At 35.8% G+C, this 72,089-nt stretch overlaps 1 protein-coding gene across 3 annotated transcripts; it reads right to left on the bottom strand.

Moving 5' to 3' along the window:
* Positions 1-21,542: 21,542 nt before the first annotated feature.
* Positions 21,543-44,212, bottom strand: LOC131044948 (uncharacterized). Of its 3 annotated transcripts, none has more exons than XM_057978441.2 (10): positions 43,961-44,212; positions 37,287-37,395; positions 28,000-28,240; positions 27,414-27,782; positions 26,518-27,302; positions 25,991-26,164; positions 25,780-25,896; positions 22,830-23,009; positions 22,691-22,737; positions 21,543-22,475 (listed from the first exon to the last, which is right to left on the bottom strand). In XM_057978441.2, the coding sequence occupies exons 2-10, from the start codon at positions 37,332-37,334 to the stop codon at positions 21,911-21,913; spliced, it is 2,526 nt and encodes an 841-aa protein (XP_057834424.2). In that variant the 5' UTR covers positions 37,335-37,395; positions 43,961-44,212; the 3' UTR covers positions 21,543-21,910. The 3 variants fall into 3 exon arrangements, with proteins under 3 accessions (XP_057834424.2, XP_059075886.1, XP_057834422.2); XM_059219903.1 differs by adding an exon at positions 41,379-41,899 and having other exon boundaries at positions 26,518-27,782; XM_057978439.2 differs by having other exon boundaries at positions 26,518-27,782.
* Positions 44,213-72,089: the final 27,877 nt, after the last annotated feature.

Raw genomic sequence — 72,089 nt, forward strand, 5'->3', positions numbered from 1 at the left:
TAATTTCACTTCTTTTATAAGTTTTGCATTCTTATCTTAGTTTAATTAACTCACATAGCATACTTAGCTTTCAATTTGGATAATACTTTGCCTCCTAATCACCTAGCTTGCATCATTCATCTTCCTCTTCATTTCTTAGCACTCACTAGAATTCGAGTTGCATCCATTTCGATTCTAGTGGCATTTTTCATATAACTCATTCTCTAGATTGTCATCTTGAGGATCAAGTGCTCTTCCAAGTGAGGGCCACCTTGAATCTTAGAGATCTTTAGATTTTTAAATCTATTCATGTGTTTTGATTTCTAACATCTAAAGCAATGCTTCATTGGTGTGTTTGAAGTGTTTTCCCTCTTGCGGGTGGAAGACCACATTTCCAGCATACATCAAATGGAACCCACTAGATGTTTTGACCAAGTCTTATACAGGATATATATTTCTTCAAACCAAGCGTTTTAATCATCTTTGTCTTATACAGGAGGTGTCATTCCTTAAACTGAACTTGATCTCAATCTTATCAATTCTATCAATCCCTTTCATGTGATCCATTCTATCATGTCTCATACAAGATGTATCTTTCTTGAAACCAGATGTTTTGATCATGTCTTATACAAGATATATCGTTCCTGAAACCAGCCATTTTGACCATCTTTGTCTTCTACAGGAGGTGATGAGTTGAGACATTAGCATATTTTTATCCTCAGAACTCTTAAGTTTTCTCATATTTTGATTTACATAATAGTAATGATGTATCGGAAGTTTACTATATGTATTTCAGATGTTAGCCTGAACCTATTAAAACATGTTTTGTCTTTGCCAGTTTATTCCTGCGGCCATGTTATTCATTCTTGTTGCCATGCGGATTGTTTACGCAATATCATGTGTGAAATTAATAGATGTTTTGATTAATTAAAATAGATGTGTATGTTCTTGTATGTTCTTTCTTTTTGAGATTGCGGGAATAAATTGATGTTGTTGGAAGGCTCTCCTGTCGTGCCAGTTGTAGTAGGAGATATTCAAGGAGGAGACTGAAAGATTGAATCAATAGAAATGTTGATGAGCATAAGGAACGACAAAGGAAAAGTAATTGTGCAATATTTACTAATGTCTTACTCAAGTAGACATTAGTGTTGAAAATACCGCCACGATGTGTTATGACTGTGGTTTGGTTTAGATCCACATTATCAGCCACTTAACTCCGATTGTTTCCTTTCTTGATTAGTTATCCACCTTTTCTTTTCGACGTGATCTGTGTAATTGGAAATAGTTGTTTTCTTTTAAATAAAAGACCTTATCTCTTTTCAGAGGTTTGATAGAAAGGAGAAAAAGCAAAGCAGAGGATTATAGAAATAAAGTTACAAGTGTTTTGAGTTTCTTTTGATGTTGAATCATGTAATGACTTCCGAAGAACAATGAATAAAAATATATTATTCTAAGAACTTAGAGTTGTTTTTGGGAAGCCTGGAATCACTCATCCAAGGGGGGCCACTTAGTGAGTGTTTCTGTGCCTTTGTTAAAATTAGTTTTCTTCTTTAGCTGCAGTAGAGGTTCTTGCATTGATTGTTCCTGCAGCCATTGGAAACAGATCCATTGGTTGTTCCTACAGCCAAACCAAAACAGAGTAATTTATGCTTAGCAGCATTGAACTTAGTCAGTATTGCTTGAATGAATTTATGTTAATGCAGAAGTTTTCCTGTAGCCTTTCAATAGTTTCAATTTTCGCTTATCTTTTCTGCATAGATGTTAGTTGTTGCAGTAATGCAGGGCAGCTATTGCAGGAACTTAGTGCATATATATTGTAGACCCATTTCAAGTATTACGTTCCTGGGTTGACAATCAAATGAACACTAGCTATGGAAATAGTGACTTTACCAAGTGAATGTCTAAACTTCGGGTTGAGACTTCAACTAGAGTTATTATTCTTATTGTTGGGTTGAACATTTTTGGCGTCGTTATCGGGGATGGTGTCAAATTAAGAACTTGTTATGGTTATTATCTCTTCGGTTTTCAGTTAATTTTTTTTCTGGCATACCTGATTGTTCAAAAAAAATTATGAACATGCATGCATAGGCGAAGAAGAGATGTTCTACGTAAATTTCTACCCAGTCATCCTAATCATGCAAAAATTAATTCCCCAGATATAAATCCTTTTGCTGAACTTTATCAAACCCCAAGGAACTTGAACCACCTTGAATCTGAATTTCCTGAAGGCAACCTTCATTTCCTTTTTGGACCACCAGAAGAAGAATTTCATTTGGTAACTCCCCCTACAAGTTCAATGCAAGGAAATCCACCTCCTAGTGGGAATAATCCACCTTTAGACCCAACATTTGAGTTTCCCATATCAGATCAGCATGATAATGCTAATCTCAAGAACATTCTAGCTTCTTCCCTCCCTTAATTCTATGGATTAGTGATAGAGGATACAGACACATTTCTGTTTGAGTTTGATGTTCTCTGTAGGAGTTTTGATTATATTACAGATGCCCATAGACTCAAAATATTTCCTACCACTTTGAAATAATTATCTTTAAGATAGTTTATGAGTTTGGGTAGTAGCACAATCAATACATGGGACGAGATGAAACGATTGTTTCTTGCAAAGTATAAAGACTATTGTAGAGGCATTGATCGCCATGGGGGCAATATTTTTAGAATGACACAAAAAGAAGATGGGAGTCTTGAAGATTACTTGGAAAGGTTTTTGTTTAGTGTCAAAAAGTCCAAGCATAGCACTCTAAATGAAGATTCCCTCAAGCTGGTATTTTTAAGAGGAATCAGTGATGAATGCATTGATGCTTTGGATCTTATGGGAGGAGGTGACATTACACAATCTACATGGAATGAAATAGGACAGATTTGTAAGAAGTATTCTAGATCAGCTTCTAAAAATAATAGGCGTTTCAAGCCAAGAGTTCCTTCATCAACATCTAGTACTTGAGTTTCTAGAATGGAACTTAGCCATTTGTTGAAGGACTTTAAGGAGGACATCATAAACAATATGGCTACTCAATTGGATACACTCTCGGCTAAGAAGAAGCATCAAGAAGCTTATGCATTTCTTGCAGAATTTTGCCCTCATTGTAGACAAAGAAAAAAAGACTGCAGATGTAAAATGGTTGCAAATCTTGAGGTTCCTGACTTCAAGCCAATACAAAGTGAAGATAAACAAGTTTTCTATGTTGCTCAAATAAGGCCAAATTTCCAAAGACAAGGTATGCCTCCAGATCCACTTTCTTTTTCTGGTTATAGTGAAAATTCTTATGTACCAAATAATCAATGGCAATCACCATATGCTCAAAAATTTGGTAATTATCCAGACTTGTATGGTCCTTAAGGCCAAGGGCAGCATTTTTCTATTCAAATGCCACAGTGGCAGCAACCACAGGGAAATTGGTATCCACCTTAGGCACAAGGGAACTAGTTTCAAGGGAATTGGCAGCCTACTCCTCAATGGAGGGGGAGTCAACCATGGACTACCCAATCTTCTGGATATCAACAACCTATTCAACAGCCACAACCGCCTGCAATAATGCCCCCCTTGCAGCCACTGTTGTTCCACCTAAACCAACGCAGTTGCCCACTCAGCCATTGCCAAATCCAAATATTAAATCTCAGCAACAACAAGTTTATTCAGTTGATCCTAATCAATACCCAACCTATTCTCTATCTATAAGTGATATTCACCTCAGATTCGAGACAACTCTGTCTAATCCATCTCCTCCAGTTATAACTGAGGTGCAAGAAGAACAAGAAATCTCTAATCCAACAGCCACAATACCTCAGAAACAAAGATTACCCCCATTTCTCCAGAGATTGCAAGAAAATGAAGTTCTTACAGAACAGGAGCAAGGTTTTGATATCATAGATCAACTGAAACATGTATGTATTAAAATCCCATTGTTGCAAACAATAAAAGATGTTCCTATATACAGTAAGGCACTTAGGGAGGCATATCTAAAAAAACCTGGCAGGAAGAAGAAGGATCCACAAACATTGCATGTGATGGGTCAACTGGCAGATATTATGCTTGGAAAGGTTTCGTGAATATAGTTATTAATGGCACTCAGATAAGGAATGTTTTGGTTGATATAGGGGCAGCCATTAATGTGATGACAAGAGAAGTAATGCAGCAGCTTGAAATCAATAGTCTCAGACCTACACCTACAGTCCTACAGCTTGCTGACAGCTCTACAGTTTGACCTAATGGTATGATTGAAGATGTGGTTGTTACTTTGGATTCTTGAGAATACCTTGTAGACTTTATGATTTTGTCTCCAAAGGTGACATTGGGAGGATATCCGGTGATTTTGGGAAGACCTTGGCTTGCCACAACTGATGCCTATATTGGATGTAGATCAGGGGATATGACTATTTCATATGGGAACTATACAAAAAACATTAGCTTTGTATTCTCCTGCTCAACCCTAGTTTGATCAACAACAAGTTGTTTGGCCTACTTTGGGAGAAGAATCTGAGGGAGTTGACTCTATTAATCACCTTATGATGATTAATAGAGAACCATTCATGCAATTCCATGATGAAGACTCAATTCTTTATAAAATTCTGACAAATAAGTTAAAACAAGAACAACAATTGCAGGAGTTCGTACCAAATATTGCAGATTTAGACTTTCCTGCAGCCACTGATATATTGTATACTCTGTTGTCGCAGGAAGTCTGTACTTCTCATTTTTCTGATATATCTCGAATTGATCTTACTATCAAAATAGAGGTTGATTTGAATAAATATTAGAATATCAATAGGGATCTTGCAGATACTCAAAAAGTAGCACTCGTGGACTTGCTTAAATGTCATAAACATGCCTTTGCATGAGATTACAAGGACATGCATGGAATAGATCCAACAGTTTGTACCCACCATATCTATATAAAAGAAGATTGTTTCCCACTCAGACAACCACAAAGAAGAATCAATCCTGCATTAAAAGAAATAGTTAAAGGGGAATTGGAGAAGTTGTTAAAGGCTGGGTTTATCTATCCTATCTCTGATAGTCAATGGGTATCACCTTTGGTAATAGTTCCTAAGAAAGGAGGAAAATGGCAGGTATGTGTTGATTATAGAGCTTTGAACTTAGCAACAACAAAAATATCATTTTCCATTGCCATTTGTGGATAAGGTATTAGACTCTTTGGCTAGGAAGAGATACTTTTCATTTCTTGATGGATTCAGTGGCTACAACCAGATTCAGATAGCCCCAGAGGACCAAGAGAAGACTACATTTACTTGTCCTTGGCGAACATATGCATATTTTGTTCTTCCTTTGGGATTGTGTAATGCTCCAACCACTTTTCAAAGAGCAATGATAAGCATATTTTCAGATATTTCCCGAGACATCATGAAAATTTATATGGATAATTTTACAACTTATGGTTCTGAATTTGAAGAAGCATTAGGGAACCTGAAGAAAGTTTTGCAACGGTGTGAAGATTATAGTTTGTCATTAAACAATGAGAAGTGCTTCATAATGATGCAGGAAGGAATAGTCCTTGGTTATCGTATCTCTATAAAAGGAATATAAGTTGACCTAGCAAAAATTGAAGTTATTCAAAATATCAATGCATCGGTAAAGCAAAAAGATGTTAGAAGTTTCCTTGGTCATGCTCGATATTATAGAAGGTCTATCAAAGATTTCAGCAAAATCGCAAGTCCCTTATATTCTCTACTTACCAAGGATATGGAATTTAAATGGACTTCTTCATGCAAAAAAAACTTTCTTGAAGCTTAAGCATGCTTTGACCCAAGCACCAGTTCTTAAAGGTCCGAATTGGTCTTTACCATTTCAAATTCATACAGATGCATCTGATTATGCAATAGGAGCAATCTTAGGACAAAAGATTGATAACTTGGAGAGTGAAATATATTATATTAGCAAGAACTTGTAGGGGCATGAGTTAAATTACATAGTCACTGAAAAAGAAATGTTAGCAGTTATATATGCACTCAACAAATTCAGGCACTATATAACAAGGTATCTCATATTTGTGCATACTGATCATACTGCAATCAGATGTCTCATGAATAAGCCTTCAATTACCGGTAGATTAGCTTATTGGTTATTATTGATATAGGAATTTGATATCACAGTTATTGATAAACCAAGAAAGTCAAATGTGGTTGCAGATTATCTTTCAAGACTTCTGTTACAAGAAGATCCTGCAGCCACAGATAATGTTTTTCCGGATGAATATCTATTCCTTATACAAGCCCACACTCCCTGGTATGCTGATATTGCCAATTATTTAGTTGCTGCTAAAATGCCACTTCATTTCTCTCCTAAACAAAGAAGGTTGTTAGTTGAGAAAAGCTTTAATTTCTCGTGGATTGTTGATTGTTTGTTTTATACTGGACCTGACCAAGTCATGAGAAGATGTGAAAGAGAGGATGAAACATATGATATCCTGCATGCATGTCATGATGAGCCGTGTGGAGGACATTTTGTTGCTAAAAGAACAACACTCAAAATACTGAATACAGGATATTATTGGCCCACATTATATAAGGATGCAACACAGTATACAAGAAAATGTGATAGATGCTAGCGCATGGGGAAACCTACTAAATCTAATAAGATGTCATTGTATCCACAAATACTGGTTGCACCATTTGATAAATGGGGATTAGATTTTGTTGACCCAATTGATCCCCCTTCTAATGGAAAATCTTACATTTTAGTATGTACTGATTATGTAACCAAATGGGTGGAAGCTCGTGCCATGACACATGCAAGAGATAATAATGGGCCTAAGTTCCTTTATGAGGAGATATTTACAAGATATGGAGTACCAAGGGAAATTGTATCAAACCAAGGCCCACAATTTACTTCAAAATTGATTGCAATCTTGGTCAATGAATACAATATAAGGCACATAAAATCTACCCTATATCATCCACAAGCTAATGGACAAGTAAAGGTTGCAAATAGGGAACTTGAGACTATTCTTACCAAGACAATAGTTGTTCATAAAAAATATTGGTCTCATAGACTTTCAAAAGCAATTTGGGCATACAGAGCAACTTGGAAGACACCAATTAGTTTTACACATTTTAAGATGGTGTATGGAAAAACAACAATGATGCATATTGAGTTTGAGCATAAAACTCCGAGGACAACTTTGCAATTAAATATGACACTTTCTGAAGCACAAAAAGAACTATTCAACAATTGAATGCTTTGGATGAATAGAGAAAAATGGTTGTCCAACAAACAGAGCTAATACAAAATCAGAGAGCAAAGTGGCATGATAAATACATCAAAGAGAAAAAGTTCAAAGCAGGTGATTGGGCACTATTGTATGACTCAAGATATAAAGATACTATGGGAAACCTACAAACCAGATGGTTAGGTCCATATGAGATAGAGGAAGTTTTCAACAATGGAGTTGTTCATTTGACCACAATTGACCCGGTTCGGTTCAAGCTTTTGGTAAATGGTCATAGATTGCATCTTTATCATAAGCCTGCCAGCAAAGAGGATTTCCTGCAACAATTTGCTAAAAAAGATCAAACACAAGTTCCTGCATCAACTGATCAAGTTCCTTCTGCAATTGAGAAAAGTATTGGAGGTAAGGTTCCTGCAGCCACTGCAATGAACGTGTTTGCCACTTCATAATTCACCACGCGTCATTTCACAACAATATTTCCATGTCTTTTTTTTTTTTATCAATAACCAGGATAATATATTGCTTAAAATAAGAAAGATTTACATCAAAAAAGAAGATAGATAGTCTGCCACAACATGGGGTCTCGCCCCTACTACATCAAAGGAACTCGAAAAAGACACCAAACCTACAGGGCCATCAACTACAAAAAACCAACATACATACACATACCCCACAAAAAAGAACCTGATTGGCTCAAAGGACCTATCTATTGAAACCATCCCAAGGCCTCTTCCCTTGAGAAGTTAGGAATACCCTGGCTGGGCCCTGCATCATGTATCTCACTCCCTCCACTTGGCACTGTTCCCGGCCTACCACCACACAGCGAACCGCACTCCACCACCTTCGCCTGCTTCTGTGGAATCTTATGGCAAACCATAGGCCTCCCATCCTCATCCAGAAGAGCCTCATACCGAATTGGGGTCACCTTCGTGTGAATCTTCACTCGCTCAGTCGACCCCAACTCACGCACATACTGCACAATCTCTCCCCATCCCTTCCTTCCGTTCTCCACCTGCAAATCAACCGGTCAAGTAGTCGACCAAATTACGAATGGCTGCAGCTCTCCCACTTCAATGCCAATCCTCTGCCACAGTCCTTCCATCGACTTCAACCCTTCGCCAACAACAACTCGAGCCACCACTTCCTTCAAACCACCACTTCCTTCAAACCACCCGCCCATTTGGGTCTTAGCACCAAAGAAGCGACCCGTTGCACTTCCTCCATCGACTTTCCCACCAACAAGGCCAGGGCAACGAACAACGACGAGATATCAAGGTTAGTTCTAGGCCGACAGTCAAACACTAGAAATTCCTCCCCAAAAATCAACCTCACTGCCCTCCAAAATTCCTCTCCATCCACCCTGAAGACATTCATCAACCTGTTGCTCGAGATCAGGCCGCGAAAAGAAGGCATTTGCCCGTCCACCATCAAGCAAAAATTTGCCTCCATCCTGACTCGCCTTTGCACCAAAACCTACACACACAACCAACACCGAAAACCAGCCACTGCAAAATGCCAGGGAGCCAAAATCAAAGGCCTTAAAAAGACACCACCATCACATGACATGACTGCTCCACACAAATCGCAAAAAAACCATGCATCATCACCAAGCCTTCACACTGATTGCCTCCATCATCACCCATCATCGCTAGGCCACTTGCAACATCATCGTAGATCAAAATCCACGAGGACCATAACTTCCCACAAGTCCAGGGACACAAACAGTCATTTCAAAAACAAACTCGGGTTCACTTTCCTAAGACTAACCAATGCAACCAAAATCATGAGAACTATCATTTCAAAAGTCCTCGAACAATCTAAAGTTATTTTCCAAAGAGCCATTCGCTCCCACATTTGAAAGCTTGTCAGCTTCCACATTTGCTTCCCTGAGAACGTGTATCACCTTAAAATCTTCAAACCCACATAAAAGAAGTTTCATTCTTCGAACGTGCTTGTCTAAGTGTCACGCCTCCATTTGACCTCTAGCTATCCCATTCACTACAATCTAAGAGTCTCCCTCCAAATGGAGTTTCTTCACTCTCAATTTCTTAGCCATGAGAATGGCTTCTAACGTCGTTTGACACTCAACAGCATTGTTCGATCCATCCACCAATCTCTTAGCTCTTATGGCTAGAATATTGCCACAATCATCCCGAGCTATTACCCCAACTCCAGAGACCCCTGGATTACCCCTCGAAGCACCATCAAAATTAACCTTAGTCCAACCTTTATATGGTGGGGCCCACTCTTGTCTTGACTCACCCTTCCTCTGAGGATTAGCCCTTAGAAGCCCATTAGCAGGCCAACAATATTTCCACGTCTTATGGAAATATTATTCTCCATAAATAATTTTTTTTATCCACATCATCCCATCTCATTTCCTTATCTGTCATTTCATTTCATTCTGCCATTCTTTTCACATGACTGCAGGTATGTACATATTTTATTTTATTTTAATTAGGCATTTATGATTTCATTATGATTATTGCCTTTGCTAAATCCGCGTACACTTCCCTAAATCCTTTCATCTTGTGTGGACACATGCCAAGTAAGTTGGGGGGTGTTTTATGGTTTGATTTCCAAAATTAGTAATTACTCATCCTTTTCAGTACCTTGATTTGATTGCTTGCCCTCATTTCTTTAATAAGATATTCTTTGGCATAAGAAAGTAATGAACTCTACCGCCAAATTTGGAAACAGGTAAGGAAGTTTCAATTTTCAGTCTGTAGAGTATTTTGATTCTTCGTTTCTCAGTTGCAGAGTTTGCTACATTAATAGATTAAAAAATTGGTGGAGATCCAATCCGCCATGAACCAATAAACCATGATGCGTTGCTACAGGATGCTCTTTGTGAACATTATTTCTGGCAGCATGGTTGGATTGTCTACTTTCTGAAAATAAGGGATTATAATGAAGAAATTGTCTCTGAGTTTATGCATTCATTCAACGAAGGTGAGGCTAGTATTAAAGGATTAAGGGTCATTGCTACAGAGCAACAGATAACTGAAGTTACAGGGTTGCTGCAGGAAGGAAAATTATTTCCAGAATTAAAAGACGCTAGAAGTGCCAAAGCAAAATTTACACTCCTCACAGATGGAACACTAATGGTGGACAAGCAAGGAACCAAGAGGGTTTCCCTTCCAGTAGAGTGGCCCCAGGTGGCTTTATATGTTATGAAGTACATTACTTGCGAAGGGAGGTATTCAAATTTACATTCACCCCATTTCAAATTGCTTAGACATTTACAACATGGCCGAAAAGTGAATGTTCCTAATTTTTTATATCACCTCATTTCCACAAGTGCTAAAGAAACACGGAAGAATGGAAATCGTTCTATCAGCCATCATGGTTTGATAAAATTGTTGGTAGAACGTTCTCTTAGGGATGTTTCACAGATGAAATGGGGGGTATTTGAAGACCTATTGCAGTTTAGGGTTGAAGATGCTCTTGTTGCAGATGAGTTAGCAATTGAAAAGGAGGAAATGGGAGAATCCTCTTATCCCATTATTTCTGCAAAGAATGAATTGCTCATTGCTGAAGGAGTTGTGACTATTACGGAGGAAGAGATGGTTGAGACAAACATGGAGCAACTCTCCACTTCTTTTCAAAGAGAATCAACATCTTCTAAAAGAAAAGGGAAGGAATGAGAAGAAATTAATGCAAAAAATAAACCTATGGTTTAGCCGCAGGGAACTCAAGTTCCCCCTGCAGCCAAGAGGCGTAGACCAAAGAGATATACTCCTGTAGCAAAGCTGGAAGTAGAAACCGTTCCTACAACCACTCCAAAGGTTTATGCGAGAAGAACTAGGAGTACTACCCAAAAACTTCGTCCAGTAAGTGATGCAATAGAGGTTATTTCAGTAGAAGCATCAGAAGAAGAGAACCTAGTAGAGGTTAAAATTCAAAAGGAGGATGATGTAGATAGACTTTCAAGCCTGACATATGTGGCAGGATAGCTTGAGGAACCTGTTGAAGAAATTCCATGTCCAAAGGTAACAACTATTAAACCTCCATCATCTCTCAGCAGTTTATCTATTGCATTAACATTTTATAGGCAGTGGGAGATAGAAAGGGCTAGATTACAGGGGATTATTGACAAACAACAGAAGGAAATTGAAAAAAGGGATAATAAAATTGAAGAATTAAAAGCCAAAGTTGATACAATCACTAGTATGGTCTCAGAGTTAATGCAATGTAGGGCACCTCCAAGAGTTTATGCTCTGCATTTGAAAGAACGGTATTTAAATTTTAAATTAAACCGCATTGTCAGGGACCTTAGCCCTTCTTTAAAAACCCTTGAGGAATTTTATGATGCTTATCAGACTTCCCCAACAGTTGTGAAAATTTTATTTTGTGAGCTTTACTTGTATAACTATGTTGTAACTTCTGATAGTGAGTGGAATCTCTTGTTATACATTGGGGATATCCACATAAAAGCCTTAATGTCATGGATTCGGAATGATATCAACATGGGAGCATAGGCCAGAACACATAGGGATGTTGAATTTGATAGTCCATTACCACTAAGAAAAAAAGCAAAAGAGCCAAGAGTTCTCTATTATGAATGACAAAAGCTATTGGTAAGGCAAGACGTGAGGAATCAAGTGTTGCCAATGAGGGAAGAAATGTTCCAACCATATGAGCATTTAGTTCAAAATGAAAGTGCAGCTGCAATTGAAGGCCTAACTTAGCACTGGAATAATTTGTCAGAAGAATTGAAACAAGGAGAACCTCACTCACTGCCAAATTTTCATGCAGTTATGCAAAGAGCCCCTAAATATATCCAACTGGGCAGGATGAAAACCAATAACTGGTTACCTTTGATCTTTCAACCCCCTATACTTATGTGACCATTGTTGGGATGTAAGGTTACAGATCACCCCTATGACACAGCTACAGAGGAGGCCAGATGGTCTAGATTAGAAAAGATGAAGGGGTTTTATTGGAATTTGCCTTCAGGAGGAACAGGTCAAGGAATCGTTGGTGACTTAAGAGTTAGTGCCAGAATTGGGATTTTTCCTCTTGCTGGAGGTTCAACAAGACCTTAACGTTGGGGGACATGATGAGTTGAGACATTAGCATATTTTTATCCTCATAACTCTTAAGTTTTCTCATATTTTGATTTACATAATAGTAATGATGTGTCGGAAGTTTACTATATGTATTTTAGATGTTAGCCTGAACCTATTAAAACATGTTTTGTTTTTGCTAGTTTATTCATGCACCAATGTTATTCATTCTTGTTGCCATGTGGATTGTTTACGCAATATCATGTGTGAAATTAATAGATGTTTTGATTAATTAAAATAGATGTGTATGTTCTTGCATGTTCTTTCTTTTTGAGATTGCAGGAATAAATTGATGTTGTTGGGAAGGCTCTCTTGTCACGCCAGTTGCAGTAGGAGATATTCAAGGAGGAGACTGAAAGATCAAATCGGTAGAAATGCTAATGAGCGTAAGGAACGGCAGAGAAAAAGTAATTGTGCAATGTTTACTGATGTCTTACTCAAGTAGACATTAGTGTTGAAAATATCGCCACGATGTGTTATGACTGTAGTTCGGTTTAGATCCACATTATCAACGACTTAACTCCCACTATTTCCTTTCTTGATTAGTTATCCACCTTTTCTTTTTGGCGTTATTTGTGTAATTGGAAATAATTGTTTTCTTTTAAATAAAAGTCTTTATCTCTTTTCAGAGGTTAGATAGAAAGGAGAAAAAGCAAAGTAGGGGATTTTAGAAATAAAGTTACAAGTGTTTTGAGTTTCTTTTGATGTTGAATCATGTAATGACTTCCGAAGAACAATGAATAAAAATATGTTATTCTGAGCACTTAGAGTTGTTTTTGGGAAGTCTGGAATCACTCATCCAAGGGGGCCCACTTGGTGAGTGTTTCTGTGCCTTTGTTAAAATTAGATTTCTTCTTTAGCTGCAGTAGATGTTCTTGCATTGACTGTTCCTGTAGCCATTAGAAACAGATCCATTGACTGTTCTTGCAGCCAAACCAAAACAGAGTAATTTCTGTTTAGCAACATTGAATTTAGCCAGTATTGCTTGAATGAATTTATGTTAATGCAGAATTTTTCCTGTACCCTTTCAATAATTTCAATTCTTGCTTATCTTTTTTGCATAGATATTAGTTGTTGCAGTAATGCAGGGTAGTTATTGCAGGAACTTAGTGCATATATAGTGCAGACCCATTTCAAGTATTACATCCCTAGGTTGACAATCAAATGAAAACTAGCTATGGAAATAGAGACTTTACCAAGTGAATGTCCAAACTTCGGGTTGAGACTTCAACTAGAGTTAGTATTCTTATTGTTGGGTTGAACAGGAGGTGTCATTCCTGAAACTAGACTTGATCCCAATCTTATCAATTCTATCAATCCATTTCATCTAATCCATTATATCATGTCTTATACAGGATGTATCTTTTCTGAAACCAGACGTTTTGATCATGTCTTATACAAGATATATTGTTCCTGAAACCAAACGTTTTGATCATCTTTGTCTTATACAAGAGGTGTCATTCCTGAAACCAGACTTAATCTCAATCTGATTAATCTTATCAATCCGATCAATCTGATCAATCTTATCAAACCCATGCATGTCATCAACTATCCACTCTTCTATCTTTCAAATAACATTCTTTTTCTTTTGAGAGATCATTCATGCCTTTAGTGCACGAACAATCTCCCAAAAGGGCATTATCATATCGAATTCTCTATATCAATTTCATATCAGTCTCATATCAATTTTTTATATTGAATCAATTCTTCATATCTGGGGCATCATATCGACAATTTCAACGACAACATTATCATATCAAATCTCCATATCAATCTCATATCAGCTCCATATCAACCAATCAATTCCATATCAGCATATCATATCGAATCTCCATATCCGTCTCATATCAGCTTCATATCGACAAAATCACATAAATGCTTCATATTGAAACCAACTTTTCATATCTAGGGAATCATGTTGATAGATACCACGGTCCCCAAAGATTTGGGCATTAATCAATTTCAAACCATGGTGAGACATCTTATAGCACCTCATTGCTTATCCTTCAAAGAAGATGATGATACGTCTTTGCAATATCCACATAACCCTTGCATATTGAAGTCTTAATTCACAAAACCCGTGTAAAACATGTCTTAATAGATGGAGGAGCCAGCCTAAATATTTGTTCATTAAGTCTTGTCGGTGCATTACGCTATTCTGAAGAAGCAGCTGATCCTCATAAAAAGATAACAATCAAAGCATATGATGAAGAAGAGCATTCCTCCAAAGGGGTTGTAGTGTTACCATTCAGAGTTGGACCTATGCAAAGAGATACAGTATGTCGAGTGTTGAACATTAATTTGTCTTATAACATATTCCTGGGCAAGCCATGGATCCATGATATGCAAGCTATCCCTTCAACTTACCACTAGTGCCTCCAGCGGATTCAAATCCATTTCAATATTGTAGTAACCTGAAACCGTTTCAATAGAGAGGCGTTCTCTTCATCTACACCACCTAAGGAAAAGGTGTTTGCTTCAATCTTATCGAGATTTGAGAAAAAGATGCAATTGAAAGGCAAAGGGACAGGGGAATATTCACTACCAATTCTACCAATCTCTCCAAGATAATATGGCAAACCATCAAATGCAAAACAACCACCTATCTCAAAACTAATTAAAGTTCTCGATGGATCATTTGTCAAAGTTGGTACCTTAGCTGAGGAGACTGATGACAAGGATGATTTGCAATGGTTATACAAAGATGAGGCAAAATCCCAACCAAAAGTCAATAATGTCAGTATCCCAATAGAGCAATATGGAAAAGGATATGATATCATGAGAAAGATGGGATACTGTGGCAGTGGTCCTGTAAGCAAAAGAAAAGAAGGTATATCAGAATAGAAATATGGAAAAGGATATGATATCATGAGAAAGATGGGACACTGTGGCAGTGGTCCTGTGAGCAAAAGAAAAGAAAGTATCTCAAAACCAATACAACCTCCCTCACAACTTCCTAAAAGATAAATCAGGATTAGGTTATGGGCAGAATCCTATAGATCCACAAGAAGGACCATCTCATCGTCAGCAGGAGGAATAATATGAACAACAACATGAATTTGCCATTAAGAGGGAAGAAGAAGTTGCACCTAAGCAACGAGAGGAAGCTATCTGTAAACAACAGGAAGAGGCCATTCCTAAACAAGAAGAAGAAGAAGAAGCAAACCACAGTCAGCAGGAAGAAGCTAAGGAAAGAAGATTCGAGGAACTTGCTAAAAAGCAAGAAGCTATACATAACCTTTATGAGCAAATTTTTAGGCTACAAGCTTCTAGTGAAACAAAATCCAATGAGTGGTAATGGGATTCTTACCAATCCGACCATTCTTCTCAAGAGTCGTGCTATACAAAAGATGTAGATGTCGATGTAATTCGCTCATATGCAAGGCAAACATCAAAGTATAGGCCACTCGAATGGGAATCATAATATATCGATGTTGAATCCAATGATGATGATCATGAACTACTTGTTGAAGGTCATTCTGAGAAAAATAACATCTTAGACTTCGAAATAGTCATTGAAAACTTCGATATCTCTATCATGACCCTTAATGCTCTTGACATGCAACAATCCAGCAACCCCTTGCCATTAGTCTATCCTAAGCTTATTAACTGGGGCAATGAAGAACCCATTGACATAGAAACCTTCCCTGATGATCATACTATTGCCTTATACCTCAATGCAATTGAACCTAAAACAACTTCCACCAACGAATCTAGTAACGTGTCTTCTACTAGAGGGGGTGCCAAATCTTTCAGTCGCAAAAGTGAAAAGAAAAAAAACAAATATCAAGTCTAATGTTGAAAACCAGTTAATGGCATTCTACAATAATCAAGATAAGTAGAATTGGGTTCAAGATTGACAATGGATGCATGAAATCTACATGAAACTCCTCATCAAGTTGGATAATTGCTTTGCATGGTACTAGTTAATCATGCTAGGTTTAGACATCATTGCTCTAGTACATAACTTGGTCACTAAAGCATATGCAAAAATGGTTAAGAAAATATCAATCCCATTAGATTATAACCTGGTCACTAAAGCATATGCAAAAACTTGTTAAAAAGGGTTCCTTCAATGGTGAAGGAGTAAATGATGAAATTGCTTAATGTAGGATTTATTAAATTAGTTAAGCATGCATTTCAATATAATGTTAGTCAAAATAAAAACTTGCATGGGCATTAAAAACAATAGAAAATCCAATCTCATGGATGCCACAATAGTTACAAAATATTGTCCCTCATGGATTGATTCTTGATTCTTTATTCTTTATTCTTTGGTTATAATTGCATTTGCATTATGTAATGTAACTAGAGTTAACCAAATTTCACTATGCAATAAGGAACCTTGCTATTTGGAGACCACAAGTGCCCCAAACCAATGGTCTTAAAAAACAATAACGACCTATGTTTTCCATAATCATACCCATCATAAAATGGAAAACTATGTTGACGATTTACTCATCACGTTAAAGAAAAATATAAGATCTTCTAGAAGAATATTGTGTCTTCCTCAAAATAAATATACGTTTGGAGTCGCAACCAAAAAATTCTAGGTTTCATTGTTTCCTATTACGGTAATGAATGTTGACCATATAAATTTTAAGGCCACCATACATTCCATCCCTCCCACAAGCGAGCACCTAATCAAATCCTTCCTAATTGCAAAAATAGGCTTTAAAATCCACTTACTCAAATAAATTACTCAAAAATGAAAATTAAATAATGCCGACAGTAGATTGTCAAAATATGTTTAGAGCTATCATATGTTTAAAATATGTATATTTGTCAAAATATGGTTAAAATATGTTTAACCAAGTCCAAGAATAAATCTATTGAATTAGTGAAAATGACCTAATCCCACAACACAGACTAGTGATTTTAGTGATTATGACCTAATCTCACAACCCAGACCAGTGATTTTAGTGAATATGACCTAATCTGACAACCCAAGGATAAATCAACACATTAAAATGGAAATGAACGCAACAATGTCTAATACTAAATTTTGTTACTTTACGTAGCTCACTCCTAGGTAAAAGTGTTAAAAATACTGCAGAATGATTCAGGGACTGCAGGATGTATCTTTCAGACACGTGAATTCAACAGGGCTGTCTTTTTCATATCGGATTTTTGATATTTTTCAAAATCTCTATCCATATTCATTCCCATGCCCTGTTCCCTTCTTTTGCTTTGAACCTCTACTTCTCCCCTTTCCAAAACCAGGGTCAACCCCAAAACCTCCCAATAACTATCACGGGAAAGAAGATCTTACTAGATTATGTCACCAGTCAATAGAAAATACACGGACAAGAGGAAGTCGCCCATCCTAATTTCAAGTGACCAAGAAAAAATGCAGTGTCAAGCTATCATAGGGATGACAAAGAGACAAAAAACTTCCCTGGCTAAAACAATGTCAAAGGCCATGCTCAACAAGAAAGTGAACAGTCATGGCCTTGGCATGATGTGGGCATACCCAAATAAATCAAACCTACTACCTGACTCCATGTAGAAGGAAACGTCAACATTGAAAATGATTGGAAAAATCACAGCATAAAGTCTAAATTGTCGAAAGCAATGGAAGACGTAACATATTGCACTGGACATTTCTTCCAGGTATAGGTAGTGACGAGATAGGGTCTCCCTAATTGTTCGTGGGGTCCTCCTTATCACTCGTTTCACAAACACCCAAGCAAGATAAGATAAGGATTCATCGGCAGCCGAGAGTATTGCTCCGGCTCAAGCCTCTCCATGCATTATCCCAAGCTAGCATATGTCTGAAGTACAGAATCTATGTTTACCTAGCACTCTAAAGTACAGAAAACGACGAATTCGTTAATTTAAAAAGTTACAGCTTGTGAATTATTCTCAATGTCTTTGATTTATATTGCATTAGCAATAATAACACGTCATCCAACCAAATTCTATTAATATGTTAGTCCCGCTTTATGCATCATATTTCATGCCACGGCTATGAGATGCAAGAAGATATCACCAAGGCATTATGTTTTATAAGACAGCCTCCTAAAGCATCATATAGAGGCTGTCACATTTTCTGAAGCAACCCGTTTTTAGCTTTGATTCAGGCCCATAGCAACTTGAAGATAGCCTAGAAGATTTTAAAAACCTGCCTTCCTATAGCACTCTATGGGAAAGCTAAAAAAATATTGAACAAGAAACACACTACTACCTTTTCTGGTGATAGGATTGCCAATGGACCCATATGCTCCTGCATCAAGAGACCTAACCCGTTTTTAGCTTTGATTCAGGCCCATAGCAACTTGAAGATAGCCTAGAAGATTTTAAAAACCTGCCTTCCTATAGCACTCTATGGAAAAGCTAAAACAATATTGAACAAGAAACACACTACTACCTTTTCTGGTGATAGGATTGCCAATGGACCCATATGCTCCTGCATCAAGAGACCTAACCCCTTCGTTGATGATATTCACGTTAATGTAACTAACATTGTATTCGATCTAATTTCTCAGTGTAGTTGGATTTTCCCAAGATTTTCATTCTTCTAGAGCTTTGTGCTTCTAAAATATAGCAGCCTGATATTGTGTTTGGTCTAGTTTGTCAATGTAGTTGGAGTTTTCCGAGCCTTTTGTTCTTGTAGAGCTTTTCTCTTCCATAAGTATATACCTACATAGCGTTGAGTTCAATCTAGTTTCTCAATGCAATTTAAGTTTTCCACATTTTTCGTTCTTATAATGCTGTATACTCCCACAAATGCTAAATATTCATTATACTTTTTTTTAGTAAATTTTACTTTTCAAAATAACTATTTCCTTTAATCTGGTTTTGGTAACTAATAGCCAACTCAATTTTGTTTATCTTTTCAACATTGTTTTACACCAATTTCTTCTCTGATTTTAAAAGGCCTTAAGCTATAATTGGTTTTATGTTTTCAAACTGTATTTAAACTCATTTTAGTTAAAATGGAGTAATATTCAAAATGAGCTGTTAAAAGGGGTAAATAAGAAAGGTAAATGGTCTTTACAACAATAATTTTGGCTTAATATAAACTCAGAGGAAGCCACAAATGGCAATCGAATCAAACTGAAGCATGTGGCGTTATCGAGGATCACATGGGCAGTTCGTTCTTAATACAATAGATAAGGCCCTGGCTTGGACTGAATGATTTTGGCACATAATCTTGTACAAGGGGGCATCTTAACATTCACAAATTGACGCTTGAGAATATTGCGATATTAAAACTTATCGTCAAACCTTAAAGCATAGTAGGGCCACTCAAACTCTTCACTCCATCTCACCCCTCACATTATTGGCAGGGATTCAAAATTCAATTTCACTTTTAATTTGTGCCTGCGCATGTCTTTCAGTTTCTGGCATGGTTTGCAACTAGCTGGTTCAGAGAACTTACGTCCTCTGGTGGCAGATTTTGTGAGAGAATTTCTGCTTCTTGTTTTATTTCTAATCAATGCATGTTTCATGAGTAGTGGTATTTACAAACCCATTTCTCATGCACATGAGCGTTCCTCTTAACACTCATTTCACCTCCGTGATTTACCAGAGAATTTCTTCTTGTGGTTTTATTTCTAATAAATGAATGCTTCATGAGTAGTGCTGCATTTACAAACCTGTTTCTCATGCACATGAATGGTCCTCCTAACACTCATTTCATCGACGTGATGCTCACAAGTGAAAAATCAGGACTTCTGGGGAGGTCACACATCCCACTGTTACTCTGACTCAAGCACACTTTATGAAGAGTTTTTCACCAAGGTCAAGCAAATAATGTAAACAATCTAAGCTTGAATTTGAGGTAATGAGATGGATGACCTCCTGAGAAATCCTTATCTTCCAACCATGTGAGCATCACATAAATACAATTAATGCCAAGTGGATCATTCATGTGCATGAGAGATCAGTTTGTGTGAACCACTACTCATGAAACATGGAGAACAGATTTTACACAAAAATTAAACAGTTGAATCCTATTCTAATGTTTTATCAGAATTTTACACAAAAACTTAACAGTTGAATCCTAATAAAACATCATAATTTGACACTTCAAACAATACCCCCTACATAAACCTATTCTAATGTTTATCAGAGATCACTAGTTGGTTAAAGTTGAAGGTGCCATTAGCAAGGAAAAAATGATAGAGAAGTGTGAGGAAATTAAATAATTGGAGAAACGTTACAATATTCATATTAAAGCCGATAGTGAAATAGAGATACGCTGCAAAATCCAGGAAAGAGCACAAGGAAATAAAACAGAATGTTCCCCAGAGCTTACCATAATCAACAAAACTGCCAAATTAATCTCCACAAGGCATGACAAAAATTTAGGGTTGCGAATTACAATATGCTAGCCAAAGGTTGGGAAGAAACTCAAGTCTTTTTCAGTTCATCAATTAAGGAAATCATTGTGTTTAAAGGATACCACATGAATGACAAAGGTCAGTTGTTCATAGTAACTCAATTCAATAACCCTGCCATTACCAAGTGGTCCTTGTTTATCTTCTTTTCCTGCTCAATTATCATCTCACATTGTGGTCCAACTCTATGATTTTGCAAATATGGGTCGCCTGTTTGCTATGTGTAACATCCAGAAGCTATCATTGGATGATGAGCTTTTCAATTTGGGTCACAGTCAACAAACTTAACCTTTAACAAGGATGTAAATGCACAAAGCCCAATAAGAGACCTTGTTAGAATAGTACTGCTGATCTAAAGAGCAAAACTTAATGGAAATGGATTTCTACTCCCTCTAAAGGACGACAATTAGGTACTAAACTTGTACTCATCAATTTATTCTTAATACTGTCAACATGATCAAAAAATTGTCCATGAGGTACTAAAAACATTTAAAAGAATAAATTTGCAGGCTAAAACTGCCAGTTGCTCCCCTCCCTCCTAATTCTTCTTTTTCATAAAGAGCAAAAGGTTGCAGGCTAAAATTGCCATTTGCTCGTCTCCCTCCTAATTAACCATTCTCATAAAAGGAAAAAAGTTAAGTGCCACCCAGGAGACTAGCATTCATCTCAGTTTTATAAAATTCAAGAAAGTGTCAGGAGATGAACAACAAAACTAGTAGGATATTCACTAGCACAAACAGGATATGTTTTGGAATATGACAATATTAGTGGACGTTTATCAATTAGCCATTTTCAAACTGAATTTAAATGCGAGTTCAAAGCATTATTTTGCATAAAATTGAACTGAGATCAGCATTTGTTGTGGGAAGCCTATTTTATGCATGACAAATAAAATCAATGTTTTTTGGGTAAATCCAACAAATAAAATCACATCACAGACCATGATATTTATAAAATTCATTATTCCTCTGCTATCTGTATTGCCTACAAATTAAACACTAGCTTATACATTTTTATCCAGCAGTGTAGAATCGAACCAATTACAGATTCACAAGCCCAATTCAGTTCAATAGGATATTTGTCCTAGAATACCATATAGGAAGCAAAATCTTGGAATCTTTCACACTCAAGGACAAGAAATAATTTACAGGCTATATTGATTGCAATCTTATAACCACATCCAAAAATTGCAGGCCAAACAGCATTTAAAATAAAATATCGAAGACTAAAGGAATAATTCTGCGATGGTAAACAAAACAGCAAAACTGTGACACTGCAAAATAATTATTGTCATCCCAACTTACTGAATCCCTCATCATGTATCTAACATCTGCCATCCATCTTCATCAGACAATTGCTCAAATGACTGTTCTTTTCTAGTATCTCCAGAATAGCGTGAATTTTCTAGGCTCCTATGATTGCAAACCATATCTTCCTCATCTGTAGATTTTTCCCCTCCAACTGCAAGGTGATGCAGAAGTCTATCAGTTGAGAGAATAACTGTATTAGGTGCAGAGTTTGATAGCTGTCCACAACTTGCAACAGGAGTTAAAGTTTTCATATCTTCAATGGAATCACACACACCATTACTTTCTATCTGAGTATCTCGCAATTCATGGCTGCTATATAGCATACCGAACCCTGAAACATTGATATCATCATTACCACCAAATGACTTGCAATCTAGCTGATGTTCACTTGCAATTGAAACATCAAAATTGGTGGAATCACCCAGCTTGTCAAGGCTTTTATAATGTCGATTTACATCCTCAAACCTGGGAGATGCAGCCAGTCTTATATTCAAAAATCCACTTGCATTACCGCTATCAATCTGTTCTTTCAACACCTTAACATCTTGATATAGAACAGATAGTTCGCCTCTGAAAAATTAGAAAAATAATCAAAATTATATCAAGTAGCATTCTATTATGAAATATATATTTAACTCAAACATCCAAGCATGAAAAAATAAGTGATGAAGTTCTAAGCCATCATACATTATATTTGTGGGCATTATCATCCAATAGGAAAATAGATATACTAGAGGGCACAAAAGACTTTAAAAACAAAGAGTTTTAGGAAAACGGTATCTCACTGCAGTGCATCTACACAATCGCCCTGATTTATGAGAAACTCCCTAAGCTGCACCACAAATCCCAGATAAGTCATTTGTAAGTCAATCAACATATCTAAAAGATAAAAACTAGAATCTAGCACAATCAAGGGACACCGACCTTGGTGTTTGTTTCTGCTTCTAGCTCAAGACCCCTGGAATCTTGTGCCACTTTGGCCATCATTAATTCCTCCAATGCAAGAGCTCTTCTTGCAGTTTCTTCCTTTTTCATTTTCTCCTCCAAGGCAGCTTCCCTCTCTTTTCTAGCAGCACTATATCTCGCTTGCAAAACTCTACACATCTGCATTTTGAGCAATTACATTAGCAAACATGAGAACTTAAAGGAACAGAATTAAAGGCACTGTAGTAAGATGAACTATACTTACAATTAGTAAAATCCAATTGAACATCTGTGACTATGAGATTTATACTTAATATCCTACTGGCATTGACATGCAAACATCAAGAACAACTCCTAAATGTATTTAGGATGCGTTGTTTCTGCCTTGGTTGCCAACTCTGCATTGCAAAGGGGGTTCTCCCACTACCCCCCACAGGCCCTGCAGGCTTGAGGATGGTGGGAATATGGCTGTGAATGGAGCTATCTACAGTTCAGGGTTGCAATTTTTCTCTGGTTTTTTTAACCTTTTGTCTTTCTCTTGCAACAATTGGTTTTGTCCTGGGCTGGTTATAGGTTTGTCCTGCTGATTTTATAGCCCCTTATTCTTACAAGGCTGCTGCCACTGGAGTTGTCATAGGGTTTATGCTTCCCAGAATAAAAATGACTCTGCTGCTTCATCTCTTGTGCAGGACAAGAAATAACTTCATGGTAAAACACTGAGAAGAAACTCCTTTGGTTAACATATCCAGTGGGGAATCAATGGACACAATCATCAAGCTTTTTGAGAATGCATTAGAGGGCATGCTTAACAGAACTTGTCCCTCTATCAAATCACTCAAACAATGGGTTGACAGAGAATGGAGGTTGAAGGTTCATGGCAAAATCAACATTGCATCATGTGAGAGGGACTTTTTATCACAACCTTGCTGATAAAAAGGAGAAAGATTTGAATCTGAACCAATGGATGATTGATTTTAAAACAACAGAGGGTACCCCTCTTCAGAGGCCAGTCTGGGTAATGCTTCCCTCCCTCCATTTACTTTTTTGGAATTAGAAAGCAATGAAAGTTATGGGAAATGCTATTGAAACATACAAGACTTGAGCTCCACCCAGCGATTAAAAAATTCAGTAGCCTGAATCTGATTGGAAGGGGCTCTAATTAAAGGTATCCTTGAACTCATTGATCTAAAATTGAAACCAGGGTTTTCCCTAGAGGATGGGTTATGTGCAAATGCCGTTTAAATGCGCTTTCTGCCATGAGCATGGACATTATGAAAGTTACTGCTTGAAAAGGCCCAAAACAAATGAGAACGAGGTTCAAATGATGACTTTCCAAAACCTTGTAACAAAAGCAAGAAGAATGAGATAATCCAGGTTCTTCTGTTTAAGACCTCTCTTCCTCCAACCCTTTCTCAGTCCTGGCCTCTGCAAGTTCTGATTATTTTATGGGCTTTTGACCAACGATGGACTGGTCCAAGAGGGGCCAGTAGCTCAGTGGTAGAGCACTCCAGCAGCGTTGGAAGGTCCTAGGTTCGAGTCCTAGCTGGGCCATGTCTCAACATGGTATCAGAGCCAGGTCCAGGCTAGGAGCCCCAAGCACATGAGAGGTGTGGCTTAAGGGGGGGTGTTGGTGTTGGAAATAAGCCACACACGGACTAACGATGGACTGGTCCAAGAGAGGCCAGTAGCTCAGTGGTAGAGCACTCCAGCAGCGTTGGAAAGTCCTAGGTTCGAGTCCTAGCTGGTCCATGTCTCAACACCTACTGCAGTAAGGCATTACCTCTAGATGACGCTAATGAAGCAACAATTTTAGCACCAGTCCAAGAGGGTGGAATAGTAATTGAAGAGAAATTTATTTCACTTGTCCATACGAAAGAATAATGTTGAAATCAGATCCAAAGAAACTTCAGAAAGAAAGAAATTATGTTAATGTCAACAGATGACCAAAAGTAAGTCAATGGAACTCACGAGTACAACAGTTTACAATAAAGAAGTTCTAGGAAGAGAAACAGAGAATATAGCCGCTGATGCACAAAATGCTTTGGAGCTAACTTTGCTCCTCTAATTTTGACGAACCGCTAAACTAAAGCTTCAACATCAAGCTAAAACACTTAAAACACTAAATAAAGCTAAAAAGCTAAACACTAAAAAGAAAACTATGCGTGTTCTTATGTGTGTTCTTATAAAGCACTTAAAAGAGTAAATGAGCTAAAAAGCTAAATAAGTCGACAACTAAGATGACGAACTAAAAAGCTAAATGACTAACTAAATGAACATTAATAGAACAACTAAAAAGGTAACTAACTAAAAGAATTAATTATTCTAATAATGGTATCAGAGCTTTGAACCTTCAACACTACTGAACAAACTGAATAATGATTCCCTACCATTAACATATTTGGATAACCTATTATTTAATATTTCCATTATCAATTGACCTGATGCTTAATGCGTCCACATCTACAAGTCATATTTAATTAAAGATCCCAAACAAAAACAAAACTCTACAAGAGCATAACATGTTAAAGAGACCGTGTAGGAATCAGATATGGTGACTACAACCAGGCAAAACTACAAATGAGGTCTCTTTGTGACAAATCATTCTTTAAGCCATGGACTCGTTCGCAAATTCTCCACTTTTTGTCTCTGTTATCATGCGATACTGTTTCATTGGCAATAGGATATTAACATTTGTAAAAGGATGTGCTAGGTTCAAAGTGTGGAGGCACATGTTGTCAAAATAACCCTGGTCCAAGATAGCAATGAAATGGTGTCTATTTTTGCAGTAAGCTACAATAGATGTGTTGCCTGTGGGTCTTAAAGAACCTTTTTTCACAAAGCAGAAATTTAAAACTGCTTTCCCTGTTGGCTAAAATTTTTCAGATAGAATAGAAATATTTAGATCTCAAAAGAATGTGTACTTAGCAAAACAAAAATTTGTTCTTCCTACCTCATCAATCATACAAAGTGCTGAATCTTTTTCAGCTGTCAATTGTGCTATACGGGACCGAAGTTCTCGTGCCTCTGTAGCTAGAATTGCTCTCTCACCGTATACCTCTCCTGAATGCTGCAATTACACAAGTATCAACCTAATTTAATTATAGTACCTTCTTGAAATGAATTGTAATGAGAAGATTAACAGCTTGAAATGAGTTTATCACCATATCATTGGTTTCTTTTGCTCTTGCTAATGTTTTTCTTAACTCCTCCACCTTGGCAAAAACTTCCATGCCTCCTTTTGCTGCTTCTTCCTTGGCACGACGAGCTGCTGCCTCTTCAAGTTGCATCTTTGTCCACAGGGAGCGAATTGATTCCATACCTTCCATCAATGCTTCCTGTATTATGCATTGTTGATTAGATGCATTCATTATAACTTCTATTATTCTACATAAAAAAACAGCTCATAACTAAAATGAGCTGAACTGTCCAATGACACTGCAACTTTTTGTCCATCTGCCATCAACTAGAGGTCTTATATGACAACAACGAGCACCAAGAAAAGGAAAATTCTAGCAGCCATTTTCACAGGTAAAAGTTCAACAAGCTTTAGAACATTGGCCATAATCTTTTTGTCAACTCAGGAACAAATGCATACCTATTTTGCTGCAAGATTTTTAGAAAGTGCATATAGTACGGAATCCAAACATAAAATCCATGTTTGGTGTACTGTAAAGGTAAGACTGCAAACCTTGTTTTTCCTTGCTTCAGAGACAACACCCTCCACAGAATCAGTGTCAACCATCTGACAAGAGCTGGAATTAGAAGAAAGTACACTACTTTGGGCACTGCTATATGAATCTCTAGCATCCAACTCCATGTATATCGAATTCTCTTTGTTACAGACACTCAAATAATCAATGTTATCTCCAACTGACTGAGAAATATGAAAATTGTCCATAAATTCTTTTTCTAAGCAGTCACAATCACTAACAGGTATGATTGACTTTGCATCAAGACAGTTGATTGTTTCGTTGTAAGCTGGTAGGAAACTAATTCCCCCTACTAGCGTTTCTTGCATGCTTTGATTTTCTCCTTCAGGATTTGCGGCATTTGCAATGCTTCTACAAGCAAGCTGGCCTGTAGAAGTTTCTGAATCGCAAATCAAGCTAAAGCCAGCTCTTACTCCTTTTGAGCTTATCTCATCAGTTTCTTCTTTGAAGCTAAAATTACCACAACTTGAATCCTCAATATCACTAGAATTCTTATTGCTGAAATGCATACCAGTTATCAAATTTAATCTAGATCTTATCCCTTTTAAGTTCATCTCATTCGTTTCTTCATTAAAGCTAGTATTACCAGAACTGGAATCCGCAGCATCAACCAAATTCCTCTTACTGAATTGTGTACCAGTAATCAAGCTTAAGCTTAATCCAGAACTTAACCCTTTCGAGTTTATCTCATTAGTTTCTTCTTTGAAGCTCAAATTACAAGAATTGGAATCCTCAATATCACCTGAATTCTTCTTGCTGAAATCTGTACCAATTATCAAGTTTAAGCTTAATCCAGAGCTTATCCTTTTCGAGTATACATCATCTGTTATTTCTTTGAAACTAAAATTACCAAAACTGGGATCCTCAATATTACCTGAATTGTTCTTACTCAAATCCATACCAGTTAACAAGCTTAATCCAGGTCTTATCCCCTTTGAGTTTATTTCATCAGTTTCTTCTTTAAAGCAAAATTCACCAACACCCGAATCCTCAATATCGCCTGAATTTTTCTTGCTGAATTGCATACCAGTTACCTGAAAACTGGATCCCATATTTTCAATCTCTCCTCTGGAATGACTTATGTCATATTCACCAGACAAGCTTGATTCTCCATTGCAGATTTCCCCATAAAATTGCTCTAAGTCTCTCATTTTTACTTCATTATATGCTTTCTCCTCGGCCAACAGATTGACTGATGAAGAAGATCCAGCAAAAGCCCCAGCAAACTCAATTGGATTTTTTCCTGCAGAAGACACATTCCAAAATCAATACAAGGTCTACATTTGATTGACTAAAAATATGATGCTAATGAAAATGGGGACAAAAATGACAATGCCATCCTATGTCAGATGTTTGTTGAAAACTCCAATTAGTCTGATACAAATTAACAATATAAACAATGAAATCATTTAGTGAAAACTTAGAACATCAACCACATTGTACAGAAAATCATAACTGACCTGGTAGTATGATTTCATCAAAAAGTTCTGAAGTACCATCATCACGAGGCTGTTGCTCCAAATCTATCCTCGTGTCAGTCTCAGTTGGTAGTGGATCAATGTTTACACAATTTTTATCAAACTTTTCAGTAACTATTTGTGAATTTTGTTTTGGAACAACTTCATTGAGGATAAATTCCAATGCTGAATCAATATCATTGCCATGTTCCAGAGTTACCGCTTTAATAATTCGCTCATCAATCTACACATGGTCAGATAAAAGAATAGTTTATATTTGTTTTTCATAAATCAAGCCCAAGAGTAGTGACAACAAATATAGCAAGACGTAAAAGCAATCAGCCTAGAGCTGCTCTATTTAGCTGAATAATCTGTTTGGTGGAGCCAACATGGAGAAAAAGCATTAAGAATAAAAAACATATCATACTTCTTCTCAATACACATGCAAAGGACAAATCTAAAATAAAAACACATTATACTTGTTTTATTTCATGCTTATAGGTCTGCTATAAAGAGAGAAAAAAGGAGAATTGAAGCAGCAACCTTTCTTGCATTTTAACTATCACTAGAAAAAATGATTAAATTAATTATTTTGATGCCCATAGTTACTCATACTACATCCACAATTTTCTGGTATCTCTTCTCAGCTCACTAGGACAGTTAAAACTTTTGTCACAATGTCATTTCATGTTTTCGCACAGTAAAAAGGGGTTGTCCTCACAATCTGCAAGGGTGTCCTCTGTGTTAACAGTTGTTCCAGAAACACCAGTGTATCTTTGAGGTATGAGAACACAGTTTTCAGCAATAACAAAAAAAAATTCTACAATTTGGGAAAAGATGGCACTGCAGCCTACAGCTACTAAACATCTATTTAAAAATAATATAAAATTCATTATTTGAACTAAAAGAAACTTAGAAACTTAAATTAATTTTAGTTTAATTTTCTTCAGAACACATCTCCATAATCCCTGTAGAATTTCAACCACCTGTGTAAGTTTATAAATCGACAACTCAGAAGTGTTGCAACAAATCTGATGGCAAATACTGTTAAAAACTGTTGAAATTATAGCTAAGTTCGGATTACATGTAATTATAGCTTGCTATGAATATTGGGCAAGACCTATATAATGTAACTTGTGAATAGGGCAAGACCCATATAATGTAACTTGTGGATAGAGCAAGACCTATTGAATGTAACTTGTATTAAAACGTGTTGGAGCTGACCTATATTAAAATCACTTGTAACGTGAGGGCTCTTTCAGTTTTGGCGCCAACTTTTAAGTTTTGTATTGTAATAAATTTCTTACATTGTGACCAAAGGTAAATTGGAAGGCAAGAGTCTCATATATATGTAATACCAACATCATTGTTAAGACATACAATTCAGTGAATAGTTTCTATCTGTCATCAAGCGAATTACATCAGAGTGCAGCGATTGCCTTCAGTGATCAGCGAATCTCATCTGAAGGCAGCAATCATCATTGAGAGCTCAGTGAACCTTATCTAGATTACAGCGAACATCACTGAGTGACTGCAGGGGCAGCGAACATCCTTTGGAGGTCAGCAAATTCCATTCAAGACTGAGCGAACTCCATTCAAGGCTAAGCGAACTTCACCTTAGAATCAGCATGCCTCATTCTTGTGTCAGCATGCACTTATATTGCAGATAAGTTCTTTTGGACTGCTCTTGTGTGAAGGAATCATTCTACTGTGATTCATCTCTCTGCTGATTGCTTCAAGTGCTGAAGCATATTGTAAATTACTTCTGATTATTGACTAATAAAGATCTTAGATTTATTGCTGGGTTTTTCACCTCCAAGGGGGAGGTTTTCCCAGGGTAGTTAGGTGTTCTTTGTGTGCATTGAATTGTCTATCTGTTATTTGCTACAGTCTGATCCTAAAACTAACATGGTATTAGAGCAGGTTCCTTCTATAAAGCCTAACAGCTTAAAGGTAGATCTTGTATCACTTCTTTTGCAGGACTAGGGCTAGCATGAATCAGCAACAAATCTGGACAATATACCTGCTTGACAAATTCAGGGCATCAATGGGGCCATAAAATATGAAGGGTTCAATCTTTGTATACAGTTGTTCTTACTCCTCTACCCTCATTTGCTTACCTCTGCTAAGAAAGGTTTGCAGACTTGTATCTGTCTGCCTTGTCGTTATTGGTATTAGTTCTTTTCTACAACCCTAGTTTGGGATCATAATTAGTGCATGGGGTTCTCTTGCTTGTTAACTATTTCATCAAGGAGTGCCTTCATATGTTGGTTTGTGCACTTGTTTCCTTCTAGCTTCAGATCTTAAGTGTTTCTTTTATTCCATTAAGGCCGGTATAATTGTCATCCTAAGGTTTGTAACTATCATGCTAGTTCAAGCTTTGTTCTTGCCTTAAGAATTTGTTCTAAACTTCTAATCCTTAGTTCAGATTGTTGAAGTTGGCATTCGTATTGTCTTACTCTCTATTTTGAGTATGTTTATCTCTCATCCTTCCTGATGTGATTTGCTATGAATATGCAATGATCCAAATTGATGCATCAATCTGAATATATAATCCTCGACACTTAATATTATCAGCATCTGTTGCAGATATAAATCTAGGAGTATCCTGAGGGATATACTAGCAAGCATAAATAGTAAGATTGAAAGATGAATGAAATTTATAGAAGATTTAGAAATATGGAACATTAGTTGAAAACATATAATGAATAGTGTCCTTTAATCATTGGTGTGATAGGCATGTAAAGGTAAGATGCCTTAGTCATCTTATTCAGTAGCTATGCCTAATGATGGCTTTACTATCTTCGTATTATGATCTGATCCTTTGTGATACTTGCTACATAGTTCTGATGCATCGTATTCTATCTAAAATGCTCAATAGTCTTGCTGCTCTGGAATTATATACTCTTATGGTGTGTCTCTTGATTTGCATCAAATCTTTTAACATCGTATGGACTGTATTTTCTGTTCTATGGGTGTTTTATGTAAGGTTACTGACAGGAAGGACACTTTAGGAATCTGTTTCAGGTTGGGTTCAGTCGTGATCTCTTGTGCCAGCAGGTATCAGTCCTCAATTGCATTGAGTACAGCGGAAGTTGAGTACATGGCATCAAGTGTGAAGCAATGTGACTTCACAAAGCTTCTTGCTAGGTTGTTTGGGCAACCTTGGGAACCCACAGTCATTAATTGTGACAATCAGAATTAAGATGTTTGTTAATCCTGTGTTTTATGACAGGTCAAAACATGCGGAATCTCATTATCACTACATTTGTGATATGATACAGAAAAGTGCAATTCAGCTGAAATATGTCAGCACTATTGCAGTTGTTCTCACCAAGCTTTTGCTCGAGTGAAGCTTGTGTACTTCAGAGAGAGACTTGGAGTTGTGGAGAACACAGCTTTGGCTGAGAGGGAGTCTCAATCCTAGTGATGCATTAAGTTGCATCTTCCACCCTCTGTGGGCAATGCAAGGTGGAGTCACCCTCTACGGGCAATGCAAGGTGGCATTGGATCCTTCTCTTGGAGAAGATTGAGGTGAAAGACCTCCACCCTCTGCGGGCAATGCAAGGTGGAACCACCCTCTGCGGAAAGCAAGGTGGCAGATTATTCTTCTCAGTAGAGAAGTTTTGAGGTGTAAGACCTCTTCTCACCCTTTGCAGGCAATGCAAGGTGGATCCATCCTCTGCGGGCAATGCAAGATGGATATCATTAAAGAAGTTCATGATGTGTATTTATATATTTGTGTATATTCATTTCTTGCAAGTGTGCATAATAAAGTTTTGGATCCATCCTTTGTGGGCAATGCAAGATGGATATCATGGAAAGGTCCACGATGATTTGTTATTTGGCTAGAATCCTCCCTAGCTAAGAGGGAGTGTTAAAATTATAGCTAAGTTCGGATTACATGTAGTTATAGCTTGCTATGAATATTGGGCAAGACCTATATAATGTAACTTGTGAATAGGGCAAGACCCATATAATGTAACTTGTGGATAGAGCAAGACCTATTGAATGTAACTTGTATTAAAACGTGTTGGAGCTGACCTATATTAAAATCACTTGTAACGTGAAGGCTATTTCAATTTTGGTGCCAACTTTAAGTTTTGTATTGTAATAAATTTCTTACATTGTAAGGCCGACCAAAGGTAAATTGGAAGGCAAGCGTCTCATATGTATGTAATACCAACATCATTGTTAAGACATACAATTCAGTGAATACTTTCTATCTGCTATCAAGCGAATTACAGAGTGCAGCAATTGCCTTCAGTGATCAGCGAATCTCATCTAAAGGCAGCAATCATCATTGAGAGCTCAGCAAACCTTATCTAGATGACAGCGAACATCACTGAGTGACTGCAGGGGCAGCGAACATCCTTTGGAGGTCAGCGAATTCCATTCAAGACTGAGCGAACTCCATTCAAGGCTAAGCGAACTTCACCTTAGAATCAGCACGCCTCATTCTTGTGTCAGCATGCACTTATATTACAGATAAGTTTTTTTAAACTGCTCGTGTGAAGGAATCATTCTACTGTGATTCATCTCTCTGCTGATTGCTTCAAGTGCTGAAGCATATTGTAAATTACTTCTGATTATTAACTAATAAAGATCTTAGGTTTATTGCTGGGTTTTTCACCTCCAAGGGGTAGGTTTTCCCAGGGTAGTTAGGTGTTCTTTGTGTGCATTGAATTGTCCATCTGTTATTTGCTAGTCTGATCCTAACAAAAACAACTGAATAAGATATTTGTTCTGTAATTGTAATTTTGGCTAGTAAGTATGTTTCTTCAAGACTCGGGGATAAAGAGTTGCAAACTCAGGCACAAACAAAAAATTACCCGAATATGGGGGTTTAGGTGGTTAAGGCTCAGGAAAGGCTATTTAAAAATATTAATTGAACTAAAAGAAGCTGAAACGCATTTTAGCTAATAGTTTTCTTGGGAACATATCTACATAATCCCTTTTGAATTTCAACTTTTATGTAATTCTGTGATCCAAGGACTAGGAATCTTTTTGTTAAAGAACTGATAGTAAATAATGCTAAAAGCAACTGAAAAAAGAATCTGCCCTGTTAATGAAGCTCAAGCTAATCAATATGTTTGATAGGTTAGATGTTTAAGACATCCGATTTTGAAGTGTCATTAAACCTTCCCAGACATTGTTTCCTACACAAGCAGGCAACCCTGTTTTACTAACTTCTTTGCAAGGGGATGGAATCAGTGAGACTGTTTCATCCTGCCCCCAGTGTTGAGGAAAAAGGTGTTGTACACCTTGCACAATAAAAGAAATATTTTAATTATGTAAAATAAATATTTATTTATGGTGCATCTTTGGAGATGTATTTGACCACATTAAACATTTATATGGGTCCACTGGCAAAGTTGTATGGGACATTGGTTAGATATTTTATGTGTGGGTTGCCCATCAGAAAAATATCTAATATTAGGGAAACTTAGTAGTAAAAAGTAAATGTTTGGGTAATGGTATTGTGTTGTCATGGTTTAGGAAAAACCACTTAGTGGTTTTGTGTGAGTTTGAATCTATAAAAGCAAGCACAAATTAAGTGGTTGAGGTTGGTTGTCATTTGTATTAGGCTCTCTTGAAGAGTTCATACATTACATGTAGCATGGCATGGGATTGCATGGTACCCATGGAAGATGCACTGAAGTGTAGCATGGCATGGGATTGCATGGTACCCATGGAAGATGCACTGAAGTGTAGCATGGCATGGGATTGCATGGTACCCATGGAGGATGCACTGAAGGGTATTCATGAAGATTCTATAAGTGTACTGTAACATTTTCATTGTTGACTACTACATTGAGTAGGTTTCTTGGTAGCTAAGCTTTCCCTTGTGAGGTTTTTCTCTAGATGCACCTTATGTAATCTTGTGCTATGTCTTTGATCTCTGCATTAATATTATTATGTAAGCCTGCATACATATACTTTTCTATCATAGACTAATGTAGGAAGTGGTTTGATCAACCTAGTAATTTTCTAACACCCAAGACATCCAAAATGTTGTGTGGACCCCAAGGACACCTCCCTATGAAGCAATATAAGGAACAAATTAAAATATATTTGTAAAATTAAATAAATCAAAAGGGGGTATTTTCATGAACATTGATAACATATAAGTCAATTGCTCATTTTTACTAGGATATATCATATATATCTTAAAAATATCTATATAAAATACATTGATAGATATCCTTGTGCAGGCATCTATTTTTAATCCTCCAAAACTTCCCCACAATGGAGAGAAAGTTAAGTGCACATACATAAGCGTAGAATGTCGCTCTTTATATGGATAATTTTAAAACCTATATGAAACAAAGCATTGATAGAACAAAAACATATTAGATATTTCAAGGCTTAAATTACAAGGTTCTAGGCTTAGACTGATATTAGGTGGAATTTGGACATTGCCAATTCCTGACTCAGAATAATGGACATTTTTAAAAGTTGGTATTTAATTTTGTGTTTTGCGCACAAAACCATTTTTGTGGGAGCCAAAAACCATATTGATAAATTGTTTACATAACTCAATGAAAAGAAAGGATGTTGAGATAGTGTTTAATATGCTTGGTTGTTTTTTGTACAAGTGACATACACCAAAACCATAAATGTGCAAGTTGGCTAGGGTGGCTAAAATTGTGTAAAAGCAACAAACCCACATACCTGAATATCATGTAGAAGTTAGTAGTTAGCATTGTTCTCTACAACCAATAGTTGATCAGAACCTTTTCTACAAATTGTATCGAATAACAACAGAATGTTTGAAACATCTAGGGTGACAATGAATAAATAATTGTAGGTAAATTCTATGGAGGATCATGGGATATCTTATTTTCTTATTTCATCGTTTGTGGATACAGCGGTGGTTCTCTTCTACGTATCAGTGATAGCGCCTTTGACTTACCATAATAAACAAGATAGTCCCAGCAAGCATTGATTTTGGAAGATCATAAACAATTGCTACTGCTACATAGTCATACATTACGACTAATCAGTTCAGATCAGATCAGAATGGTTATTAAATTACAGGCAGTAACATATTTGTTCTCAGTGATCATGTCAGGTATAAAAGAAATCTTTGCAGAAGTAGCAAGAGGTACAAATGTGTGGTGTGTATATGTGCTGGAAGACAATCATTATATACACGTAATGGTAAGAGGGCTGTCCATGAAAATTTTATATTAGAGGAAGTGACAGCAAGGGATTTGGATTATGTATCATCTATTCATGACGGGCTATCAAGATAAGTTCTCCATCCTGAACTATTCTTAGAATTATAAATCAAATATTATAATAAAATGTTTCCAGTTTGATTAAATCTTATTCATAAATATATTACATTTCTCACTATAAGCTGGAATTGTTGTTTCAAGACTGAAATATTGTAAAATCCCAAACGGGGACATTACACAAGGTGAGTTTGAAGAGCCATTAGGGACAAGTTCACCACATACACAACTTGGTCCTTGAGGCTCTTTTTGAGGATACTACAACTATACCATCCACTTTCACACCATCCATACCCCAGCAACAGACTTTAGTTATAGAAGAAACTTATGATCTATAATTTTTGTTGATATTGAAACTTTAAATTCATCTATACTGAAACTTTGAACTCAATTTTTGTTCTATGAAGTGCATTTAACTCTACTTTTTATGTACATATGCAGGAAATCAGTAATATGGTCCATAAATTTAGTTTTATGCATGTTTTTGAATATTTTTCGTGTCAGTCAGATTTGCCAGATTTTCCCAGAGTTTTTACCGAGTCTCAAGTTTTTAAAATTTTTGGGTCAGCAGAGTAATTTGTCAAGACTGAATTTTTAAACTATGATTGAAAAATTGAAACAACACAAAGGATGTAGATGACAATTCTGCACTAGCCAGCATCAGACTTAGCCCATCATACATTTGCTTTTCATCATTTTTCATTGCATAAAAAACATACAAAACTAAAATTGTACAGTGAATATTTTCATCAGTATATCTTGAGAAAATTATAGTTCATATAAATTGCCATGACATCCATTTTTTTCTGTTCTTAATTGCTGTCATCACTGATCATCCCTGGGATATGAAGGAAAACAAATATTGTTAACATAGGAAAGTGAAGCTGAAAGTGAACACTCTAAAATTCTAACAGGCCACTGATCATCCCTGGGATATGAAGGAAAACAAATATTGTTAACATAGGAAAGTGAAGCTGAAAGTGAACACTAAAAAATTCTAACAGGCCATAGTAATGGTCTTGTTATCATTGAAAACTAGGCATTTGAAGATGAAAGAAGCCTCCTCCTTTTGGTCCTCTGCAACAAGATTGGCTTGTATGTTGTCTTCTAGGGAGAGCATGATTTGAGTCTATACTGACCTGAACTAGAGAGGAAGGAATCTTTGAAGATAGGTATGATTGATATGCCTTGGAGTGATAACAATTACAATACCCAACATTAATTACATGTGATAACAAAGAAAGCTGTGCTGAATTTTGATGTTGAGATGATAGACTCGAGGCATAAATTCAAAGCCACATGCATTCAGATACCAGATTTCAAAGCTCACATAAAAAGAAATTCTTCAACATGCAATATGCACTGTCACAAACAAGACTTTGCAATATCCTAAATGACAAGGCACCATCCAGCTATGCAAACAATGCATTTCCAATAGACCTTCCAACATCCAGCATGAGGGTTTTCCCTACTTGACTGGCTTCACCTCAAAGATACATATCTTGAGAACGGTGATCAAGGGGATATGACCATGCAACACTTTACTAATAGGCTCTATAAGAATAAATTTCATTACCAATAGGCTCTATAAGAATAAATTTCATCACTCAAAAAAGAATTTATACTTTACTTGGGAAGGGGCATCAAGAGGATAGGACAAGGTATTCATGAATAGGCTCCATATGAGTAGTAATAACACAATCGAAAATGTAAATGTAAGATGTTAGGAATTCAAAAACCTTTGCAGTTGAAGGGGCATTTCTAAAAATACTATCCATAACTTCTTCTTTTTTATCGGTCTATCCATAACTTCTTAATCATAATATATTGAGGGCTTTTGTTATTCAAATGTGAATAAAAATAGCATTTCTACAAACAGAAATAATATGGTGATTGTAATTATTAGGTTGCAGTATGTCAACAAAACAATATAAATTAATAGTTTCAAACTGAGGGCTCTAGCAATATTCAGTGAAGTATCTTCACATCAATTAGAAATTAAAAACTGTGTTCTGTCTTTTTAAAATAGCTGCAAATTTCCACCCTTACCTGAGGAAAAATTTCACGAAGAATAATCAATGATGTCCTGGAACCCATTGTCTCTGTTAACTGCACTTCTGTCCAAAGTAGCACAAGCTATAAATTGTCACAACCACACCTGCAATATCAATAGACATCTAATTATAACCCAGTTTTCCTCACTTATGAAATGTTTACTGAAGATATAGTAGCCTGTACAAAAAATTCTTATAATGCCAAAATAAAGAAAGAATATGAGTTGTAAAATAGTTTATCATGTCCAAGGGGTTGAGCTTAGTTGGTTAAAGCATTGAGTTCTCAATGTGGAGACCCAAGTTCAACTCCTATGAAGGACACCTTTGTGTAGAATTCTAAGTTGTGACTCTTGGTCTTCCATTGGTTGTATTTGTCTCATTGTTTAAAGTGGATTTCTAAGTTGTGACCCTTGGTCTTCCAATTGTTGTTTCTAGTTTGGTGCTCGAAAGGAGCTAGTAATTGTAATAAGTTTGCTCGAAAGGAGCTGGTATTTGTAATAAGTTTGTAACGTGGATGCTCGAATGAGCAAAAAAATGAGCTTTGTGATTCTATGATACTTAATACAGAAAAATAGTTTATCATTAAATGTAAAAAGGACAAAAAGGAGATATTATGTATGATCACATGCTCCAGTTCACATTAAAAAATACAACAGTCTAGGATCAAACAGATGTTATAAAATACTTCAGTATACAGAGCATCAAACAGCATGCTGCTTAGTATCTGAGCTAAACGAGATGCTTGCGGTTAACTTAATAATTTTTCAAACATTTTCCACCTGCAGGGAAATTGTTTACAAAATTACAATGGATTGGTATCATGTAAGATACTCATAAGCATATCAAGATTACTGGTACGTCACAAACAAAAATGGCTACTGCAAATTTTTCAGCTTATACACAAAATTTATGAATTTTGCTGCAGGTAAATTTTGTTGTCAGATTTTGCATTTCAGAAAATTGTGAAAACATTGCACTAAAAGAACAAATGAGAATTTTACAATTATTGTCAATATTTTATTTTAAAATTAACAATAATTTTTTAAGTACTAAGTGATAATCCATAATTCAACCCATGCAAAAAATTTACGTTCAATGCTTGGGATAATTATCATTAAATGTAGAAAGGACAAAAAGAAATATTGGTGCTTTGGTAATTGCTAGGGGGTAATTCCATCTATTTGGTTGCCCCATATATGATATTTTCTATTGTTGTAAATGATTTGTGAGTGAGGATTCACAATTAGATTAATGCTTTTTGTGTGCCATTAGTTAGAATTCTTTTGTATGTATAAAGCAATTGCGCAGAAAAAAGAAAAAATGCTTCCATTACTGTACAGAGCTCAAAATTGGGGGCAAAATATCCTCCTTCAAAAGTGAGGGGTAATGGATCAGATGCGAAATTGAAGCCAATTTGCAGTACCCAGGTAGCAGTTTTAAACGTTGAATTGCTTGGAATTTGATTGTGAAAAGAACAAAATCTTTGAAATTGGTATCTAACAACACCTGTGCAAAGCATGAAGTAAATTGCTGAGCATGAATCTTTTCTACCAGATCTGAACTGGGAGATTTTGTTGGGCTTGCAAATTAAACGGATTCCCATCATCTGATGAACTTCAGAAAAATTCAATTGAAGAAGCAAGTAACATTGTGAAAGGTATGGTGCATGGAAATGAAATTAGGCCTGTAGCGTGATGCAAGTTTTTTAAAATAAAGTTTATCGTAAAATATTTACTTAAAATAAAATAAAAGAAAACACACAAAAAAAATTAATTGAAGAAGCAGGTAATATTGAGAAAGGCATAGTGCAAGGAAATGAAATTAGACCTGTGGTATGATGCAAGTTTTTAAAAACAAAGTTTATTGTTAAAATTTTACTTTAATGAAAATTTGGGAAAACACTCTTGAACTTTTAAAACAAACTGAATTGTGAAATTCTTGGTAATTGTATATATTTCCAAAGCTTGCACAGAGAATTCAAGTTCGTTATGAAACTGCTAATCCGGGAGTAGTTTTCTCATTTTGTTGAAACTTTTTCGAATTGTGTCAAATACTGATATCTTTTCCTCAAAAGGATTTCAATCCAGCTCTTATTAATTTTTAGAAAAATTGTTTCCGTACTCTCATAAAGTAGTTTAGGATTAAAATCTTGCCCAGAGAGATTGTATTAAATTAATAACTTTTTGTTCCAGAGGAAGATCCTATCAAATTCTGACAAAAATTTGCCAATTTGTGTATAATTGTATTCAAAATCTAATGGCAAAAGGGTTTCACTTCAACACTAATATCTAATGGCATTTGTAGTCATCTATTTAAACTATTTAGTAGGAATTCTTTTCATATTGGTGCATTTTTTGCAGAGCCTGACACATTTATAAACTTTTTGAATGAAGGGATAATTATGTTCACATGCAGACAAGAGCATCATGAAAAATGCTCTCAAAATAGTCAGTGAGCTTCATGCAACAATCTGTGGTCTGTATGCCCACTGGTAATGATCAGGTTTAAGTGAGCCAATTTTGCAGGAGGTTGAAGTGCAGCAAGTGGTGGGAGAATAGTCCCAAGCCTTGAGTTAGCTACAAGCTCAAAGACTGGTTCAATGTTTTAGTGGCCAACCAGAGCCAAAAAGTTATAATGATGAAGGTGGCAATATATACACTACAGCTGCTACATGTGAAAGTTGGTTTTCAATGAGTCCTAGATAGAGTGAAGACCACAATATATGTGAAATGGAGGCCCATGCCACACTTCTTGTAAATAGTTGACTTTGTCCTTGTTCAAAAAACAGTAAAGATAAATAAATCCCAATCAGAGTGATCATTTATGGCTATTTCTATGGGTGCCTAGTCACATGGCGTTGAGGACAATTGTGTGTCCTGGTTCACAACTTTAAAAATGAACAAGTGTGTCCTTGTTCTTGTAAAAAAGCATAGTTAGGTAATCCCAACTATTGTTTGTTGCAGAGAGTTGTGAATGTCTTTGTTCATAACTTTGAAGGAGCATAGACAAGTGTGTCCCTCCGTGATCAAGAGTTCAGCAAGGCCATATCCCATTGCGGAGATGTGTTGAGGCCATTCCCACTATAGTTGACAGTATACTAGTTTACATTCAAGTGTTCATCATTTCCCATTTCCAAACTATGTTGAAACAAAGTGGGTGACGTCAGGGAAAATAAATATTACACTATAGTCTTCAGAGTGTATAACAGTTGTGAGGAGGTCAATATTGATTAGGTTTAAATAATACACCATAGTTCACATGGTGTATAATGTTATTAAGACATCATTACTAATTAGGCTTAAATAATTAGATTTATTTAAACCTTAAAGTTTGTATATTATGATTAGGTGTTTAAATGATTGTAGACAAGGATTTCTCACAGAGATAAGTGGAGAAGATAAGAAATATATTCTACACTATAGGACAAACAACCTGTTTATATATCTCATGAGAATGAATGCTATATACAAGTACATTTTATTTGCATAAAAACTTTATCATTCTAACATAAAACTAAAGAATAGAGACAGTTTTATCCTACATTCTGCAAAATCTGACATTTATCCAAAAACATAACAAAAATTCAAAACATCCTACTTCTCTTAAACCACAAATTCCAGCCATCCATTGTAATGTCCACTTTTTGCACCTAGTCAAGTGTCAAAACTTTTGAAAAGTTATATCCTCAAGCTGGATGCCTATGCTGTGGGGGACAAAAATTGTTTTTAAAAGGTCATATAGGGGCCTCTTTGAGGTAAAAAAAATTAATGGAGTTTGAACTCTCATTTCTGCATTCTGAATTTTTGCACACATACAGATATGTTGTTGAAATGAACTTTGAAGTTCTTGGAGTTGTTGAGGAGGAAAACCATCTGCAATTTGTCTAGTTTCGGCGGTGAAAGACCCACCCTAGCTGGTTCATTGTTTCGATTAGGGAATACACTTGATTTTTTTGAGTTGTTGGTGATTTTGGTATTGTAAGGATGAAGATTTATTAAGTATTTTGAGTTGGACTTCAGGTTTTGGGTGTAATTGGTGATTTTCAGTGATTTGTTGCATATTGCAAGTTTTGGGAGAAAAGACATACCTGGCCATACACTTCCAGCATAGTTGAACCCTCATTTTGGCTCACATCTTCTAGGGCATCAATTATCTGCTTCTAGGTACATTTCCATTGCTCTTACCTCAGCTGGGCGACCAAGTTCCGTTGGTTATTTGGAGGGTTTGATGTGATTTTGAATTTTCTAAAAGAAATCACCCCTCCCAAGCGGGCCATACAGGTGTGGTTTGCATTGAAATCAATGTCAAAAATTTATAGTGTGACTTGAGGATTGTAAAATCATTTTTCTAAGGCGTTTAGGCTGATCAAGGTGATAGCATGTGTTAATAAGGCAATTCAGAGTTGGAAGAAGATTTTTTTGGAAGACTAGCTAACCGTCCTAGTGCAAGGTAGCAGTAAAATAGCTGAAGCAGTCTCATCTGGAGATTTTCTGAGTATTATCCAGTCCAAATATTTGGTTATTCTTGCTGTCATATGTTTCTGAGCAGTTTGGAGGATCTATTCACCTGTTGGAGGTGTCCTTGGTGCGATTACAGCCTCCTAGAGACCTGATTTCAATCACAAAAGGCCATGTTTCAATGCTGATCATAACTGTTATAAATCTGCACTTTGCAACAGACCTGTAATGACTTCAATGGCTGCCTAATTAAGGTATTTCATAGATTAGTGACTGAAATTAAATTGAGTCGATGTTTGGTGCTGCTCTTTCAAATTGGGTTTATGGTAATGGTGTTTCCAAGACTCTGTATTGTGCTTGAATTAATAAAGAAATCAGATAGACTTAATTTGAAAGTATCTTCAGATTGTGTTGGCAAGTTATTTTGTGTGGCAAACTACTCTCAATAAAGAAAAACAAAAGAAATCAGGGGGTAACCATTACATGCATGACCCTGATAAATCACTTTAAAGCATTTTGGGCCAGAATTATGAAAAAAAGCAAAAATTTAAAAAAATCAATCACTCCAGTCAGCAGCATACCAACAACTCAGTTAGAAACTCAAAATCTAGTTATATGTTGCTGCTAATAACCTGCCATTGATGGAATTTTATCATTGCAGACAAATAATAAACGCAGAACATAGTTTAAAAATTCAAAGTTTGTAACATTTGGCATCCCTAGTAGCAATTTGATAACATAATACTAGACTAATACTATACATCACCGCAGACAAACTCTAATTTGAAGTTTCTACCATTCCAGGACAAATTTAACCCAAAACACACTTCTACCGCTTGTTTTTCACAAGAATCCATCCCCAACTCCATTCCCACGATATAAAATGAACTTAAAAAAACACAGTACTTAAAAATTAATTTCATCCAAGAATTATCTCAAGGGTATTCTTCATTCCCCCAGCAAAATTTGGGGGAAACACAATCCTAACAATTTCAATTATTCTTGACATGTAGAACAAAATATAACTCAAAGCTTCCTTTTGAAAGACACACTCACTTACAGTAAGGGTCTTCGCATTGAAAGGCAAATTGAACTATACAACAACGAATTTACACAGGAAAAGCACAATTTAACCCCAATTTAACCCCCCAAATTTCATTTCATTTTCTTGTCCTGGCATCACTCGTGTGTGTGGCAATATAACAAGAATTATAAAAGGAAAATCCCATGATTTACGGCCCAAATTTCCCAAAATTTAACAACCCAACATCACTCCCGTAACGCAACAAACATCCAAAAGAACTACTTCTTTGAAAACTCAAAACTGTTCTATGTTCCAAATTTGCAGGCTTCAATCATTCCGGAGGCAAAAAGAAACAAATAACACAAAATTAACATTCAAAAGAGAATGATCTTTAGAATTCTCTTAGAAGCACAAATTACAGCTATGTTTTTCAGCCAATAAACATGAATCAAGGGTTTCAAGTAGTCCAGAGATGAACAACAACAACAACGATCAACCATTCAAGGGGAGAATTTTCTTTTAGAATACCACTCGAATTCCCAAAAATCACCTTTCCCAGCATTGCTTCTAAGACATACGAAGATTCCAGAGGACTTAAAAATATAAAATCCAGTTATACTTTACAGATGGTACATAAGATCAACATAGAACTACCATCCAAACGCAAAAGAAAGCACTCTCTTACCACCCAGATTTACAGAATTCTTCAGCCGTCGTAACAATCCCACCGCACAACAAAACACCAAAACAAACTTTCGCTTAAAATCACAAAAACTCAGCTACGATTTAAGTCAACATTCGCTGTTTCAAGGGTTTTCAGCATTTCGAACACAAAACTAAACCCAAAAACAAAAACATGATAATGGCATTCAAAGGGGAAGCACTGTTTAAATACCACAAAAATTCAACATCTATCTCGCGACATCACACAAATTCGAACACCAGCTCGCTTAAAAACACAAGATCCAGATACACTTCACGCATGATAAACCACAATCCAAGAGCAAAATCAAACAGATAATACAGTGCTGGCAATCACGCTCTTGCCACTAGATATTTCGCTTAATTCAGCAGAACAACACCAATCCCACAGCATAAAGACAATCATAACAAGTTATGCAATACAGATACTTAAAATGAAATGAAAGTTTTACAATTAAAAAAAATTAATGGCGGTTAGCAGCTTACATGGGCTTTGCCCGGTAGGAAGTTCTGGAGTTGATCAATCTTAAGAACTACGGCAGGTGACCATCTCAGGGAGCTTCTTGAAGCTTCCAGAGAATTCCTCGGCCAGAGGAAAAGGCAGCCCACTGTCTCACTGCTGCTGTCCTGCGTATGCGAATTCTGTTTAATTGCCTCTGATTTTTTTATTCTTTACCGGTTCAGGGGTTGGAGTAAGCGTTAAGTAACCCGAAGAGAGTGACATATAAAGGATTAGAAGAGTAGATTTCACCAAATAAATGCTTGTGATGAGAATGGGCGCGGTGTGCAAGAGAATTAATTGCAAGCTCTTGAGAATAAATCTACACCGTTCATGTGGAGTGGATGTGAATGAGGAAGTCTAGGATGTTTTCAATTAGGCAATTTCTATCACCATATTAGAAATATATTTTATATAAATATAATAACTAGTAATTGCATTTTTGTATGTAATGGTGCATCGATGATGATTGTATTTGTTGAGTTCAATATTGTTTTAAGCATATAACAAGGTAATGTACAAAGTCATTTGAGAGATAGTTAAGCAAGCAACATTTTGTGTGCAACTTATGTTTCTAAAGATAGGTGGTTATGTTGAATGATTAGGTCTTTGAAATTATATATAATTATGTAAGCGGTATTTTGTGTGCAACCTATGCTTCTAAAGATAGTTGGCTACTTTGAATGGTTAGATCTTTGAGATTAGATATAATAAATTTATACTGTCAACATAAAATTTGGTCCACAATACTTTCCACTAGATCTTTATTTATTGGACCATATTCTTTCTTGCACATTATTGTGAATGGAGTCACTCTCTGGATTAATCGAGTGAAGAAGACATAAGTCGTCTATGCAAAAATTATTGCTTGTTGGTTTGCTCTAGTAGGTCATCATACACCACCAATGAACTAATATTCTAAAACATCGTATGTGCCACCTCCAGATATGCTCTCGCTTAAAGCATTCCTTGTGCCCATCATTTTTATCATCTTTCATTGCTGTAAAGTGTAGCATCGTAAAAATTGTACTCATTTTATTATAGAGTCCAATTTCACACTCTCCTGGCACTCCTTTTGGTACTTCACATTTCTAATTCAATATTATGAATGCTATTCCATTTTAAATATTATAACTTATTATATAAATTATATTTTTGGTATTAAGACCCTATTATCTCGCATTCCTAAAAATTCAAGCCTAATTTGTCGAGACAATGGTGCTTTGTCAGATATATTTGCTAAAATTTTGGAAGGATAATATGTCAAACTTGCCATTTCTGAAAGTATCCTCGATGCTAAAATATGATAATTCTTAGTCGGCCAAAAGGTGATTTTATTTTGAGATTCCTATATAAGGGGTCCCTCATAATTCATTTCAACGCATCACATTCTTATCTCATCATTGTCATCTCACTATTATCATTCCAATTTGAGAGCACATCTTGGTATAAAGAGCAGCAAGCTACATCAAGGAATCTTTAATTATATTTTCAATTATGATTTCATGATGGATTTTATGATGATTTATCATGTTATTGCATTAACACATGAAGGACATATCCTAAGAGAATTGTATCATCAATTAGAGGTGTATTCATTTCAATCTAGCATTTGTTTTCAAGCATTTCAATTCAAATTTCTATTTCCAATTCATCATTGTTATAGGGTTGATTCTCAACTTGAGGTTTGATTAAGGCAAACCCTTATACAACCATAAACACCACTTTCTTATATTATTTGTAGATTCGGGTTCAGCTACAAACTTTCACCAAAGACCAAAGATAGGAAAGTGCTCGAGACTTAGAGATAGAGAACCTCTCCAAATATCATCAAGAATCCTCCAGACAAGGACATTTGGGTGTCCTTGTCCTCCCAATTCAAGCTCAAATTTGACAAGAAATGGGCAAATGGTCTCAATGTTTTAGATCCAGTTCAGTGCTCAAACATTCTCCAGTTGAAAAGGGGCAATTACTTGTCATTGTCCACTACATTTCAACTCAGATTTTAGACTCGGGTTCCTCTTTGCATCCCCTTTCCAGACTTGGGTTGGTTTTGTGATATCAGTTCTACATTTGTCTAGATTATGCTATCCATTTTCAATTAGCACCTTCTTGCACTAATTCTCACATTTAATTCACATCCTTTCAATTACTCATTTTCAACTCAATCAAGGAGTAGTGAATTCATCTAATGCTTAGCTCTTTCCTAATAAATTGAGCCTATAGAGTCCATTCTCCTTCCAAGTGTGATTGTTGCAAAATTGGTTTAATTCCTAGTTTGCATGTATAAACTAGTGAGTCATGTCTCCATGCATTACATTAAGCAATATCAATTGTTGATGATCGAAGTTAACCATAATTTGAAAATCTCTCTCTCTCTCTCTCTCTCTCTCTCTCTCTCTCTCTCTCTCTCTCTCTCTCTCTCTCTCTCTCTCTCTCTCTCTCTCTCTCTCTCTCTCTCTCTCTCTCTCTCTCTCTCTCTCTCTCTCTCTCTCTCTCTCTCTCTCTCTCTCTCTCTCTCTCTCTCTCTCTCTATATATATATATATATATATATATATATATCCATGTCTCACTCTCCCTCTTAATCTCTTTGCCTCTCTCTATCGGTCTATATCTCCCTCTCAATCTGTCTATATGTTTATCTCAGTACTTGCCCCCCTCTCCCCATGTCTCTACCCCTCCATAAATTTATTTCCTTGTCTATGAATCTCTCTTTCTCTTTATTTCTCATTCCATCTCTCTTTACAAGGTCAGTTAAGCTTTTATCTTTCTAATATACATTGATTTAAATACAATAAATTCAATGTATTTATATATATATATATATATAATATTAATATAAATATATATGCAGTTTTATAATATATTGTATAATATTATATTAAAAATAAATTAATAATTAACATTGTATAAAATTCTTTGTAATATGTTATATTTGGATATCAAAATTATTGTAAAACCTATTAGATTCAACCACTAAACCCTAGTTCTACAATGGAATCCAACATAAAACCAATAGAGAACCCAAATCATGCAAATATCAAATAAATCAATGCTATATACCTTTACATGCTCCCAGGGTTTGATCTCCATTGTCCTCCTATCTCCATTGATCTTGCTTGATATTATGTTAGCTCTCGGATTTTTGTGTGCATGAGAGCTTAATAGAGAAAGAGTTATGGTAACAATTTGAAAGAGTGTAGGTGCTTATGCTTGAATTCTATATGAAAAAGATATGGAAGAGGTCTTTATATAGAGAACACTCTAGAAATGGATGGCTAGGTTTAAGAGGTGAAAGGATAAATGGTCGGTTGAGATTAGAGGGTGGGTATAGGAAATAGGAAGATATTAGAGAGGTGGTGAAGGTAAATTTATTTCTCCCAGTTGTTCTTCTCATCCTGATGATGGTTCATGGAGTGTGACCTGAAACGTTGATGCAAAAGTTCTCACACAGTTTAATCCAGAGATCTTGCACAATATCAACATGGACTGTGGAAACACCATTAATTAGAGCTAATGAATTAATTAAATAAATAAAGATTTATTTAATTAATAGAAGAGGTGGGGCCAATTAAATCAATAAAATATTTATTTAATTTAGAGAAAGGATAATTTAAATAAATAAAAAATATTTATTTAAATGGGGAAAGGCTAGAAGATGACTAGTAAATTAATTAAATAAATAAAAACCTATTTAATTGATAGAAAGCTTAGGATAAAATAATTAAATAAATAAAATATTTATTGAATTAGGCTAAGACAATATTAGTTGTTTACATTTTGTCCTTCTTTGAGACTTGATGTGGTTTATCGCGTTGTTTCAAAGAAAACTAAAACACTGATATGATAGGTGGTCCTTGGTAAGGAAGATGGCATGCCCCCTCAAGAGATTGGGTGAAAAAAATTCAAAAAATTCGGACAATCTCTCGAAAAAGAAAAGGCCGAAAAAAGGCTAAGTAGAATGGATAGGCAGGTGAAAAAGGCCAAGGATGGGCAAAAATAGGGTCTCAGTGGATCACGGAGACCATGAGTGTCACCACGAGCATCTAGGGTTACCACTCTTATAAATAGGAGAGTTGGATAAGGACCACGTCATTTGCATCCATCACTTTCATTGTTCACAACGCAGAATGAAGGAGAGCATGAGAGCACAACAATGGAGCTATGGCGAAATGATTTCACTAATTTGAGCATGTTTGATGACATGAGGGGCAAAAGGAGTACGAACAACCAATATATACCTTGTCATCCTTTTGATTTCATGTGTTTATTGCATTATAAATAGGGCTCAAATGTAGGTTGCCAAAAACACGATAGCAGGCAAAATGTTGAAAATGTGTATATGTCAGTTCTTAGAGTGTCTAGGGTAATTTGTAGTACATTTGTGTTAAAAATGTGTTTAGGGTTGGTAAAACTACATCTGTGGTTGATAAAAGTGTGTATATGTTAAAAAAACATATAGGGGCAATCTTGTCGTGTATACATCAAATTTTGACATGTTTTGGTCTTTTTGTGTGTATGTCAAGTAAAACTATGTTTCTGGATTCTTGACGCGTATGTGGCCAAAGTGTGTTTGTGCATGGTCAAAGTGTGTTTGTGGTTTGCTAGCGCATTTGTGATAAGAATTAACACGTATATGGTAAAAAATGGGGGCAAAACAAGTTGTCATTGTGATAAACAGGAACGACCAGTAGGATAGACAATCGGATTGGTGAAATCTGATGATTGTCCCAGCATGAAAGGTTGCATAGCAACTGATGAAGCTGATAAAGCTAGTGAAGTCATGAGATAGAGCTAACAAAGCTTAGTTGAAGGTGATAAGATTTTGACACTAATGCAATTGTATTTGTGATTGTAGGTTGATTTAGCCCCACTAGATTCACGCGAGCAATTTTCTCGAACTCAAAGGTTGAGACCGTAGTTGTCAGAGGATGATCACTTGACACTGTCTGTTCTAGGATTATGACATGCCACATTCATGCCCAAGAAACAAACGAATTGTGATCTATTGTCTACACTAGTGGTGATATAGTGAGCATTGGAGTTTCCACTTTTCGACAAGGGAGATGTTTGTTACTCTAGAGGACACCTACCAAATTCTACAAATTCCCATCCATGGAGAGATGGTTGTCTATGATCGAGAGGGCGGTGATATAGATACTTTATGCCATGTCTTTTATTGTGAGAATTGGAGGTCTATACCACCCACATCAATTGGGATGAGATGTACAAGGTGGGCTTGGTGAGATCGACTTGGGCTATTGTTATAGGTGGATTCATCAGCGACTATATATGTCTAGATCGCATGAGCCATGGCAAGTCCATTAGATGGGGTAGGGCTATGGAGATGATGCTCATACAAGGGACACATTTTGCTTGGGGGCCTTGCATGTTAGCCCATATATATAATGATCTTCAACAGTTTGTGTACCTCAGAGGTTGTGGAATATTAATAAGAGTTACATTGTTATAAATATGGGCCTTTGAGCATATTGCAGTGACCGGGCCTATTTGCTACAAGGGTCATAAAGTAGGCCAGCCATGTGTACATATGTATAGCATGATCATCTCTCAGCCTTGGCTCTGGAAGATGGATTACTAGAGGAGGGTTATTGATGATATTAATTTAGTTATTTGGAGACCCTACCTAGACTGTGAACCTTGGGAGGAGGATAAGCGAGAGCTACCTTGTTGCTATTAGACTAAGTGTTTGATTGGCCAGACCGTGTACATCATTGAGAGGCACCTACCAGATAAGGCGTTGAGACAGTTTGGGAGAGTGTGGGAACAACCACCAAGGTCAACAAAGTTTGCTTATAACTAACAAGAGATTCTATGCAAGACACCATGTTTGTCATATGAGGTAGCAGTGGCCAAGTTTCAAGCGATCACACCTATGCCTCGAGATATCCGATTATATGTTGCAGATGCTAGGATGAGTCCAGATTATGAGGCCTATTTTCGATTGATAGGAGTAGGGGACCCCATGCCTCGATTGGAGGATGATACGAATGGGGAGAGGCTAGCTAAGTGGCAGAGGAGAAGAGGGAGGGCGATCGGGTCCGATGGAAATGATGAGGAAGAGGGACAAAGAGATGGATGACCACTTAGGTCTTTGTGAGGGAGAAGGGGGACAACAGTGATAGGTATAGGTTCTAGGTGCAGTAGTACAGTTTCAGGCTGCACAGGGACAAGTTCCACAAGTATAGGTTGCACCTCCCTAAGTTGAGGGGGAGGGAGGATAGGTTGGAGGTGCTAGTGTTCAGGACTGGTCGGGACAAGGATGGGATTAGGAGGGCAGGTTTGAGCAACCTAGACTAGGAGACAAGTGGGGCTAGGAGGAGCTAGATGATTTTGGGTCCTTGAGAGCCTACATTATGGGGTTGAAGGTTGGTCAGATAACATCCTTATGAGAGTAGGTGTAGGCAATTACATTTGAGCAAGATGCAACTATAAAGGGGTATGGCAGAGAAGAGGTAGCCATAGAGAGTGCTAGAGCTATAAACCACAGAGATGTAGCCTCAGGGATGGATTGTGCATTTAGAGTAGCTTAGGAGATAACATACTAGCGAAACCTATATGAGTCCACAATATTAGCCAATCAAAGAGCCGACAATTTTTCCATGATGTCAAAGGCCAGGAGCCAAGGATAGCGACAAAGGTCTAAGAGCACAGGGGTTATGGGGCCACCAAGATATGGGGTTATGGAGTAGCTTAGGAGATAACATACTAGTGAAACCTACATGAGTCCATAATATTAGCCAATCAAAGAGTCGACAGTTTTTCCACGATGTCAAAGGCTAGGAGCCAAGGACAGCGATAAAGGTCTAAGAGCACAGGGGTTATGGGGCCACCAAGAGAGAGGACCACTACAGGTTCATGAGGGGTTGGACCTTCCTCAGGAGATCAACATTTGCACAGACCATCAGGGTCAGTGGACGAGAGTTCCTCATAGCTACTTTCAAATCCAATTTTGTATCAGTGTTCATTTTTGTATGATAATGTAGACACTTATGCGTGATTTTGTAGATATTGACATCATTATATTATGACACTTATTATTTTTGATATATATGAGATGAGACCTATTCTTGGCGATGATACTATGCATGTCTATACGTGGTGATGTATGATGCTTATTTATGATATTTTTATGCACATGATGTGATGTTTTCTATGATGTTATATGATGATGAAGTTATGTGTAGACACCAAAAAATGTCACAATACTAACATACTAATTATTCATCTTTATTAATTCAATAATTATTTAATTAATCTAATTTTATTCTTCTAAACTAATTTAATCATCACATTTCATCATTTCTAATTATTCAATTTCTTCTAATTTCCCTCCAATCATTTAATCATGCAACCTCCTCTTCTTTAAAATTAATTAAATATTTTATTATTTAATTAATTATGATTTCTAAACTTTCTTTAAATGGTCTTTACTATTTAATTAAATTCAATTTCTACTTTCTCCTAATTATATAATTTTTAAATTGTTTAATTAACTAGCCATGTCTTCCAAATTAAATAAGTTTCTCAAATTTATTTAATCTAATTTTTCTCTCAATTCTAAATTTTAAATTCTCAAATCCTAATTTTATTTCATATGCATGATTTTGGATATTTTCAAACATCAATTTTAAATCTAAATTTAAGTTAAATGCAATCTCGTGTTGAATTCCTGCCGCACGTGTTGATTTCTAACTAACACTCACCCTTGAGTTCCACCTTTTGTAACATTAATTAATTAAGTTAATTTCCTCAATCACCTCTCTGACTATTAATCATCTTTTCTATAAATTTTGCATCCATCTCCTATTTTCATCAACTGTTATCTCAAAACCACTATCTTTGAATTCTTGTGCTATCATTTTGGAGGTTTTCAAGCACAACTCTAAGAGCCAACATTCCACAAGGAAGAGAAGAGCAATATGAGCTTTTATGTAGTCAATAATGGATTGCATTTGATTTGATTGATTTTATCATTCATTGTTGATATTTGCATTAATTATTATTGTGTTTACGGATTGCTTGATTAAATTTGAGTTTTGGTGGTTAACTCGTTAAATCTGGTTGATTAATGGTAAAATTCCCCATAATACAGTATGTTGTTATTCTTATGTACTTGTTATGATGAGATGATTTTTATGATGTAGTTATACATGATGATCTATATGATGTATGCTTACTTATGACGTGTGCATGATGCAATATGCTTTGTGTATGACTCTAGATGATGATGTTTGTGCGATGCAATGATGAAATGCTTATGATGCCCTTATTTATGTCGGACTTTTTTATATGACATTTTTTTTGTATGCCTCTGGTATGATTATGATGTATGTCATATACTATGATGTCATGATGATATTATGTGATGGATGGATGCATAAATAATGATTATGAACTAGCCTATGTGTGTTTAGGGTGCATGTGCATGATTATGAGATAACGATGATATGTAAGATTAACTACGTGGTGATGTAGAATGTGATGCATGACTTTATTTTTGGTGTGTCGTTATACTTAGATGATGTGTGGCTACATGGGATGAGGGAGATGAGGAAATCAGGTAACAAAAGATCAAAGATATGGAGTTGGAATGAGCTCCTTGTACGTTTATCATCATCAATCCTGTTATGGAAAATGTTATCCAGATATAGGTTTGACCTAGATAGTCAATGTATCATTTGCATGGAGATCAGACAATCGCAAACAAGGAATGCCCCTATTCACACTAGACCCATAATATCCTCATATCCTTGGATGAGCCATAGTATTACTAAGAAACAATCCACAAGCAGCAAATAGCTGATCATGCCCTATCACGACCACTCTAGTTCCTAGATATCCTTGGGAAGCATAGGAAACATGACACCGCAAAAGATCAAATCAAAAGGAAACCAAAAACTTAACACCAACAAATACTGATATCTTAAATTCACAAATGTTTCTTGCCACATATGTTAACATGTTTGATCTGGTCACAATGTTGTCATCCCGATAAAGGACATATAGCACTAAAGAACCCATTAGATTCAAAGTTTGTTGAAAGATTGGTTTGTTGAAAGCCCTAATACTACTTATGTCTCATCTGAATTTGACTCACTCTATGAGACCAATACTTTATTGTGAGGAAAATAAAAAACTTTACTATGGATTGGTGATGTAAATGATTTTTCATTGTGGATTGTGCGCAGAAAGAAGGAATGAAAAGACAATGCTCCTCACAACATGTGATGCCTAGGATCCACTTCCATCACTATTAGAGATAGGACCTAATTTATTATGGGTGAAGAAAAGGGTAAAAAATGGACTTATTATGAATGGCGAACTGATCCTAGGTAGATCAATAACAAATTCATTATGGGGATGGACAAATTTATGATGGATTGATAGGATGTGAGTTTGTACAAGGTGAAAGGGTGCTACAAATTCCTGAAGGAGGGAGACGCATGAAGGAGGGAGGATCAAGAAGTCCCTACACATGGCGTTGGTAACCAGATTTTCACTATGGTATTTGCCCAAGGTGCGACTGAAGTGATTTTCATTATTGGATAAATTTATTTCTCTTCGCTTTTTTCAATTTTTTTGTATTTTATATTTTATATTTATTTTTTATAGGATTCTCTGAAAAACAATGTATAGAACCTATGAAGGTGCATGTTGTTGATAGGATCATCAAATGGTTCTCCTTCAAGCATGGATAACTAATATGCACCTGATCCATAAATTCTTGTGATGATGTCCATAAACTTGTGTGATGATGTAAGGTCCAAGCCAATTTGGTTCAAACTTGCACTCCAAAAATCCTCTATCAAACACACCCACATGTTTGCAAAACCCACACACTTTTGAAAAAAGAAAACCACAAGAATCTCGATCTAAAAACCCTCGAAAATCCTCAAACACAAGCAAACTTGCATGTGTTTAAACACACAAATTACTGAGCCCTCAAAAATTAGTCTTCAAAAATGCAAAAAAAGAAAATCCCAATTGTTTGCAATTTATGCATCCACAAATTTCTAGGAACCCTCCCAAAATCCTAGGCCCTCCCATGAGGGAGTCAGGCCTAGTGTCGCTTTGATACCATGTAATGGTAATTGTATATATTTAATAATGAAAATACAGTTTACATATATAGGCAATTACATTACGATGTTTCTAAACGAAACAAACATAAACAAAATCCAGAATTCCTGCGGATTTTTGGGGTTCTCTCTAAGGACCAAGTCACCTATCTCAAATGTGAAAGGTTTCACCTTACGATTTTAACTATGACTCGTGTATTGTTGATATGCTTTAAGGTGATTTAATGCATTATGTTGGTGCTCATCTTGCAATTCCTAGTCATGGAAGCGAGAAACCCTATAGTCTTCTTCACCGATAAGATCGCTTAAGGAGACCCTTAAAGATTGCAACTCGACCTCAATGGGCAAGATGGCTTTTAGATATCAAAATTATTGTAAAACCTATTAGATTCAACCACCTAGCCTTAGTTCTACAATTAAATCCAACATAACACTAATAGAGAATCTAGATCATGCAAATATCAAATAAAGCAATGTTATACCTTCACATGCTCCTAGGGTTTGATCTCCATTATCCTCCTATCTCCATTTATCTGTCTTGATATTATGTTTGCTCTTTGATTTTTTGTGTGCACAAGAGCTCAATAGATAATAAATTGTGGTTTCAACTCAACAGAGTGTAGGTTCTTATGCTTGAATTCTACAAGAAAAGATAGGGAAGAGGTCTATTTTATAGATAACACCCTATAAATGGATGGCTAGGATCAAGAGGTGAAAGGATAAATGGTCTGCTGGGATTAGAGGGTAGGTATAGGAAATAGGAAGATATTGGAGATGTGGTTAAAGGTAATCAAAGAGATGAATGACAAGTGTCATGGAGCGAAAAAACTAATGAATTAATTAAACAAGTAAAGTTTTTTTTAATTAATAGAAGAGGTGGGGACAATTAAATAAATAAAATATTTATTTAATTTAGGGAAAGGATGATTTAAATAAATTAAAAATATTTATTTAAATGGGGAAATGCTAGAAGAGAATTAGTGAATTAATTAAATAAATGAAAATCTACTTAATTAATAGAAGGCTTAGGATAAAATAATTAAATAAATAGAATATTAATTTAATTAGGCTAGAACAATTTTAGGTGTCTACAATAATAACAAACATAATCATATTATATTTAACTATATAAAAAGGCAGAGTTAAGAGTTGTCTTACCTAAATGAAGTTATAAATAGAGGTGGCATGGATCAGGATTCTTACTAGAAGGAGAAAGCTTTGAAATTCCATTTATGCTGAATTGGTTGCTCAAGGAGAAGTTTTTGGAAACATAAGTATAGGGAATGCTAGTTTAAGGAAGGGCACTAAAACACGAAGTGTTTTTTACAATTCTATGAGGCTCAAAAGAATTTGATATAGAATCCCTAAGGTGCAGGGGCACCTATTCAATTTTTGTAAATGTGACTATACAAGTTTGGTTTTTGGTTGTTTTAAGCTTTGATTGATGTAATAAGGTCTATTTAGGCCATTTTATATGTAATAAGTCTCATGGGGTTGGTTTGAGTACATTTTATCATGTTTTGTAATTTGTTGCAAAATTTGTTTTTGAAAGTTGAAGGGTCAAGTCATTCAAAAGTTATTTGTAACTGATTATCGTTGGTTGGGAAAGGCTTAAATATGGCCTCCAACTCAAATTCCATGGTTGGTGAAGGGTGTGGTTGCATTTTTGAAGTGAAATTCAATAAAGACATCTATTTCTGCAAATCTTGATTTTTCATTGTTATTCTTTAATGTGGTACGGACCTTTACGGTCGTTTTATGGCATGAGACCAATGGGAAATGAAATTTGATTGAGTCTACTTCATTTTTATTTTTGTGGAATCAATTTTCATTAATATTTGTGAAAGTTATGGCTATTTTGGTGAAAGCAGACCTAGTGTTTTGCACAGGAACGGTCTTGTTTTTGTCCTAGTCTGTACAAAGGAACCATGAACCATTTTCACATATGTTGTATAAATCCCAAATGGGTATTTGGATAAACTTTTCTTTCTTGGAGATAAATTCTGGTTGGAAAGTTATGGGAGAAAAACCTTGTTTTCTACTACAAGTTTGTTCATGTAATTAGGCGTAGTTGTAGTATTACCAGTCAATTGTTGAGGGTGTTGGTTTGAAATAACCCCATCTAAAAATTGGATATGTTAAATAAGGCTGAAATGGGTACTCAAAAATGTTTTTACATTCTGGTTATGAGGTTTGCACAGAAAGTTATGATGGAAAAACCAATTAGGGAGTACTATTAGGAGAGGGAGGCTTAATGAATGAAAACCCACCATTTGAATGTTTAGAGATTGAAATTTTGCTTGTTTGAGGATTGTTTGGAGTTTGCCACCCATTCTCTACATAAAATTGGTATTAGAGCCTAGGTTTTTATCAATAAGGGAAGAAAGTGGAAGATTAAAAAAGAGAGGTTGAAAAGTTTAAGGACAAGATGCCTCATAAAGGTAGGTGCAATTATTGCTAGAGAAATAAAGTTGTTAAAGGAATCACAAGAACTTTTATCCAGATTCACAATATTAGATACAAATAAAAGGAGAGGAAAGGCCACTGAGGAGGAAAGTGACTGAGAGGAAGAGGAACAAGGTGAGAATGAAAACCCTTAAACAGGATCCCATGAGCATGAGTTGTCTCCTGAAGAGATGAGGATGGTTAAGATGTTGAAGGCTGTTAAGGGATATGCTTTTGAGGTGAAGATGGAATTTCCCATGTATGGTGGGAAAATGGATAGTGAAGAGGCGTTAGATTGGATTGATGCACTAGACAACTCTTTTGAATACAAGGAGGTAGCTAATGAATAGAAGTTAAAGTTTGCTAAAACTAAATTGAAAGGCCCTGCCCTAACTTGGTGGAGCTATGTACAAGAAGAGAGGGTGAAAAATGACAAAGAAAAAATAAATTCATGGGATAGGATTGTGTCTAAGATTAAGAGCCAATTCCTACTGGGTGACTATGTTATCTAAACATTTAGGAAGCTTCAAAATCTAAAGCAAAAGGAAATGGATGTCATGACCTACACAAAGGAGTTTCACAAATTGAGCCTTAGAGAAAGTCTTGTTGAGGATGAATTTGAGATGATAGCAAGGTATATGAATGGGTTAAGGTTTAATATCTAAGATGTATTGAATCTTTCAACCCCTAGAATGGTAGAAGAGTGCTTCCAATTGGTAGCTAACGCAGAAGAGAAGTTGAAGAGAAGGCAGAAAAAACAAAGTAAAGGTAGAGGAAGGAATTCAAGAGGAAGAGAATTTTATGAGATAAGGAAATCCTATGAAAACCAAGAAGATACAAGAAAATTCCAAGACCAAGTTGTTGATCAAGGAGGTGGATTTAGAGGAGGTATGTCAGGCTTTAGAGGCAAATTTGGTGGACAAGGAAGAGGCTCAAATACATTACCAGGAAGGTGATATCAATGTAATAAATTTGGACACCAAGCATGACAGCGTAATGAAGGACAAGTATCTACTTCACATGGAGGAGAAAGAAGGAATCAATTAGTACAAGAAGAGGACAATGAGATTGTAAACTCTCCATCACAACATGTTCCTCCAGAAGTTGGGGAATCACTCATGGTAAGGAGAACTCTCATCAAATCACCAGTAGACAAGGAGCCCCCACAAAGGACTTGACTCTCTTCAAAATAACTTGTAAGTTCATGGGTAAGGTATGTAAGGTTGTGATTGATTCAAGAAGTATAAATAACATGGTTTCCTTAGAAATGGTTCAAAAGTTGAAACTAAAAAGAATACTCAATAGCACTCCTTGTAAAGTTTCTTGGTTGAATGAGGGTCAATATGTTTTTGTAAATGAACAAAGTTGGGTGGAATTTTACATATTGATCGCAAAATTTTTCATTTCTTCCAGCTCTTTTTCCTTGATATCAACTTGTTTCCGAGTGTTGACCCTTGTTCTTTTTTCGTGACCCTTCTTCTCCATCCGATCCTTATCACCCTCCTTGCCTTTAATCTGTTCAAATTTGTTAATCAAGATGTTAATATGGTCAACAATAGCCTTAAGAATCTAGAAGTTTTGCTCGGCAATCCTTTTCACAGTAAGCTCCATCATATCCACTCTGTTGACCAGATTGTTCAGGTTAGTATATAGACCCTTAGCATCTATGTTCCCTTCTAGTTCCTTCACCTTCTTTTCCATTTCCATAATTTTACTAACCATAGCCTCAATTGCTTCAGCCTTGTTAATAGCAACCCTTAATTCTTTTATGTTTTCAGAGTGAGGCTTCTCACCCATAGTAGCCTTTTTGAAAGGCATTAGAAATTGTGATCAGCAAAGGCACGTTTCTTCATCTGGATACGATCCAGTTCAATCATAGATTTTTCCTCACACTTGAGATTACTCTCACCATAAAGGGCAATGATTTTGTCAGAACGACAAGCCAAGTTGGAAGCCCAATCAACACACTTGTTGGCTTCTCTATATACATGTGTGAAAATACACATTTCAAAAGTTTCACTAATTTCCTTCACATTTTTTATGGCATTATGTATAGACCAAGAGGGAGGGAAAACATTATTCAAGCAATTAATAATGTTCAAAGAATCACCTTCAACCCAAACTTTAGTGCAATTGGAATCCTTAGCAAGAACCAACCCATGATAAGCAACAATGGCCTCGACAACATGGTTGGTTTGATTACATATAGGAATACATTTGATACCTTTGCATATTCCCCCTTCACCCCTTAAAACCACACCGCACGTTGCATTTCCATCTCACCTCTTCTCTAGGATTAGCATGTATGATGTCACTCCCCTTTATTCTCCAATTCTTGAAAATGATGTTATCACCTTGATCTTTGGGGTTGGTTATTCCACTAGTGATGTAGAGGTTATCCACCATATGTCTTTTGATTTTCTCAAAAATAATTTGAGCTTTTGAAGCCTTATCTCTGAACACTCTATCATTTCTTTCTTTCCAGATTCCCCAACAAATATGAGGTAAAGAAAATCTCCATAACAAAGTAACTAAATTGTTCTTCGAAGGGTGGAACCAGGAATTAAAAACATCTTGGACAGCTTCAGGGAAGACTCATCTAACATTGAAGTTGTCCAGACATCTAGCCCAAATATCAGTAGAGAAGGGACAATGGATAAACATGTGATTAATGGTTTCCTCATTCTGCATACAAAGATGACAAATACTAGGCAGACAAAAACCTCTAGTTTTGAGATTGTCAGTCATCAGGATCTTCTTTTGAAGGACAGTCCAGAAAAAAATATTAATTTTGGGAATAAGTCCTTTCACCCAAGCCTTAGCCCAGCAAGGACTCTCTTGACTAGAATATTGTTGAATATAAAGAGAGGAGACAGAAAATTTACCATCAGCAGTAAGTTTCCAGATAAGCTGGTCCTCGTCATCAACCACCACCATAAAATTCATAATTTTATTCAGATGCTCAAGGGAAGGATCAACAGAGGATAAGTCCTTCCACTGGCCTAAATTCCTGTAGTTAGCGATAGTAGTACCAAATTTTTCCTTACACTGATCTTGAAACTTGCCCCAATTAGGATTGTCACTAATGGGAGAGTCTAACAACCAAGTGCCTTCCCAAAATTTAATGAAATTACCCTTCCCCACCATCCATTTCACTCCTTTGACTATTATATCTCTAGTTCTAGTGAAATTTTTCTAGATGTTGGAACCAATCGGAATATCTTCAGCCTTGAGGAAACTATGAAGGGTAGGGAGCTATCTTTTATACTTATTGTCCCATATCAATTTCCATTCTCCCTTAGTATTATAACCTCTCCACATCTGCTTAGCCATGAGAAACTCATTCATGTCTTTGATTCTTCTAAGACCGAGGCCTCCTTTTCTTATAGGTTTGCACACCTTATCCCATGCAATCAAATACATTCTCTTCTTTTCCTCAACCCCAGTCCAAAGAAAGGTTCTTTGAATTTTTTCAGTAACCTCTACAAACTTAACAGGGATTCTAAAAAGACTAATAACATAGAGAGGGATACTCTAAAGAGTAGATTTCAGAAGCTGGACCTTTCCCGGAGCAAAGAGCCTTTCCATCCAGCTAACTTCTTATGAAATTTATCCACAAGAGCACCCTAGAAGGTATCAGGAGGCACCTGACATAAAGGGAGCCCAAGATAGGTGGTAGGGAGATTCCTAATTTGGCTACCCAAAATGTTACTAATCTTTGTCTATCTTCTCTCCGAAGTGTTTATGAAATAAACAAAACTTTTAGACCAGTTAATCAGTTGACCAGTAGCAATCCCATATCTGTCCAAAGCTTTCTTTAAGCTTCTAGAATATTTCACAGAAGAATTCCCCATAATAATTAAGTCATCCACAAATTGTTGATGAGAACAAATTTGGTCAGCAGATGAAGGTTTAAGCCCTCTAAACTCTCCCTTCTCAACTAGTTTTCCAATAAATCTACCCAAGCATTCCACCATGATAGAACAGGGGAGAGAGGGTCCCCTTGTCTGAGACCCCTGGAGGACTTGAAAAAGGGAGAAGGGGACCCATTGACCAACACAAAAAAGAAGCAGAGGAAACCAATTGCATAATTAGACTGATGCTTCTAGAACAAAATCCAAAGGCAGAAAAAAGAGTCTGCATAAAGCCCCAGTCAACTCTATCATAGGCTTTAGATAAGTCAAGCTTCAGAAAGAAACCTTCTTTTTTAGCCCAAGAAAGAGAATGAATGTTCTCATGGACCGTGATTATCGAGTCCAAAATTTGCCTCCCAGGGACAAAACCACTTTGCTGGGGAGATATGATAGAGGGGAGCAAAGTCAAAATTCTAGAGGTCAAGACTTTAGAGATAATCTTGTACAAAGAATTGCAGAGGCTGATAGGTCTAAAAAGATCGATGGAGTCAGCTCCCATCTTCTTGGGAATAAGAGCAATGAAAGTACCATTCAATTCTTTCAAAATTCTCCTAGCACCAAAGAATTCTTTCACAGCACTGGAAACATCCCTTCCAACAATATGCCAATACATTTAAAAAAAGAACATAGGGAAACCATCCGGGCCCGGGGCCTTATTACCTTCAAAAGAGTTGACAGCTTTCAAAATCTCATCTTTAGTTGGGATAGCAGTAATATAGGAGTTCTGATCAACATCCAAGATAGAAGGGAAGTAGTCCATAAGGTCTCTTTGAGCTTGAAGGTCCAGGTTCTGATCCTTAGTCAAAATATTGGAGAAGAACTCCAGGGCAGTCTTCCTCATAGAACCTTCATCATCAATAGTTCTGCCATTGACTTTAAACTGAGAAATCCTATTGATAGCCTTGTGTTTCAAAGTGGACATGTGAAAAGTATTTGGTGTTTCTATCCCCCTCCTTCAACCAGATATTTCTCGACCTTTATTTCCAGAAAGTTTCTTCTTTGGCTATGATGTCATGATATTTCATAAGAATCTCGTCTTCAGCCTCTCTAGAGACATTATTGTAGCCATTATTTTGAATCTCATCTTGGATTTGGAGACAAAAATGTTCCCAAAGGAGTCCTTATTCCATCTTTTAACATTGTCTTTCACAAACTTCAACTTTTTGATCACCTTATACATAACATTTCCTTCAACTCTAACCTACTACCAATCCTTGATTTTACTTTCAAGGTCCAGGTGTTTGGTCCTCTTTCTCTCAAATCTATAAGGGAAATGCCTCCTTCCCTGCTTGGGATTAACAGTAAAAGATATGGGATAATGATCTGACCCGACCCTGATATGAGAAGATAAAGAACAAAAGTAGGAATTAAACCAATCATGAGAGATTAAAGCTCTATCAAGCCTGACCTGAATTAAGTCTTCACCACTCCTTTTGTTGGTCCAAGTGTATTTAACCCCTTGCAAGTCTGGATAATGGAGAGCATGGTTAATAATTAACTCCATCAAGTCCAATATGTTGTCCAGATTGGTTTGGCTCCCTCCCTTCTTCTCATATTCTCTCAGAGGGGTATTGAAATCCCCCATGATAATCCACCTATCTTCTGCAAACTTACTTCTGAGCAAGGATAGGTTTCTCCAGAAAACACTTATACCAGCTTTGGTGTTAGGGGCATACAGATTAGTCAAGACCCATGAAGTACCATCTTTCAAATGCTTAAATATAATACAAGCCAAGTTGTTATCTTGAATCAACACCTCTCCCTTAACATTATTATTATTATTATTATTCCAAAAAGTAGCTATACCCCCAGACGCCCCTTCAGAACTACCACCACTAACTCCCCCATTACATCAAAATGAGCTTGTTATGTAGCCTTTCACAAAGGAGAAAATTAAAATTTCTATCAAGTAAATGGATTTCTTGACAACTTATTAAGAAGTGTTGAAACATTATTGGGATAGATCTAGCTATGGTTGCAAAGGAATCCAAGAACAAAACTATGTTGTCCAAGAATTATAACAATACCTTCATTGCATCAATCCAAAAAAAGGACAATTGAAACTTTTAATGGTTTTTTCCTCATCTCCTTATATAACATTTCTTAGAAAATTATTCCTAAGGCCATGGCTAATAGACTAAAGGTTTGTCTTTCTAAGATCATTTAAAAAGAACAAAGTCATTTTACGCCAAGTTGTTCCACATTGGGTGGAAATATAGTGGTTTGCGTAGCCATTCATACTCTTCAAACCAAAAAAGTAAGAAGGATGCACTAGTGAAATTAGATATCAAAAAAATCTTATGATCAAATTTTTTGGAATGATAATAAAATTTGGGTTTTATGATGCTTGGTATGATTGGATTTATAGCTACATTTCAACTCCTAGATTCTCAATATGGTTAATGGATATTCCTATAGTTTCTTTGACTCGTCATGCAACCTTAGGTAAGAAGACATTCTTTCTCCATTTATGTTTATAGTTGGTTGAAGCTTTGGGGTGTCATATTCAAGTGGAGAGCCCAAGAGGAAGGTAGAAGGGAATAAAATTGGTACCTAGCTTGAACCCTTCCACTAATCAACAATATGTAGATGAATCTTTTATTTGGTTTTGCATGTAATGGGAAGCTAAGATAATGATAGAGTTTCTAGATTATTAATGTAGACGTCAAGAGAATACATTAATTTATAGAAATTTAAAATTTATTTCTTTAACATAGTTGTTAGAAAACAAAAGGAAGTGGTGGCTATCCCGTGCTACAAAATTGGGAACTTCCTAGCAAATTTATTACAATTCTTTTTTATTAGGGCTATTTTTTTTTTACCATCTAAGGCCCTTTCCTTTCAAACTATATTAGCAAAATTACCTTAAAACAATGTAAATGGCTTTTTTCTATAGGTAAAATCCTTATGATAAAAGATAATGTTTTAGCAATTCCTTTTTCCCTCTTCTCTTGTTTGAAAATGGTAAATAAAATTGTTTCTCTCAATCATAGATGTATGATTTCTTTTGGGAAATATCTTCAAAAGATTAAAAATACAATGTTAATTGCTTGGGATTTAACCAACAAACCAAAAAAGTTAGAGGTGTGGGTCTTAGAAGTTGGAAATTTCTTAACATGACTTTAGGTACAAAATTTGTGTGGGGAATTTTTACAAAACCCAATTTTAAGTGGGCCAAAATTCTAAAACATAATTATTTAGATTCACATGACCTAGAAGGAATCCTTATTGTGGTCAATCCCATTATAGGATTAGTAATTCAAATCTTGTTTATATCTTTGTGGTGTTGAGAAACAAGAAAGAAACGTTATAATAATAAATCTTACAAAATGATGCAAATATGAAATTATATGATTATTTAAGATTACCCTTGAAATAAATTAATGTGATTGCACAGATAACATAAAAGCATAAATTAGCAATACCAGATTTGAGACCAAATATAAGCAGAGAAACCCTTTTGGGAGAAAACTCCACATGAATAAGAGGGAAAGTATATTATTAATATTCAAAGAGATGTACAACAATAAACTTCACTTCAACTCTATGAGCAATCTGACAACACCTAAATACTTCCAATTAAACTTATGAAACTACTAACCAAGGCTTCAATTTATAAAAAATATGTGAGGAAAAATGTTGTGGTGTCCCAAAACAAGGGATAGAAACTACTTGAAAAAAAAACTACACTTAGTTGATAGCACAAAACATAGTAAAACTTATTAAATGGTGACATGCATTGTACATGGGCACCTAACCCACATCCAACCAATGTTTGTTAATTGTAAGTTCTTCATAACTCTTTGACATCTACAAAATAGTACATGCACCAACATGCACACCTAGGTGCCCAACTCTAGAATACAAGCAAATGACCAATATCAACATGCAAGGTAAGATGCTCCCACTCCCAAAGTGGATGCCAAAATAAAATATTCTTGCAAGATGCTTTGTAATTTTCAGTGCACATGTGTCCACCTCTATGAATGCAAATTACAATTTGGCATAGAATAATAAAATATCAAATATTTTAGCCTCTCATGTCCCCTAGCCATCCAAACCATTCCAAGAAACATGGAGGCATGTGAAAAATATTCCAGGATTGCAAGGTTAATGACACTCTATCCTAGCATTCTCCCACTTGACATCATACATTGCAATTACATCCATGAGATACATATAATAAAATTAAGTACAATGATTAGGGTCCGTGGCCTTCCTACACTAAGGGAACTTATCTTTGATCACTACCATTGTAAGAGAATCTACAACTTTATCTAAAGTGTCAAATTTTTCTATCAATACCTTACCATCCTCAACCATTTCTCACATTAACTGATATTGAACACCAACATGCTTAGTACGAGCATGATGCATAAGATTGTAAAGATATTCATACTAAATTACTTTGTGATGTTTGTAAAGAGAAGTTGTAAAGTTTTAAGTACTTGAGATAAATAAGATTCTTATGTATAAGTTATATCTTTTTGAATGTGTGTGTGTATGTATGCACGCGGGCGTGCACATACACATATACAAACAAATAATCACATATATGAGTAGAGGTATGATCTATTATGTAGAGTATTTTTTCTTTGTGATGGAGAACGAATTAAATCTTAAAACTAAAATTAATTATCTCATGAGAAATCTATTTGTTGATAACCAAGTTGAGAAAGAGCTGTGTCAACATATGACATGCGTATTCACTTTTGAAATGAATTTATTTATTATTGAAATGGTTGGCCATAGTAATACAAAATCACTTCTTGCATTATTGGTATGCTAAGTCTAAAGTTGCAAATTAATGAAATATATAATACTTGGCAATACAATATCTAGAGTTGTATGATAGATTATTTGTATTAGTACACATCTTAGATGGCATGGTGATCTTGGAGTTCCTTGGATCTACTACTCCCATGAAGAGCAGGGCCACTACCAAATGGAAGGTGTATGGAGAACCTTTAGTCCATGGTTGGAAGAAAACCACTCAAATGATGCTCTCTCTTTTGCAATTGATATGCCAAATGTAATAACCCACCAAAATTAACCCAACAAAATTGAGTATTATTTTTTTTTTTTTTTTTTTTTTTTTTTTTTTTTTTCTTTTTTCTTTTATTATGTTTTATTCAATTGCATACTCTGGGCATCCATCCAAATAGGATTGGGCAATCATCCATTCGGGATGAGCTTCTAACCATACGGGTTAGGCAATTGTCCATACGGGACGTAAATTCCATCTATCCAATACGGGATAGGCATCTACCCATACGGGGTAGGCATCTATCCAAACGGGATAGGAGATGCTCTGGCCAGAGACTTAGACTCATCGGGACCATTCGGGTCCTGAGCCACTCACTAAGTACTACATTCTTCTAACAAGAATGCACCGAGGTCGTCGTCCTTAGGAGTAATAAGAAAAATAACACAAGCTTGAATTCCGCCTCGGAATTTGGCTTAAAGCCTCGGGAAGTCAAGCGAATCCATACGGGATTCCTTCCGAGTATGCATTGAATTAAGTTTGATTATCTTATCTTTCAATTAGGATTCTTACTCAACCAAGCCTAGACCCCACCCACGAACGCCTGAGTACGAGGGACAACTCCGTCCCAAGACTGCCTACATACCCACTTCGGCGTGGGATCAAGGCGTAAAGTATGTAGTTCTATCTTCTAATCTATGGTTTGATGTAAACTGATTTTTGTGGGTACGCAACCCTTTCTAGGGTCAGTGTCCCAGACAGTTTCTCTGCGGTTGCTACCCACGAAGGTAGCACTTAAGCGAAGGCTCAAGATGGCCTATTGCTTGTGGCCTAAACAAAATAACTAGAACCTAATTCTTATCATGAGCGTCACCCAATTTCAATCACCAATATCCCTTCGAGGTGAATAAATAAATAAATAAATAAAGTAAATTTCACGAGAGCTCTTAACTTGACCATCCCTAAGAGGGTTTACTATGGTTTATCTCAACGGATGTGGAATTCAATTGAAAGTTATCTTATTAAATTATCGATCCAAGAGGGATTACCCGCCCCTTGGATTTTTAACTTCCAAATGTCCCTTATTACTCCCCGACGATTTATAGGGACGATGCCACAGATGTCGTTAATGCAGCTTTATTAGGCGTTAAGTGCAGTAGTTCAACACGACGGCATTACCCGTAAGCGTGACCCAGAGGCACCGTATATACCGAACGCTGCTAGTTTTAGTTTTCCAACTCCATTTGTTTAGTTTTCTAAACTAACATCATACTTGAATATAATTATGAAATGGATGTACATAATTTAAACCTTAAATACTATTGAACAAAGAATATCATTATTCTACAATTAATTGGATTAATACATGTATTGGCATGGTAATGATAATTGCGAACTTACGAGTAATTGCATGAAAAATACGAATTAATCATAATGCAATGCAAAAGTAACGTCATTTATATTCAAAATGCAGAAATGTTTTCTCTATCGCAAGACTTAATTAGTTATAAGGTTACAAATTTCTCATGAGTGACCAAATTGAATAATAATGAGACTTTACTTATCTCCAAAAATTATGGGTCAAATAATCCATTCATTTCTCTAAGGAATTGAAATAATACATTGAATTCAACTCTTGTTAATTTTAAGGAAATTAAATTTAACTAAACAAATGTACATGAAAAAGAAATTAATTTAATTTTAATTTAAAACGATACACAAAAATACTTAAATGTTAAATCGAATGTTAAAACTTCCATCGAAAATTCCTACGGCAATCTCGTTTCATTAATATATATATAAAACCAGGGGGTGGGGACCACGGGTCCCGTCACTCCCTGCGGTCCTGCATATGCAGGCCCGTAGGGGTTGGCGGGGCCACGTGGTCCCCTCCACTCCCCTGCGGCCACTTGTAGTGACCGCAGGGTAGTGGGGGGCACCACTAACCCTGCCGGTTTTCGGTAACGCCGCTCCGCGTACACGCGGTTATTTTCGGGTCTGTGCGTACGTGCGGATATTTTTGGGGTCTGTGCCGAATGCAGTGATTGATAATGCAACATTAATATTTGTAAATTGACATTAGGATTATAAATATATATATATATATATATATATATATATATATATATATATATATATATATATATATATATATATATATATATATGGTTTCAAATTCTTTACAAAGGATAATTTTTATTTAAGAAGGTAAGAACAGGTAAAATAACTGAGCATTTCTTGGTTTGTCTCCTTACAGAAACCAGACTTTTAATGTATATATATATATATATTTTTATCTGAATCACAGAGAGAGAGAGAAAGATTTATCCAGCCATTACAGGAAGGGAGTTGTTCTCAGACTTCTCAGGAAATTGGTTTGTTTCCAGGGTCATTCTCAGAGTCCAGGAGGATTTATTCGACTGGTAATTTCAGTGAGCTCTTTGTTCAATCCACAGAGAGTTTCAAAAAGAAAATAATAATAAGAATACTCCTTAAATGAGATTTGGATAACAATAACCAGAGAGATGAAAGATGGTTCTTCTTAGCAAGAATCGAAAAGAATAAGAGGAACAATTTAAATCTGGATCTAGATTTAATATTACATTATTATTTTTTTTAAAAAAACAGTGAATCTAATTCTTTGTCAAGCAAATTTAATCTACTTCCTTATCAAGAATCTGAAACTAATAATCAACAATTTGTTCTATTCTACTCCAAAATTTAAAACTAAATTTTATCAAAGTTTGAAACAATGAATCAACAAATTTATTTTTCTTTCTATCAAACATTTTAATCTACTCCAAATCTGAACTAAATTTTATCAAAATCTGAATAATGAATCAACAATTTATTTTCCAAAATCAAGAATCCAAACAATGAATAAACAATTTAAAACATTTTAATCTAATTCTTATCAAAGTCTGAAACTAATTTCACGAATGAATTTCCTTTCCATAAAATAATCTAATCTAATCTACAACAAGAACAAGATGCACAAACTAAGCTTGAAGGAACCTGGATGCTTGCAAAAATGGTGTAGAGTCTTCCTTGATCCTCCAAATTGAAGAGAAATCCTCCCAACAAAACCTTGGCTGCAAATGAAAAATGGACTACAAAGGAGAAATTGCAGAATTTTCTTATGGAATAGCTAGCTTTTCTTTTGAAACTTGTACCTATTTTATAAAGCAAATTTCAAATTCCCACTACCTAATTTTAAATTAAAAAAAATGAGATTCTCTCCCAATTTGGCCTCCATGCAAATTAATTGGGCTTAGTGGGAGGAGTTACATGCAAGGAGGTGGAGAAGCCTCTAGAAGCTTCTTATTCCTCCTACAACATGTGCCTTAATGTGAGGGAAATTAAGTAACTAATTTAAAATATATATGCATTTTCCATGTGTGTGGGGTTTATTATTATTATTATTATTTTTTATTCCCTTACAATATTCATTCAATAATTCATCCAAAGAATATAAGTAGAGTTTTGTAATTTAAAACAAAAAAGGGTGATAAAGGAGGGTTGTGACACCAAAGACTTGGTTTATCAAAGATAACATTTATGTTTTCACTTAATCGTGTACTATCATTAATACAATTTACCTCATGTCTATATATAAGACATTAATTTTAATTTTAATTAAGTATCATATAACAATGTATTACTCAAAATTTCAACATGTTTTTCAAATTGAAAATACATCTATTATATTTCTTCTAAATTTATTTGATAAATAAAGACAACCAATGAAGTTATATTACAAAGACTTGTGGATCCTATATTAACATTGAACTATTCTTTTACTTTCTATGAACTAAAATTTTTTTGTGCAAGTGTTTAATTTAAAAATTATGGTGTATTACTTGATGGAGCAATTCGATTTGTTACAATTCAAGAAAAGAACAAAGTGACAAAATACACTTATCATCATCTTCAATCTTCTATTGATTCAAGATGAGCTATAATCAAATTGAAAGCATCTAAATGATCGGTAATATAATCACCATCATTCATGTTTAAAGAATACAAATTCCTTTTGACATATAATTTGTTACACAAACTTTTAGTTTGATATATTTAATGCGTCGACTTGAATTTCATCATCAGAATACTACCTGCAACATATTAGTTTCACAAAATACAAATGGAAATGCTACAGGAAATCCAAACTCAACCAATGAAACTACATGAAATACATATAAAATAAAAACACTATTATTACCTTCATGATTTAAGTCTCATTGTGTCCTAACTCCACTGTTCCTGGTTGCAGATGGTGTGCTCTCAAACAAGCACTTATAGCTTCCAAGATGGCATATGAAGAATGGACTGATGACTGATAGTTAACTGATACTATGATATGCAATGCTAAATGATTATACTATTTGCTTCAAGATTAATACTAATGGATGCATAAGTTTTCACAAATGATTAGCTTGAAAACTCACTGGAAGACTAACTTGAAGACTAACTTGGATACTGTGGTGAAGATAATCCAGCTATCTTCTACAAATATACAATCTTCTTCATAAATTTGTAAAACTCATAATGCAAAGCTCCCACTACATTAAAAAAAAACCTTCAACACCTAAGAGAAAGGCGTGTCTCTCTCCCTCTCAATAAAACCATTAACTCTAACAAAATTATGAAAATCCAAAACTATATGATTATTCAAGATTACCCAAATAGACTAATATGATTGTATATTCAGCATAAAAGCATAAAATCAACGATACCAAACTTAGAGACTAGAATTACATGGATAAACCCTTTCAAGAATAAACTCCACATGAGAAAGAGGTAAATCATATTTATCAATATTCAAAGAGAGATGTACAAAAATGCACTTCACTATGATTCTCTAAGCAATCCAACAACTCCTAAATACCTGTAAATGAACTTATGAAACTACTAAGCAAGGCTCTAACTTATGGAAAATTGTGAGAGGGAAAACCATTGTGGTATTCCAAAATAAGAGATAGAAACCAACTAAAAAAATATTCCTAGCATAATAGATATCCCATAAACATAGTAAAAATTATTCAATAATTACATTACCTACACATAGGTGCCTAACCCATACCCAATTAGATTTGGTCAATCTTGGGTGCATCGTAACTCTCTAATGGCTCCAACGGCTACAAAATAGGACATGCGACAACATGCACACTTGGGTACCCAACTTTTTAAGATATATAAATGTCAAGTGTCAACATGCAAGGAAAGATTCTCCAACCCCCAAAGTAGATGCTAAATGAAATACACCATCATGATGGTTTGTAACTACCACCAAACATGTTCACTCTGAATTGGAAAATAAATAGAATTTTAAGTAAAAAAATTCATCTCCTTGATTGTTTCAAAGAATATAAAATAAACCATGTGTGAAAATTGTTCACTTTGTGGTTAGCACCTCCTTAGGGAGTCGTGACATGGCTTAACAACCTCTCGTGGGTCGAGTTAAATCTGACATTTGTATTAGACATTGATAGTTCAAGCTTTTGGTGCAATGGTATATGCTTCCAACAATTGGTATCAGAGACTTGGGTCATGGGTTTGAGTTTTACTTCAATGGGTGGTAAAGGCTTAATCGGTGTTGAGGGGGAGATTGTTGACTTGGTGGTCAGCACCTCCTCGTGGATTTGTGACATGGATTAACCACCTTTTGTGTGTCAGGTTAAATCTAGCATGTGTATTGGGCATTGATAGTTTGAGCTTTTGGCACAATGGAAAATAATTCCAAGATAAATATGATAATACTCTCATAAATAAGTTAGAAAGTTTGAAAATTGATATTGTGTTGGGGTAGTTGGTTGACAAGTGTTTGGATAGGTGGAAGGAACTAGATCCTAATCATTTTAGTGATGCCATTGATTGATCAAGAGAACAACATTTTTAAAATGACAATGAGATAGGAGGTTACATATGAAAATTGAAGTTAGCATCTCCAATTATGTCTTTTGTACTTGCATCATTATGGAAATAAGTGAGGAGATATTATGAGGCAACTTTATTGTTGTTGCTCCTTATTTGTGATCATGTCATTTGCATGTCTAAGAAGATGGATATTGTGGTGAAGCTAATGACAAGAATAGGTAGATTATTTTCTAGGGGGAATCTCTTCTCTTCATTTGAGGAAGGTTCTAATGATTATTGATTAGATTATGTTTCATGTAGTATAAGTGTGGCTCTATATTATTTACCGTAATACATGAATATAGAGTCAACACAAAAATTTCTTCAATGTTCATAGTTTCATTCATAGAAGTTAGGAATAAAAAGAGGTGATTAAGGTTTTTGTCAAGTTATTAAACAAACCTCGATGTCATCGAGGCCTTATGTCCATTTTAGCCAATGTTATTACAACTATTGGCTTTCATCCAAGTAGAGGTTTTTGGTTGGGTTTTTATCATGTCCCAACTACTCTTTGGATCCCCCTCATCTTATTGACAATTGGGATACACAATGAAATACATAAGAATAAATCTAAATGAGAGTGAGTTTCTCAAATTTTCCATTGAGGTTATATTCTCTTTGAGTATCAACTAGACATTTGTTTTTATGATGTGCCCTCTAAAAGCGATGAGGAGGACGATACCACTCTTTGCTCAATATTACCTAATTTAGTAGCATGTAAGAACTATAAATGATGGTTGATAATGTATTTTTGG

The sequence above is a fragment of the Cryptomeria japonica genome, chromosome 1, assembly GCF_030272615.1.
Source record: "Cryptomeria japonica chromosome 1, Sugi_1.0, whole genome shotgun sequence".
In the NCBI taxonomy this organism is placed as follows: domain Eukaryota; kingdom Viridiplantae; phylum Streptophyta; class Pinopsida; order Cupressales; family Cupressaceae; genus Cryptomeria; species Cryptomeria japonica.

Bases quoted from the DNA above. Each gene is read 5' to 3' on its own strand.
- LOC131044948 (XM_057978439.2), bottom strand. From the start codon at position 37,334: ATGGGTTCCAGGACATCATTGATTATTCTTCGTGAAATTTTTCCTCAG. The intron at 23,010-25,779 runs GTAGGAAGAACA...CTCAAAATGCAG, and splicing joins CACTTTGTATGATTGATGAG to ATGTGTAGAGTTTTGCAAGC. The intron at 22,738-22,829 runs GTCGGTGTCCCT...TTTGTGGTGCAG, and splicing joins AAGCAGAAACAAACACCAAG to CTTAGGGAGTTTCTCATAAA.